The following is a 54,985-nucleotide window of genomic DNA, read 5'->3' as shown; positions in this document are numbered from 1 at the left end:
CGGAGCAGGGCGCTCAGCCGGAAGGGGTGGAGAGCAGCACCGGGAGCAGTGTAGCGGTCGAGAGAAAGGTCAGAAGCAACGTACGCGCGCCAAGTTCAAATGTAGAGGCGCGCGGAAGTGAGGAGAGCCCTGGGGAGGAGCCCGGCCCCAAAGCGAGAAGGAGGGGGGCAGAGGCGTCAGAGGATTCAGCCTCGGGCGAGTCCCGGCGAGGGGGAACCCAGGGGGGCAGAAAGACCCTGCGGAAAAGGAAGGAGAGGAAGAGGTGGTCCAGGACTAGCCTCTTAAATTGGTGCCTCGGCGGGACAGATTCAGAGGGGACTTCAGCGGTCTAACGTTACAGACGTAGAGTCACAAAGATGGAATGCAAACGCAACCATGATCTTCAATAAAGACTTTCTGTAAATAAACCGGATCGGAGTTGGGTCTCTTGTGAGCTGGGACCAAACGGGTGGCTTTGACAGTAAGTCCCCTCTCCAGAACGCAAAAATTTTTTTTTGCAAAGCTCACCAACGGGAGCAGCCATGAGCGCGGAGGAACAGCTGCTTACGCTGAGGAATCAAGTTACCGAACTCACAGCTGCAGTCATTGCATCGCAGAAGAAGAATGACGAACTGGACAAGGCTTGCCAGGACCTGCGAACAAGGTGGGAGCAGGCAGGCAGGGCAGGGGTCCCGGGTTCCAGATCGGAGGGCGTTGCACTTGGACGGCGGGGGGGCGCCCTAGTTACGCACTTTAATGGCAACCTGCAAGACTACCCTAACTTCAGGGCAGACGTCGTGTATGCACTGCATTTACTCCGTCATGATTTTAAAGATGAGGAGGAGAGAGTGGGGTTCATAATTTTGCATCTGCATGGGGAGGCCAGAGCTTGGCTGCGCAATTTGTGGCGCGAAGATGGCCCTGCCCGCCGCAATTCTGATGAATTTATTAAAGCGATGGATGCTTGTTTCCAGTCCTCTGTGGATGTGGATATTGCGCGTAGACAGATGCACGGACTGCGGCAAGGCAAAGCCACTGTACGTCAATATCATTCCAAGTTCTTTGCATTACTAACTGCGTTGGGCTGGGAGAAGGATAGTAAACCAGTCAGAGATCTTTTCTGGGAAGGTCTTAGCCCCCCCGTCAAGGATGAGATCGCCAGGGGGGATAGACCCCAGACCCTAGAAGACGTAGTGCAATGGGCTTTGGCTATAGGAATCCGACATGAGGGACGCCCGTGGCACGAGGGGGAGGGACCCCAGGCCCGTGCACCAGCGAGAACCCCCCCCCTTTTGTCCCCAGGGACTTCAGCCAGACGCACCCCTCGCCCTTGGGGAGGCAAGGAGAAGAGCCGATGGAAATCGGTGGTGCTAGGGCTCAGACACCATCCAGAGCCCCTGTTTCCGGTGCAGTGAAGGCGAAGCCGCCTAGAGGGACCAGGAAATGTTACATCTGTGACAGTGCACACCATATGGCGAAAGAGTGCCCCCAGAGGCTCCAAAAACACACTGCAGCTCTAGCAACAGTGGCAGCGGAAGTGGTGCAAAGAGAGCAGCCTCAGGGAAACGACAGTGCCTGGCTGGAAGCGGAGCTACTGGGGCTCAGCCAGGCGGATCTGTAGAACAGTCCCCAGCACCCTTGCAACGCACAGACCCTTTACCACCCAAGCCAGCAGTGCAACTCACTGCAACCCTTCAGCTGCCAAATGGACAATCCCTGGAAGTTCCCATCACGATTGATTCAGGAAGCAATGCGGATTTTGTGGGAATACAATTTGTCAAGCAGCATAGCATAGCGCTCCTGCCTGCAACGACGCCTCTGAACGTGGTCACAGTGGACGGCAGGAAATTGCTGGGAGGGCAAGTTGTGCAGCAGACGCCTCCCATGGTGATGCAGATTGGAAATCATCGAGAACTCATTAGCTTCAATGTCACCCACCTGTCAGACACGCCCATTGTGTTAGGCATGAGTTGGCTGGAGAGGCATAGTCCCGCTGTAGCGTGGTACCAGCGGCAGATCACCTTCTGCTCATCGTATTGTGCTCAGCATTGCATCCAAACCAATCAGGAGGAAGGAGCTGAGCAGCAACTGCACCTGGGCATGGTGCAGGCAGTGCCTCACAAGTACGAGGGATTCTTGGAGGTTTTCTGCGAGAAAGAAGCTGACAAGTTGCCGCCTCACAGGCCTTACGACTGTGCGATCGACCTGGTGCCAGGGGCGCAGCTGCCAACTGCAAAGCTGTATTCCATGTCTGAGGACGAGATGCAAGAGCTCAGGGAGTTCATAGAGCATAATCTGAAGCGCGGGTTCATCCGGGAATCCAAAGCAGTGGGAGGCAGTCCTGTTTTCTTTGTGAAGAAGAAAGACACGCCCCAAAAAAGACTCATTGTGGACTATAGATTCATAAACAGACTGACTAAGCCCAAAGCCTTTCCCATGCCCAAGATTGACGACCTCCTAGCGACCGTTAGGAAGGGTAAGATCTTCACCAAGTTGGATTTGCGTGGAGCGTACAACCTCATCCGCATCCGGAAGGGCGATGAGTGGAAGACTGCCATGTTCACGCCTCTAGGCACGTATGAATACAGAGTTATGCCGTTTGGTCTCCAAAATGGCAGCCACGTTTTCCAAGCATTTATGCATCACGTGCTGGCGGGACTCCTCTACAAGAAGTGTGTATGTTTTCTCGACGACATCCTGATTTTCTCGGAATCGCCGGAAGCTCACGAGAAGGATGTAAAGGAAGTCCTACAGAGGTTGAAGGAGCACACGCTGTACGCCAAGTTGGAGAAGTGCCAGTTTGATGTGACGGAGGTGGATTTCCTTGGCTACAAGCTGTCCGACGAGGGGCTGGCCATGGACAGAGTCAAGGTCCAAGCGGTGTTGGACTGGAAGAGCCCACGCAATCGGAAGGAGGTCCAGAGATTCATCGGTTTTGCCAATTTTTATCGCAAATTCATCAAAGGTTTTGCAAATGAGACGGCAGCAATCACGGACACCCTCAGTTCCAAGAAGAAGAAGTTCGCTTGGACGGAACAGGCAGAGCGCTCTTTTCGGAAGCTTAAAAGCCTCTTCGCCTCCGAGGAGCAGCTGCTGCACGTGAATCCCGGCAGGCCCATGCGGGTGGAAACCGACGCGTCAGACAGAGCGGTTGGAGCCGTCCTTCTGCAGGAGGATCCGCAAGGCAATTGGAGGCCGGGTGCCTTCTACTCCCGGAAGCTCAGCAAGACGGAGCGGAACTACACCATATGGGACAGGGAGCTGTTGGCCATTCATGCAGCTTTCAAAGCGTGGCGACACTTCCTCATAGGAGCCAAGCACACAGTGCAGGTCCGCACGGATCACAAGAACTTAGAGTATTGGCGAACGGCAAGGCTGCAGACCCAAAGACACATGCGCTGGGCAGAATTCTTTGCGGATTTCGACTTCAAAATAGAATACATCCCGGGAGACTCCAATGTTATAGCAGACGCGCTCTCCAGGAAACCGCAATACCTGGAGGAGACGACACCAATTGCAGCGAAGCACATTTTCGCACCACAGGCGTGGGCGTGCGCTGCCATCGCAGTTGACCTGGACGCGGTGCGACGCGCGTTGCAAGCGGATCAATTTGCACAGTCCAAGATGGAGGAGCTCCGCAGCGGGTCGCAAAGAGACGATGAGTTCCAGTTGCGGGACGGACTCTTAACTCGCAAGGGTGCCCTCTACGTGCCTAACGACGAACTTCGCGCAAAGGTTCTGCAGCAATTGCACGACGCCCCCAGTGCGGGCCACTTCGGCAAGGAGAAGACAATAGAATTAGTGGCCAGGGACTTTTGGTGGCCCCAGATGCGGGGAGAGGTGGCGGATTACGTCGCCAGGTGTGACACCTGTCAGAGGTCCAAACCAGTACACCAGAAGCCGGCGGGATTGTTGGAACCGCTGGAAACGCCGCAGCAACCGTGGGAGAGGGTAGCACTGGACTTTGTTACTGACCTGCCCAGCTCCAGGGGCAAGACGGCGGTGCTGGTGGTTGTGGACTTGTTCACCAAGATGGCGCACTTCATTCCTTGTGCCAAGGTGGCGACGGCAGAACAGACCGCCAAACTCTTCATCGACCACGTGTTCAGAGTGCATGGACTACCGCAGTCCGTCCTGTCCGACAGGGGGCGCCAATTTGTTTCCAACTTCTGGCAGAAGCTTCTGGGTATCCTGCACGTCAAGATCGACCTAGCGTCGGCGAGACACCCACAGACCAACGGCCAAGCAGAGAGGGTCAACGCGATCATGCAGCAGTACCTGAGGTGTTACGCCAATCAGCGACCAGCAGCGTGGGTGGACTACCTGCCGATGGCTGAGTTTGCCTACAACAACACGAAGCACGCATCGACCGGGGTGACGCCGTTCTTCGCAAACAATGGCCGTCATCCCAGAACCTTTCCGATACTTATAACGCCAGGAGAGGGGGTGCCTCAAGAGGCCGACCAGTTCGCAGCAGAGTTGCAAGAGGTGCACGAGGAGCTGCGGAGACATTTGGAGCTGGCCAAGCAGGCCTATAAGGTGCAGGCGGACAAGCACAGAAGGGCGGGAGAAGACATCCAGGTGGGAGACTGGGTATGGTTAGCGGCCCAAGCGATGCCAGCCAAGTCGTTAGCCAAGAAGAAGCTAGGACACAGGCAGCTAGGACCATACCAAGTTGAGGCTAGGATCAATCCGGTAGCATTTCGCTTGGCCCTTCCAGAAGGCTCCAGAGTGCACCCGGTCTTTCATAGGTCGGTGCTCACTCCCTACAAGGCCCCGCACAGGTTTCAAGAGTCAGAAACAGTACCAGACCCACGCAAAGGGGCACCCAAGAGGGGGGGGGTCGCCTAGGGCCGAACCCCTTAACGAGGTCACAGAGATACTGGACTCGAGATGGGGGGAGGAGGGGGTTGAATACTTTCTCGCCAGGGAGGGCACCCCAGCCACTGCCAATAGTTGGGTGCCGGGCTACGCGTTAGACGAACCCCTTTTGAAAGAAGAGTTCCATGCACTTTTCCCACATAGACCCATGCCAGCTGAGTACTTTGATGACTGGCTTTTCACACCCACATTGTCAGATAGCACGTTCAGGGGTTTCTCTTCCCCCGAGGAAAGAACACCAGAATCAAGCCTGCCCAGGGGATCGTGCTCGGGGGTGGACACGGAAACCCCTTATTGGTGGGAGGAGCAACCAGAGGAGGAATGGCGTAAGAGGTGGATGATGGGTCCTTGGCGGGCAGCACCAGAGGAAGTAGCAATGGAAGAAGAAACTGAGAAGCCTTTGGGTGAAGAACCCGAGTTCGAACACACATACACAGAACTGCCAGCAGAGAACATTGACGTAGACGATCTGTATCCTGAGCCTACCCCCGAAGAGCCGCAGTTTCCACAACCGGCCCCCGGCGAGCGGGAGGGGAGAAGGGGGGGCTTCGAGGGGGGGATGGATGTCAGGGTTTCAGGGAGAGAAGAGCAGATGGGGGAGGAGACAGAGAGCGAGGGGGAAGAATCCCAGAGAGATGAGGAGGAGGATGACGATGCCCAAAGGTCGTCCATGAGTCTGACCAGTGAGTCAGAGGACTCCCAAAAGGGGGCCCCCCTGGTCAGACCAAAGGGGGGACAAGGGGGAAGCAGTGAGGAGCAGGGGAGCGAAGGGAGAAGCCCCAGTGGGAGTTGGAGACAGCAGCCGGCTTCTCAGCCGGAACGGAGTGAAGGAGGTGGAGTTACCAGTGTGTCAGAGGGAGCAGAGCAAGAAAGAGACAGGGGAAGGAGATCGGAGCAGGGCGCTCAGCCGGAAGGGGTGGAGAGCAGCACCGGGAGCAGTGTAGCGGTCGAGAGAAAGGTCAGAAGCAACGTACGCGCGCCAAGTTCAAATGTAGAGGCGCGCGGAAGTGAGGAGAGCCCTGGGGAGGAGCCCGGCCCCAAAGCGAGAAGGAGGGGGGCAGAGGCGTCAGAGGATTCAGCCTCGGGCGAGTCCCGGCGAGGGGGAACCCAGGGGGGCAGAAAGACCCTGCGGAAAAGGAAGGAGAGGAAGAGGTGGTCCAGGACTAGCCTCTTAAATTGGTGCCTCGGCGGGACAGATTCAGAGGGGACTTCAGCGGTCTAACGTTACAGACGTAGAGTCACAAAGATGGAATGCAAACGCAACCATGATCTTCAATAAAGACTTTCTGTAAATAAACCGGATCGGAGTTGGGTCTCTTGTGAGCTGGGACCAAACGGGTGGCTCTGACAGTAATCTTCTTAGGTTTGGGCTTAGCTGCTAAGTTTCAGCTGAACCAGGAAAGTCTGAGGGCTCTTTCAGAGGATATTCAATGTCAGGCCTTGGTGGACGTCCAGGGACAGGAAGTTCTAGTGAGCGAGGAGGCACTTCCTCTGTTGGGTGTACATGGATGGAACATCAAGAAAGGGACCTTAGTTCATCTCTATTTGAATGGAGGAAAAGATAGCAGGTGGTCCCTGCTATCTTTGGAAGAGACCCAAACATTAAGAGAGGAGGCTATGAAGAGCCATCAACCCACAGTCATTCACCCATGCAAAAAGTCAATCAGGGACCAGAGCCATTGGTGGGCAGAGCTAGAGCTGCAAGTGGGTGGAGCTAACACCAAATTGTTGTTGTTGTTGTTTAGTCCTGTCCGACTCTTCGTGACCCCATGGACCAGAGCACTCCAGGCACTCCTGTCTTCCACTGCCTCCCACAGTTTGGTCAAACTCATGCTGGTAGCTTCGAGAACACTTTCCAACCATCTCGTCCTCTGTCATCCCCTTCTCCTTGTGCCCTCCATCTTTCCCAACATCAGGGTCTTTTCCAGGGAGTCTTCTCTTCTCATGAGGTGGCCAAAGTCTTGGAGCCTCAGCTTCAGGATCTGTCCTTCCAGTGAGCACTCAAGGCTGATTTCCTTCAGAATTGAGAGGTTTGAACTTCTTGCAGTCCATGGGACTCTCCTCTAGCACCAGAGTCTCCTCCAGCACCAGAATTCAAAAGCATCAATTCTTCGGCGATCAGCCTTCTTTATGGTCCAGCTCTCACTTCCATACATCACTACTGGGAAAACCATAGCTTTAACTATATGGACCTTTGTTGGTAACACCAAATTGCTCCACTCCTTTACTCTCTCTGCCACCCTCTTTGCCTAATAATAATAATAATAATAATAATAATAATAATAATATATTTATACTCTGCCCATCTGGCTGGGCTTCCCCAGCCATTCTGGGCAGCTTCCAACAAAATGTTAAAATACAGTAATGCATCAAACATTAAAAGCTTCCCTAAACAGGGCTGCCTTCAGATGTCTTCTAAAAGTCTGGTAGTTGTTCTTTTCTTTGACATCTGGTGGGAGGGCGTTCCACAGGGCGGGTGCCACCACCGAGAAGGCCCTCTGCCTGGTTCCCTGTAACTTGGCTTCTCGCAGTGAGGGAACTGCCAGAAGGCCCTCGGCGCTGGACCTCAATGTCCGTGCAGAACGATGGCGGTGGAGACGCTCCTTCAGATATACTGGACTGAGGCCATTTAGGGCATTTAGGGCTCAGCACCAACACTTTGAATTGTGCTCGGAAACGTACTGGGAGCCAGTGTAGGTCTTTCAAGACTGGTGTTATGTGGCCGCTCCACCGATAATAAATGCTTATCTTCCTCTTTCTGCCATGCACCCCTCTCTCTGCTGTTTCCAGTGGAATGTACAGGCAACTCCCAATTTATGTGGGGGTTAGTTTCCAAGGCACTACACATTTAAGTGAAATTGTGTGTATTTGAAACACCATTGAAAATGCCTGCAAACCCCCCCCCCCATTTCACCCCTGCTCCTCCCTGTTCTGCCCCTTCTCCCTCCTTCTCACAGCCGTTCCCCTCCAAACCACTGCTGTTTATTGGATTGCTTTTCTCTCCCTGGCTGCCCACACAGTCCACCATCATCGCCCCAGCATTCCCAGCATTGTTTCGGTTTGGCTGGGCTTCACAGCTGTGCCCAGGGCAAGAATGGATTCTGTAGTGCCAACACAGCCGTTCCATTGACAGCTCAGTGTTGATGTGGAAACTCCATCCCTGGAAGAGCCACAGAAATCTGGGAGGGATGTTGTGCTTTCCCAGGCAGCCTTGGCAAAAAGGTGGCCTTCAGCCCCATGTATTACAGGCCGTGTCTAAGTGCAATTTGTGGGGAAACAAGCCAGAAGGTGCTGAAGACTTACATTGCTCATTACTGTTCACGTCACAATCAGAATATGATATACAGTAGTTCTGTGCACTCCGGATTTAAAAATAAAATTTAAATGTTGCCAGCAGGCAACCCGAATTCTGGGCAAACAAAAGCTCCCACAAAATGCAAATCTGAATTCCATAAGCTGGAGAAAGCATGCGTTTGCAGAACTTACTCCATTTTGGACTAACTTCCCTTATATAGTCTATGTTTGTGATCAATGGTATGGATCAAATTGCTATGCAGAGCACTGAAGATCTCCACACACACTCCAAAAATCCTGCTGGAAATCTTATTCATAAAATCCCCCCACTTTTGAATCTACAGCAGCATTTCTGCCCACACATATTCAAGCCAGCATTTATTTGTACCTTAAAAAAAGGGGGGGAGGAAGCCAAGAATCTCAAAAAGCTGGATTCTGCACAGGGTGACTGCAGTTAGCAACAGCTGTGATGTCTTTGAGAAGAATCCATTTATGCTAAGTAGAAAATAGTTTAGTGCCTGCACATGAGCAGAATTATCTGGGCATAGGATCCCATGCAACAAACTGTGTAGCAATTGCTCATTTATTCCTTATTCTTTTTTAATGGAAATTACAAAAGCCCTCAGCTTTGCCCAAAACACTCTGTTCTCTCTAGGAGAAACACAGTTTGCACCACATTACAACAAAAGGCTATTGCAGTGTTATGGAGACATAAACTAAAATCACTCAAGACATTTCTACCTCTATACCAGCTTTTGTGGGACACAGGTGGCGCTGTGGGTTAAAGCCTCAGCGCCTAGGACTTGCCGATCGAAAGGTCGGCGGTTCGAATCCCTGCTGCGGGGTGCGCTCCCGCTGCTCAGTCCCAGCGCCTGCCAACCTAGCAGTTCGAAAGCAGCTCCCGGTGCAAGTAGATAAATAGGGACCGCTTACCAGCGGGAAGGTAAACGGTGTTTCCGTGTGCAGCTCTGGCTCGCCAGAGCAGCGATGTCACGCTGGCCACGTGACCCGGAAGTGTCTCCGGACAGCGCTGGCCCCTGGCCTCTTAAGTGAGATGGGCGCACAACCCCAGAGTCTGTCAAGACTGGCCCGTACGGGCAGGGGTACCTTTACCTTTACTACCAGCTTTTGCAATCTTGGCAAAGTTTTGGACTAGAGCTTTCAGCAGCCCCAGCCATCATGCCTTTTCCCCTGATCTTAATGAAACAGGCAGGTTGATATCAAACTAATCTCCCATCCCTGGGGAAAATGAAATTAGCACTATAGAATGAAAATAGCTGCATAGACTAAGCAGATAACTACTTACAGAAAGAAATGTTCAGGAACCCTTTGTAGTTGCAGCTCCTTCATTTCGGGAAGGGGCCATAGCTCAGTGGTGGAACATCTGCTTGGCATGGAGAAGGTTCCAGGTTCAATCTGATTTCTTTCCGCAGGGCCCGTAAGACAGAGTTGTTCTGCCTGGCCCTTGGCTTGGAATCAACTAAATCCCCTCCCCCCTTTCCTTTTTCCTTTCTCCTTCTCCCTATTTGGGGACTTCCTTGGCTTTTTTCTGGCCCACGAAGGACCAGTTTGGATAGTTAGCCTTGGTGAAGACTTGATGTTTTCACCCCCAAAAAGTTTTTGATCCGAGATTCTACTGAAATGGAGGCTGCATTTTAATGTTGTATTTTAATCTTGTTTTTAAGTTGTATTTTAATCAATTGTTTTTATACCTGGTGTTAGCCGCCCTAAACCTAGTCTTGGCTGGGGAGGGCGGGGTATAAATAAAATTAATTAATTAATTAATTAATTAATTAATAATTCCATGACATCTCAAGGTGTGACTAGGTGTGTTCCTTGCCTTAAAAACCGGAGAGCCACTGCCAGTCAATTTAGGCATTACTGAGATGGTCCTACCCTCTGGTGCTACAGAAAACAAACTTGATCCATCTTCCATCTGGCAGCTGTCCAGATGATGGCTTTCCTATCACCTCTCTGCCTTCTCTTCTCCAGGCTAAACATACCCAACTCCCTCAACTGTTCCTCCTAAGGCTTGGTTTCCAGATATTCTAGAGTCAATGTAAGAATGTTTCCCTTTGAAAATTATTTGTTTATCCAATGCATTGCAAATAATACACAAGCTGTTTTCTTTCTGTGTCAGCCACTTCTCCCTGCCACCCTGGATCCCTGGTTATGATGGGAGAGATATGGTGCTTTTTACCAGACAAATGGCAAGAAGGGGAGCAGTCCATCTATCCTTTCCTCCTCCTGTCATCCTTTGCTTTTCCATTGCAGACTATGTGGCTGGTTTTTGTTTTTTAAAACGGAGGTAGAGCTACAAAAAAAAAAGTATTAAAAAAAAACCATCAAGAGGAAGGAATCATTGAACTACTCCTCAGATGTGGTTTGACAGCAAGAAACCTTCTTGGAAGAGAAATATTATGCCTTTTGCCAACACTTGGATGGAAAAAAAATTGGATAGCAGCATTAGGATTTCTTTGCCGAATCATTTGGGTTGCATACGTCCATCCCAGTAGTGATGTATGGAAGTAAAAGCTGGACCATAAAGAAGGCTGATCGCCGAAGAATTGATGCTTTTGAATTATGGTGCTGGAGGAGACTCTGGAGAGTCCCATGGACTGCAAGAAGATCCAACCTCTCCATTCTGAAGGAATGTGCTCACTGGAAGGACAGATCCTGAAGCTGAGGCTCCAAGACTTTGGCCACCTCATGAGAAGAGAAGACTCCCTGGAAAAGACCCTGATGTTGGGAAAGATGGAGGGCACAAGGAGAAGGGGACGACAGAGGACGAGATGGCTGGATAGTGTTCTCGAAGCTACCAGCATGAGTTTGACCAAACTGCGGGAGGCAGTGGAAGACAGGAGTGCCTGGCATGCTCTGGTCCAGGGGGTCACTAAGAGTCGGACACGACTAAACCACTAAACAAACAACACGCCCATCTTTTTCTCCTAGTTTTGTACAGCCAGGACTGTCATTAGGGGTCAGACTTCCTGGGTAACAGCTGTTGTCTGGGCAACTGGAGAGGACCTACTGCCCACTCACTGGAACAGGCACCCCCAACCTGTGGCCCTCCAGATGTTTTGGCCTACAACTCCCATGATCCCTAGCCAACAGCACCAGTGGTCAGGGATGGGAATTGCAGTCCAAAGCATCTGGAGGGCTGAAGGTTGGAGATGCCTGCACTGGAGTGTACTGGCCATGCTTCCTCTCCTTGCTGCTGCTGACAAATGTGAGGCAATGCAGCAGCACCCTCCACCTGCCTTGCACTCTCCCCTCAGAGCAATTGTGCAGATCGGGCACAGAGTGGGTAGTGGCACCTTGGAGGACGTTGGCCAACACGGAGAAAGGCCCTTCCTAAACCTCCCACCAGCACTGCAGTTTCTTCCTTCTGCAGAAAAAGCCAATTATTTGGGGGAAGGGTTATAGCTCCACGGTACAGCACATGCACCCAGGCATTTGATGACTGGCAAATTAAGGCTTATTAGCTGCAATTATTTGCAACTGCTTTTTACAATGTTTTCAGATTTTATAATCTTTGAAAAGTTGTGCTGGTTTGTTTCCCCCCATCCTGGGCTCATTTAAGAGGAAGGGCAGGATATTAATTTTGTTTAAAAAAATTACAATACCAATGAATAACAGTAATGAGGAAGGTCCCAATATCACCAGATAGGGCCAGGTGAAGCACTCATCTGAAACACTGGACTGAAGCATTGCTGCCCCTGAATAGTTGTAGCACTTGAAATCTGCTGGGCAGTAAAGAGTTTTCCAGGCAGCTTTGAGCTCATATTCTTCTCTGTTCCTCAGTAGATGATGATGTATTGAATTTATATACCACCCTATACCTGGGGGTCTCAGGGCAGTTCATAGAAAAAAATCAAAATATAAAACTTATTTTATTCTATTGCTTCCACCACCATCTCTGCCTTAATGTAGGTTTCGCCAACCTGGTGCCTTCTAACTATTGGGACATTAGATCCCATCAGCTCCTGCCAACATGACCATGGGCAATGGAGGGCACCACGAAGCGAACGTGCCTGGAGATCCTCTCCTCTAACCCCAGCTATCTAGGCCTGGCTGCAATTCACCAGCAGCGAGGGAAAGCTAGTCTTTGGCTTCTATGCTATGCACTTTTTGATATATATATTTAAGCCGACACCCCTCAGTTCAGTGGTTTTTATTTTTGAGGCTGTGTTAGGATTCTGGTGCAACTCTTGCATGGGTCCTGGGGCTGGACCATGTGATAAGAGGTTATGGGACCTCCCTGGAATCCTTCACCTGATCAAACTGGACCCACAGGCCGCAGTGCAATGGGAGATCAAGGAATATAGATGAGTGGCTACCCAGGAAAATGATTTACAGAAGGCGCAGTTTTGAAAGGCTAATAATTTGTAAGGGAAAGAAGTGAGGGGAGAGTTCATTGCTGAAGAAAACACTTTTGAAAACAAGGGAGAACCATTAAAATAGATGTTCTGGGTAGAAAACATATTTTGAGGATGAATCAACAAGAAGAGGTTGGGGAGGGCGGGAAGGAAGAGAAAAATGCACCCCTTTGGTTAATGAAGAAACCAGAAGGTAATGGACAATGCAATGTTCCTCCAGCCAAAACCAGGGCTGCAGCGAGGACTCATTCTGACTCATGCACACTGTTTAAGGCCAGAGATAAAACAGGCAGCTTTCCTGGCCATATAAATACAAAAGTGGATCAGAGAAGAGCATTTGACCAGGCCCGGTTATCTTGCAGAGGATGTTCTGCTTAGCAGATGGATTGAGAGACATGGTTATATACTGCCAGACCTCTAGAGCGGCATTCCAGTATAAAAAAGTGGTTTGGTGCTTCCCACTATTGCTTGTTTTCTTGTCTATTTTTGCAAGCCACTTATGAGACTTTCAGCATTAGGTCGCGTATAAAGCAGGCATAGGCAAACTCGGCCCTCCAGATGTTTTGAGACAATTCCCATCATCCCTGACCACTGGTCCTGTTAGCTAGGGATGATGGGAGTTGTAGTCCCAAAACATCTGGAGGGCCGAGTCTGCCTATGCCTGATATAAAGTGTTGGATTTTCTTGGCAATCGGCCATTTACACGTATGTTTAGAATCATATAATTGTAGTGTTGGGAGGGATCCCCAGGGTCATGTAGTTCATCCCTCTGCAATGCAGGAATCTTTTTTGCCCAACGTGGGGCTCAAACCCATGAACCTGAGTCTTATATTCTACTAAAGCACTGCCATAGCGCTTTAATTTAGCTCCGCAACACTTAAATCTTGCACCAGGCCCTGGGCACAACTCAAGATTATGCCCAGGGTCACTGTCCTCATTTTATGGCTGTCCAATGAACATAAAACTTGGCACTGCTGCCTGCTTGGAGCTACAGAGCAGCAGTGGTTGTGAAGCCAGAATTACACAGGTGGTGCACAGCTTGAAGTATATAAAGTTGTACAGACCTCATCTTTAAGTGGGGGGAAGTACAGAGAAGCTGGGTTTTCCTCTTGAAAGTTCCTGGTTCTGCTCAGCGCTGCCCAGGCACCACATGCAGATAATGGCACCTTCTTAAATACAGCCAATAATATATCCTTATGTATATTATCATTTTCAAAGGAGCAGTAGTACTGCTGAGGGTGGGTGTCACAATCTTTGTTAGTCATAAGAATGGAAGCGGGGATTGCCACATCCAGATTGATTTCTGGAAAAGGAGATGTCAGAGTCTGCCAGGAACTTTGGGCACTCAGAAGGCCTTCCTTCCAAATCTGTGAATTGCACTCGTCATTGGTAAGCTAAATGCACTCTGTAGCTGCCAAAGGCCACTTTCATTTCATGTTACTTTATATATTAATAGGAGCAATTGCCTGACATTTAAAGCTGGTAATAGGGGATGACATTTTTAAGCACCCTCTTCTATCTCACCAGTGAACCCAGGGTTGTGGACATGAGCAGACAGCATGTGAGTTTTTCCAGTACTATGCCAGGTTTTCTTTTTTACTGTCTGTTCCTTCAGAGAAATAAGCATTCCAAATCACTCTGACATTAAGCTTTGCCTTCACAAATTTGAGATAATCACAGATCTTGAAAGGATTTCAGCGGAGTCTGTTTTTAAGCCCGTTTCATGACTGTTAAGATGGTAGAAGCTCGCTTGCATTCCAAAGTGACAGAAAATGAAGCAACCTTTGACATTCCAACACACAATAATCAACCTCTGAAGATACCCACCCTGTTGCAAAAACCCTCAAGCATGCTGCCATTCTACCAAACTACCAAATTTGCAACGTAACACTCCGACTGCCAGTTTGTGTAGCATTTCCATGCGGTTATTATACTTCTGAAATCTGGAGATTGTAAGAAGATTGTTCTGCCCTTTTTGGTTAGAACTTTCAGCTTTGATTTAAATATGCTTGTGGGCTGGTTTTAAATTGCTTTATTGCTGTTTGCAATCCCTATGTGCTAGTGTGATTTTCTGTGCTTTAATATGTTTTATCGGCAGTTTTTTTATTTATGTCAGTTGTGTCGAATACAAAATAGAAAGGTGTCATCAAGACTGGAAGGCATCTGAAGAGTGTATGTTGGAGTGAGTGGACCAGGAGAGCGACCCAGGAGAGGGGACCAGCAATTTATGGGGTTTGGCGCCAGGGCAGGGGGCGGAGGGAGAGTCAGGGCAGTCTAAGACGGAGGAAGGTGGGCAGGATGTGGCGTTAAGGTGAGAGATGGGTGAGTAGACTCCCCACCTCCCCCTGCCCTGCTGTTTGCTTACTTCCATGCAGCAGAAGTCTCAGGTTGTGGGTGCGCAACCTGTCAGGGGAGGTTACTTAAGCTGGCGGAGGGGTAGGGCATCACTGCTGCAGTAACTGGCCCACAGGGAGCACATCTGTGGGGGGCTGTTGCTCAGGGTGTGCGCACCCGGAGCCCCACGGGAGTTGTTGCGAGCGCTTCTTGTATCAATAAAAGCTATCAGACGTCTGTCTCCTTTAGGTGGGGTGAGCCAGGACAAAAGGAGACTCAGATCCACATATAAGGCTAATAAGCAGCCATCTTTATGGGTTTAGAAAATGCTACGTGAAATACTGAGAAGGGGGATGTGTATGTGAATGGGGAGACTGTCTGGAAGCTGATTTTTGCTGCTCTTTCCACAAAAGTGGCCCCTTTGAAAGCAGATGGGTCTCACTGGCGCTGCAAACAGTTGTTAAGAAAAACAGCTGACAAAAGTACGGATGCCTCTTTTTTGGATCCTGGCTAGCATCACTTTCCCAAGTCCCTTAAAAATGGTTCAATCCGCCCTTCCCTAACCTGGTGTTCTCCAGCCGTGCTGGTTAGGGCTGATGGGATGTGTGATCCAAAATACCTGGAAGGCACAAGCTTAGGGAATGCTGGTCCAAATGTCCAGGGCCGTATGCTAATACACTCCTTGATGACTGAGGAAGTTAAAGTTCAGGACTCAGCTTCCACCACTTGCTTGCATTGAAATTCCTAAATAACATTTTAGAATTTGAGAAGAAAATGAAGTGCTGCACGTTCTCCAAAGTGCACGCTATGCAGGGAGGAGCCTGCTCTCCGAAGAGACTTTACTTACCCACAGAGAAGAACTGTTTAGCAAGTGTTGTTTGTGTGATCCACAAATGTTTATTTTTAATGAAAAAATACTGAAAAGTGTGCCACAGTGTCCATAGCTCCTTTTGAATAGTACAAAGATATGTCATTTGAGGAATAAAGTCTTAACACTGTAGAAAATAAATGTGGTTCTTTAAATTATGCCCCCCCCAACAAAAACAAAAAACGGGGAAAAAACAGTAGAAAAGTAACGCTTTTTACACACTGGAGTGAAACAAAACGGTTAGTCAGAGGTAATAATAAATTATAATTACAGTATTTCAAAATATTTGCCTCATGCCTGTTTTAGTTTCTGGATGAGTTGTGTTAGCACACCCCTTTGTGTCTGCCATCCCAAAGGAATTTCAATGGAACCTGGAGCAACAGACGTCAGATTAGAACTATGATACCCACTTTGCTTCTTATTTACCAGTACAAAGGACACAGAGCATGGCTGTTTTAGGTTTGCAGGCATTTTTTCTGAAATGAAAATGAATTCTGGAACCAGAGTAATCTTTGCACTTAAAAAAACGAATTCTGTTAAACAGCAGTTATGCTAACCTGGGGAGATGGATGCTGACGGTGCCGCTACAGGCTGTAAGAGGGGGAACTGAGAGCAGCCTTCTGGGAAAGCCTCAATTAGCACAGAAGTGGAAATGTGCCGCAAAGGAGAAATAATCTTGGAAGGAAGGAATCCGGACGTGCATTTAAACCTGAAACCTCCATGCCTTAGAAACAGAAGTTGAACTTAGACTGCTTTGTGCCACTTGTCAAGTTTCATCCGCTCCCTACTTCCCTCCCTACCCCCCCTACCCCCCCACCCGCCCCCGAGGCTACAATCAAACAGGCTCTAAGTGTGACTTGATGCCACCCTCCTCCTCTTCCTCCTCTTGGTCCTGCTTGTACATGAAGGTGAGAAGAAAGAGAGCAATGTCCATGGATGACCAGTAAGCCGTGTGTGATGTGACAGCAGACCAGTACCTGCTCTCCACCAGGCCTTCCCTGAGCTCAAAGTCGATCCTGTGCTCCAGGTCCACTAGGAAGGAAGCAAGAACAAAACCACAAAGGATTATTGCCAGAACAACACAGCACTCCCAGTTCTTTGCTTGTGCTTATTGGGGTGGGGGCTCTGGCAACAACTAAGCTATTCCATCAGCTCCTGATTTGATATGGATCCCAAAATGGGGGTGGGGTGGGGGCTGTGACAGTAGCACCATTGGAACTAAGCAGCCCATCGGCCAGATCCTACTAAGCGTGACGCAGGGAACAGCCAAGGGTAGATGTGATGTTTCCAAGTTGTACCCTTCTGTGGAAACAAAAACAACTACCAACGTTGGAGGAATGGAGAACGAAGCTGATGGACTATGCAGAACTTGATAAACTGACTGGGAAGATTAGATATCAACGAGATCAAAAATTCATCGAGGACTGGGGAAAATTAACAGAATACTGGGAATGTATAAGTGATAACGTAATAACGTTAGTGGCATTTAGAGAAGCTCTGTAATAAAATTAAGAGATATTGTGGAAAAGCAAAATATAAGAGGGGGGTAGGTATAAAGGCAATATCAAATTTGGAAATGTGCATTTAAAGAAACTAGATTTTGAATGATTGGCAGAGAAGCCGAAGGAAGTCAAAAACCGAAAAGTTTAATACAAATTGTAATGTGGCACGATTGTATGGAAAATTAATAAAACATAATTATAAAAAATTTAAAAAAAACAAACAAAGTTGTACCCTTATGTGTAAACAATGGTACCCTTCAGGCCATGGGTCTTTAGAGAAAGAGGGGAAATCAGAAAAAAAGCAAGGACTACACAAACTGCTCGTCCCAAGAACAGGAAAAACAGGTGAGCCTGGGGAGGCTGGAATTTCTACCATGCTTGATTTAGGGAGTCTAGGCGTGAGGCAGTTCTAGGAACCCCAGATTTGCAGGAATGGAATACACCATCTTTAAGACTGCTACAGATGCACCACGTGGCCCATTTGTTTTCAATGTACACCCTGAGTGACTCTAGTGGAAAAAGTTTCCCTTTTGAAGAAAAAGGGGAAGCCAAGGCTAGGATTTCTGCTGCTTTTGCTCACTTGTCGGATCTAAAAAGCCGGAGCTGCTGTGTGGGAAGGTCTGAGTTCCGATGGACGCCTGGCTCAAGGATGGCTTCTTCTCCTCCAGTTCTGGCCCTTCTTTTCCTGCCTCAAGTGCCTGGGAAGCGGGAGCACTGGCACGTCCAAACCTCGAGAAGAGCATCCCTCCGAGGCCTTTCCCGATGCTAGCAGCTCCTGTATTCAGCACAACACAAGGGGAGTTTCAACTTGGCAGTCACACAGCACTCCGGGACCCCACCTCTGCCCCAAACCAGAAGCCACATGTTCCCCACAAGATCATGTTGGCCTTTTCATCTGACTCTGCTGCCACCTTGTGGATAGAGTGCAAGCTACAATACTGCAGATGCTAATCTTGAAAAGACACCTGGTACCACTATTCAAAGGATTCACTAATTACAACTTTAGGTGAAGACCTTAAAAATGTGCTAAAATCCTGGGCAATCTTTTTTTAAAAATAATGTCTAAAAAGTTAACTGGTTTTAAATCTACTGCTTTTTGTATTTGTACTATTGCTACGATAGCTGCTTTTGTTTCTGATCTGTTTTATATTTGTTTTACGGTTCTCTTTTGTAAGCAATCTTGGAAATCTAGATTAATAAAATGATGCTTTTATTTATTTTTTTTAAAAAATGTAGTGTGTGATGGCAGTAAAAATGTTAACATTTAGATACACTCTATAATATGATCAAGGAGGAGCTGCTGCTTTCTTGTTGCAGGGAGTCCAGACATTGTGGGGATACCACATTCTGCACTGTGCTCAACCCACTTCCTCCTGACATAGAGAAAATACCACCTCCCTCCAATTAGTGCCTCCACTGCAATCATGAGCACCATGTGGAATCTCATGGCACAAAAGCTAGACACCACTTGGACAGGGTCTGTGAGCCTAGGACTTGCCGATCAGAAGGTCAGCGGTTCAAATCCCCATGACGGGGTGAGCGCCCGTTGCTCGGTCCCAGCTCCTGCCAACCTAGCAGTTCGAAAGCACGTCAAAGTGCAAGTAGATAAATAGGTACCACTCCGTCGGGAAGGTAAACGGAGTTTCCGTGTGCTGCTCTGGTTCGCCAGAAGCGGCTTAGTCATGCTGGCCACATGGCCCGGAAGCTGTACACCAGCTCCCTCGGCCAGTAAAGCGAGATGAGCGCCGCAACCCAAGTTGTCCGCGACTGGGTGCTTTTGAACTGCTAGGTTGGCAGGAGCAGGGACCAAGCAACAGGAGCTCACCCCATCGCGGGGATTCGAACCGCCAACCTGAGATAATTTTATTCCTTGGAGGGTATGATATGCACACAGGGGCACAAGGTTTTCCAAGGCTTCAAGAATAGTTACCCATTATACTTGCTTTGCCTATATTGGTTATGGATTCCCCATAGTGCCGTCGAGCCAGGACGGGTGATGTTGTTGGGCTGGGCAATGTTGGGAGAGAGTCGCTCTCAGAGACTGAGGTAGATTCTTTTGCCGGGTTGAGGAAACTTGGCTTCATGTGCTCATAAGGTAGAGGGTTCGTGGTGTTATACCAGTGGATCTGGACTGGAGAAATGTTGCTATAGTGCTTCAGAATTAAGGGTTCTAGTCTATAGGCCTGTAAAGAAGAAGAGACGGGAGGGCTTGAGTGGAAGGCAACAATTCACTTCTCTTATTCCTTCCATTTGCAATCTGAATACTTAGAAAGGACAATCACTGCTGTCTCAGGGCCCTTTACTTATGACATGGACCTATTCTAAACAATGAATGCTTTATGGGAGAGACTTGTTACTATTATTTTTCTTTGTATTAAAACTGGGCATTCTAAACTCCCCCATCTAACGAGTGACTAAGTAACAAGCAGCATAGAATCATTCCAGGCCAAGGAACATTGGAGATCACATGCTCCTTGCTCCCAGAAGTCTTGCTAAAGTCACTTTAGTCACTTGCTAAAATCTTCATCTTTAAATAAGCATTAAAGATGAAGAAATTGACTGAAGGGAAGGTTTCTGGACAGATGCATTTTTTTTCTCTCCAAATTTCAAGAACAGCTACCCCGCATCTGTGAAACCTCAAATAGCTGCTGCTTCAGGGTTTGTTAATGGTATGTGCAGCTGGTTCACACTGCTAAGCGGTTCTATCTGTACAAGGTTTTCAACTTGCCTGATGGAATGATCTTCCCTCTTCTTTCCCCCCCCCCACGTTCTGGGGTTCTCCCAATCCCCATAGAGCAGATGGGGGCGGGGGCACAAAGCAAGGGGAGGGAAGCCCTGCTGCAGAAACAGAAGTCCTTGCTGTCAGGGTTCATTACGTGAATTACTCCCAATGTCTCTGAATTGTGTTTAAAAGAAAATTTCACGGATATTGAACATTTCACCACAACTTCCCTCTGATTTCAACACAACTGAGAAAAAATAAATAAAGTAAGACGCTAGAAGGACACTAAACATAGCGTCTCAGGCTGCTCTAGAAGTGCCCTTGCTGCATTCTGTTAAAATTGTACATGCCCTTTTGCAGTGTGCATCGTGTGTGTGTGTGTGTTTGTGTAGCCGGTTCTGTAAGTTTCCAGCAGAAGCTGCCCATTGTTGACCTTGGCTTCTTTCGGAAGAAAGGCAGGATATAAACCAAATGAGAAATAATATACCAATTGCTGGGTGCACTGGAATATTGCCAAGCAATGCAGGTGCTTCAAATCACAAGAAAAGTTCTGCAGTTTAATTAAAAATAAAATAAAATAAAGAAACAGACCAAAAAAAAAAAGGGGGGGCATGATGCTCACACAGCCCTTTTAAAAATAAAGAAGGCATAGATTGCTGATCCAGCATCCGATTTGCTGTCAATTGCAGGAGGTGGCTAAGGATTGGCCATTGAACTCTCCTTGTATTGCATCTTGTCTTCACCCTAATGGAAGATGGCTTGTTCTGCCAGGCTGTGCTACATGCCAAACCTACTTGCGTCAATGGGGACATTTTTGGTGAGCCAATGCCTTTGACAGGTCTTCAGTAGATGCTATTTAGAAATTCTCTTGAGCAGGGCCGGCCCAAGACATTTTGCTGCTTGAGGCGGAAAACCCAAATGGTGTGTGCTCGTCACTTCCATTGACAAAAATCTGGGGCACACACAACCCACTGTCAAGTTCTCCTGTGCAATCCCCATCAAAATGAAGGGTAGCTCTACAGCAACAAAACCCCCTTCTTTTTCAAACCCATCCCTGCCGGGATTGTGCTCTGTGGCTCCCACCTGACTTTTCCACTCCAAAATCCACAACCTGAGGGGGCCGCCTCACCTTGCCTCATGGTAGGGCCGCCTCTGCTCTTGAGGTGAAAGCTTGTTACTGCACTAACACTCACCACTGGATCTGTTGGATGAAAAATGTTTAGCAACCGGTTACAAATAGTTCTGGGCAGAATGTGATCTTGACTTCCACTGTTTCCTGGTCGGATGCCACGCAAGGCCAAAAACACTGCTAATGGAGATCCCATACAGAAGAAATTCTCAACCTAAGGAGACATTTATTTGATATTAACAGGCAGAGAAAAAGGCAGCTTTCTAGCATATACTGGGTTGGGTTGTTTTTCTGTTTTGCAAGGGTTGGGGGTGTAGAGCTATCTCATCGCTTCATAGTACGTTACAAATTGAGGGAAATCACAGTGTGTAATATTTACTAGTCTTTTTACATCTTTTGATAGCTCTAGGAAGGCCACATGGGCTACTTGCAAAAATACCTCAAAACCCCCTGTCTAAGCAAATTCCAATGAAAGAGGTATCCCATGGGAGGTGCAGGGGAGGCTGGGAGACAAAGATGACCCTTTAGAGCACAGATGGAGAAGTCTTTTCTACAACAAGATGCTTCCCCCAAACCTAACTGCTGCACTGAGGGAAAGGCTGCAGGCAGGTGGTTTTGGTGCATTTCCATAGCAGAAATGCAGTTGGTGACAAATGGATGGGAAATCGGAAGAAGCTTTTAACTACTACTCACCATATTTTTTGCTCCATAGGACGCAGCGGACCATAGGATGCACCTGGTTTTAGAGGGGGAGAACAAGAAAAAAGAAATTCTCCCCCTCTCTGCTCAGCGCCCCTTCAGCGAAGCGGCAGGAGAAACAGAGCCCCTTCCATTTATTCTCCCGCTTGGCTGAAGGGGTGCTGCAATTCTCTCCCTCTCTGCTGAAGCCAGGAGAGTCTTGCTCTCCAGGCTTCGGCGAAAGGAACCTGAAGCCTGTGGAGCGCAGCGGGAACTTGTGGTGCGCTCCAAAGGCTTCAGGCGGCTATCCCTGAAGCCTCCAGAGCGAGAGGCGTTGGTGCGCACCGACCCCTCTCGCTCTCCAGGCTTCAGCAAAAGCAACGCGAAGCCTCCAGAGCGCGGAGGGAGTGCTCCCTCTGCGCTTCGGAGGCTTCGCGTTGCTATCACTGAAGCCAAGGAGCCTGCATTCGCTCCATAGGACACACACACATTTCCCCTTAATTTTTGGAGGGGAAAAAGTGTGTCCTATAGAGCGAAAAATACAGCAACTATCTTTTAAAATAATGCTCTCCATGATTAAGTTTCTTTTTTTAAAAAAATCACACAAGAGCATCAAGCAAGCAGAAAAGGTAGTTCCATAAAAATATCCAACATGTGTACATGCTGCGTATCAACTTACTACATACCTTATACAAAATCAGGCTGTGCTTAACGCATGAGCCTTTCCCAACCCTCGTATCAGAGACGCACCTTGCTGGGAATGTCAGGGGTTGAATCTGAAAGCTCTTATGTGCCACTGAGTCACAGACCCTCCGGACATCTTAACAGCAGAGGCCCCAAAACTCCTCAACAGCCAAACCCTTCATATTTGACAACCTTGGTCCCAAGCAAACTTATGCATTACACATTATTCCTTGGCCTTACAGAAAAATCGAATTAGATTCACTAAAATACAAACTCCGCTCAATATAAAAGATGTGGCTTGTGTTCAAGACAATCTAATGAAGCTGAGCTTGTATATGCATTAGCTGATCAATGTTTTGCAGATACAGACTTCCCGTTATCTTTGTGCTGTTGCTGTTGGTTTTGATGCTGATTTCACTGGATTTGTAGTTATTTTAGATAAATAAAAATGCATGAGCATTATAGGCTGGGCTGCATTTCAAGGGAGAGAAACATTAAGAAATTGAATGTGAACGAATTCTTGCTGGAGTGTTGGTATCCTCCTTCTGGACGCCTTCCCAGAATGGGCTTGGAAGTCACAGTGGGGTGTAGAATGCAGTCCTTTCTGGTGAGGTGCAATCAGCTGGTGGTGCTGGAGGGCTTTTGCTCTACCTTCCTGACTACTGCAAAGTCCTGTTCTCTCCCTCATGCTTTCTAACATCTACATTAAGCCACTAGGGGAAAAGTGTCATTAATATGCTGATAACACACAGTTCTGCATCTTTGTTTCCACCTCTTAATCCCACGGAGGTTGGGGAACGCCTGAACAGAAGCCTCGAGGAGCGATGAGAGCCAGCAAACTGAAACATAATCCAGAGAAGATGGAAGTACTGTGGTAAAGCAGCAGACTGCTCTGGGTGGAGATGTTCCAAGTGGTTCTGGGTAGTGTTGCACTCTCTCTAAAAGGCCAGGTTTGTAGTTTCAGGGTCCTGTTGGACTTGGCAGTATCTGTGGAAGTGACAGTGCCTAGGAGTGGGTCTTATCAGTCTTAAGTTTGGAAGCTTAAAGATCCAATTCACAGTGCTGGTATTGACCTTTGAAGCTCTAAAAAATATGGGACCAATTACTTCAAGGACTACCTATACTACTTATGAAGCTGCCTGAGCATTTAGATCAGCTATGGAGGCCCTGGCAGTATGCCCACAAGTAGGCATGATTAGGATAGTGGACCACACAAGAGAAAGGGCTTTTTTGTTGGTGAGGTCATGGAGTCTGTGGAACTCCCTCCCCCAAGAGATATGACCTGCTCACTTTATTCTAGTTTGCCTTTAGTGTTGGTTAACCTTTTTTGCTTCACGTGCTTTCAGTGCCTGAGTTAGGGTTTTTTACTGCTGTACTATTTTAACTGCAGTTCTGAAGTTTCTAAAAAAATGTTTATCCCTACATATTTATATTTTGTGTGACAGCTTAGAAATTAAATAAATAGCAATAAATAAATGTGGAACCTGAAAAACATTTCTTGCTAAATGTGAGCCATTAGCAGAACAGCACATTTCTTACTTATTTGTACCTTGAATTTTAAGGCAGGTGTCTTAGATATGGTGGATTTTTTCAGTCCATGCAACCTCTCTTCTATCTCCCTCAATCTAGGAAAAAATACAGACATTTTGAGTTCTTTTGATTAGAAACGGTTAATTGGCCCTAGACCTGCGGGAATAGGGCGGTATATAAAGTCAAATAATAATAATAAGTACCATGTCAATTAGTGTGATTCACCAAAACAAATATTCTGGAGACAAATTTTGTAAGACTAAAAATGTGAGTTTTAATGTCATACTACCACAAATGTTCCATCCATGCAAGCACATCAGCTTGACAGTCCCTTCCCAAACGCCCCAGGACCATTTCAGGGTATGTGTGGGGAGATGGGGGGCGGCGGAAGCAAGCCTCATGTCTCAGGACTTCTGTGGACAGAGCTCCTAAGGTGAATCCTGCCCTAAGACATAATTGCACTCTGTCAGCATCGGCGAAAGAAAGAATTTAAGCCAGGGGTAGGCAACTTAAGGCCCAGGGGCCAGATCCGGCCCAATCACCTTCTCAATCCGTCCCGCGGACGGTCCGGGAATCAGCATGTTTTTATGTGAGTAGAATGTGTCCTTTTATTTAAAATGCATCTCTGGGTTATTTGTGGGGCCTGCCTGGTGTTTTTACATGAGTAGAATGTGTGCTTTTATTTAAAACGCATCTCTGGGTTGTTTGTGGGGCATAGGAATTCGTTCACACACACACACCCCATATAGTCCGACCCACCACATGGTCTGAGGGACAGTGGGCCGGCCCACAGCTGAAAAAGGTTGCTGACCCCTGGTTTAAGCCCCACCACCTGACTATCCCAATGGCAGCCTTGCTGCTTAAAAGTCTCCAGCACCATGTTTGGCCCTTTCTTTGGCTCAAGACCCCTTTCAAGTACCACATGCATGACTGGCTGGTCACAGTGCCATTTGTGTGTGCAGGTATTTCTCAATGAGGCCCAAGGGCTGAAAAATAAGGGTGGGAATGTCTTACAGAGCCAGTCAACGTCTAGTTGCATTGTGGTGGCACAGCTGAGGGAGGAGCTGGGTGGTGGCGCAAAGCAATTCACTTGTTAAAAGTGACCCTGGGCTCACTCAGTCAGTTTCAATACACCAAGACCTGCTCAATACTAGAAAGGAAACTCTTTTACCGCCGCTTGGTCAAATAAAACTCTTCTAGCAGATGCTGCTCCTCGTAGCTCATCCAGGTGTCCTCGAGGTCATCATACTCCTTTTCAAGCAACTGTTCGTAGAGTATAACCGGATTCCATCCTGTCATGATGTCGTATGTGATTACGCATCCTAAGGAATGTGACACAATTGATACTTTGCCGCCCTTTTCTATGAACTCTGGATTCCGCGTACAGAAAAGCGTGTACAAACGATTCAGCTCCTGTTGAAGGCCTTTTACCAGCTGTTATAAAGAGTTAGGGAATGGGGAGAGAAGGCACATTTCTTATATTCCGCATGTTGCTATGTGTTTAGCATCTGGATTTCTGCTTACTCTTACTTGCATTTCTTTAGGCAATGGCTTTATCAGTTTGCATGAAATGACTCACTGACAGCAGCCAGCTGAGACCTCAAGACCAGAAATAGCCTTTTCGGATACTGCTGTTTGGGTGAAGGGTGGATAACAGTTCAGCACTTAAAAATCAAACCAAGAAAACTGATCAAACGCTTGCAAGGTCTGCTTTAAGTGCAAACTCCTTAACAGCATTAAGCACACAGCTAGGGTGCTCTTATTTATTATTTCTGTTCCTGAATAACACACAAATTCAATAAAATAGGTTTAAGAACACTCCCAAAATTATTATTGTTATTTAAATAATTATACCACCCTATACCCACAGGTCTCAGGGCGGTTCACAGGATAAAATTACAATATAAAAACACTAAAGACATAATCAAAATAAAAACAAAAACAACCTGATAACCCCAACACATTTTAAAAGGGCACTGGATGACAATCATTCCAGGGCCTGGTTAAATGCCATGTGCTTCATCACATCTGCTAAGAGAGGTCCCACATGCTGAGGCCATCAGGCCACTTCCCTGGCTCAGCGGAGAGACCAATAACACCTAGCTTCTCCTTGCCTTGCACTTTCATTCCAGTTGGTTGATATAAAAGACTTTGTAACTAAGATCTAGTGCCCGAGTTTACATATCTTTTTCTCATTCCAAATCCTTTCCTTCTGTACGGATTCACCTTTGGTTGGCAAAAGAAATATGCAATGTGAAAAACCAAAGTACACTGGTGAAACACATGCATATTTTTGAACTAATGGAGCGGAACTGCCTTACATCAGCAAGTCTGCTTCTCCGGTAAAATAAAAGCTCCTAACATGCTGCACCAACATTTGTTTATTTCAATTTCTCAAGCAGGAGAGAAGCCCCTGAGACCAGATTATAAACCTGTAATTCAAGCTGATGAGCTGTCAGGGATTGTTTCTAAAGCCTAAAGGAGAAGGCACCTGACCTAGTTGGAGAACCAATGTTTCATCAATCATCTTTACTAAAATATCACAAGCTTGCCCAGTACCTTGTAGCTAACAAACCTAATGATAAATGTGAGCCAGAGTTCACTACAAGATTATATATGAAAATCTAGATGTACTGTATTCAGTACAGTAAAAAAAAGGAAAAGGAAAATGTTTTCAAGCCTTGGCTAAGATTTGGTATCCATGTAGGTTGGCCCTTGAATAGTACAATTTGTAAAGTAAATCTGGTGTGCCACAAAAGTTAACCCTGGGAATGCAAAATTTTATTACAAAAAAATAAAATAAAATAGCTAGCCCAGTACTTGCTATTAGCTGCTTCCTACTGCAAACAGACATGAAGTCCCCTAATTCCAATTGTGACTGCGGTGGGGACAAAGAGCTAAGGCCCTCCACCCAGTCTCAATCTCACTCAAGGATTACTCATGTCATGAACTTCGTACCACGTTTAGTCCTACACAGGTGACATTTCTCAATCGTCTACTATGAAGCACCACTGCTGAAGCTTTTAAATTCTGAATATTTTTTGAGAAAAGGCAGAAAGTTCTTATCCGATGAGAAATTTTTGAAAATCCATTAATATTGAATACTGGGCTACATGGAGCTCTAGTCTGATTCTTTATGGCAGAGTGGTCAACCATTTTTCTCTGATGAGCCAGATTTTGACCTTCATCCACCTAGCTGTCAATCACCCAGCATCATTAAACAGTGCCAAATGCAAACCCCACCACCAATGAACAACCAGGCTCACCCAACTCTTCTTTAAGTGGGTGCAGATTTGCTTGTCCCACACCTTTACCTGAGTGACAGGTATGCATGGCCTGTAAAAAAAATGGCTGCAAGGGCCTATTCATCCCATGGTCAGAAGGTTCTCCACCCCTACAAGGTAAAGGTATAGGGCGCCTGACAGTTAAGTCCAGTCGCAGACAACTCTGGGATTGTGGTGCTCATCTCACTTTACAGGCCAAGGGAGCTGGCCTTTGTCCACAGAGTTTTTCCGGGTCATGTGGCTAGCATGACTAAGCTGCTTCTGGCGCAGCGGAACACCGACACCAGAGCAGTGCACGGAAACCTTCCAGCCGTAGCGGTACCTATTTATCTACTTGCAATTTTTGGCGTGCTTTCGGACTGCTAGGTTGGCAGGAGCTGGGACTGAGCAATGGGAGCTCACCCCATCACGGGGACTGGAACCGCCAACCTTCTGATCGGCATGCCCAAGAGGCTCAGTGGTTTAGACCACAGCGCCACTCGCTTCTCACCCCTACTTTATGGCAATTCTTACATTATATGCATTTGGTTACCTTTGTGCACAGCACACACAAAGTTCCATACAAGAAGGAAAGCATAAAAGTTCTTGAGGTGGCAGGGTCTCCATGCTGTGCACATGTGTGAAATACAAAGTCTGTTAAGCAGTATTTCAGGAAGTCTGATGGTTTGGCAGCAGCAGCATCTGGCTGAATTAGCCTCTGTTTCAGCCCACTGGGAACTTTGCTATGTGGCTCTTCCAACCAAATTCCTTTCCTCCTGCTATGAAGACACTGGGCGGTTTTAAATCCTGCTTGTAAACTCTCCAGCTGGAACAAGGACCTCTCTACCACTCAGTTTGTACCTCAAGTCTGGCATGGTACTGGCGGAAGCAGAGTGCAGAAACGGGCAGGGAGCAGCTTATCCCCTCACCAAGGATATATTTACAGCAGCTGCAGAGGGCAAGCTGATGGCGGCAGCAGCAGCCTCTCACAACAAGAGCCCCCTTTCTGCAATATATCTCCTTGCAGAAAACAATTGCCTCTTAGCCGAATAAACTATGACCTTCCAAACTGCAAATTGTGTCTTGGTCCACCTCCTCCCCCGCTTGCTAGATTAAGCAGCATTTTAAAATACCTAAGCGTCAGCAGGACAGCTGTTGTGCCTGTTCTGAAAGTGCTTTGAGCTTTGAAAAAATGCAACTGGGGTTTCCTTAGAATAGCCTGGAGACATGATGCTGTTGCACTGCAAAAGGTATACAGGTTTCAGTCTGGTCTGGGCCTGGAGGGGAACTGGGTAAGAGCCCCACAGAAGCCACTCGGCTTCCTGAAGAAGGGAGGGAGAGCTAAAGAAGTACAACAAACACACAACACACTATGCATGAACAGTGCATGTTTCATCCTCAGGCTGCAACAATTTTTTGTAAAGGCCCTGTAGCCTATGGGATATTGCACCAGCGTTCAGATCCCCGCTCAGCTAGCATACAGCTCAGTAGTAGACTGAAGACACAAACTACTCTATTTGGTTTCTATGCAAAGAATGCCTACAATGGCAAAGTCTATCTTCAAGATGTTGGGAAACAGAGGTACACTTAAATTAGGAAACCCAGCTTTGCCATACCCATTATTTGTCCATACCTGAAAGCAAACACTTAAAAATCACACACATACCTCATCTCGGTAGAGGGGACTTGTGTAGTACATTATGTCCATTGCACTGCTGTTAAGCATGTCCCTCAAGCCACGGACTTTATCAGGAGTAATAGAGTCAACAGTGTCTAAAATAAAGAAAAGAGACCCAAGTGTTTGACTGAGGCGTAATAAAGCTTGGAGTGGGTTTAAAGTCAACAATGCAGTACCATATGAGCACAAATTCCTAGGAACATTCAAATCTCTACTTAAAGTGTTGAGATAACAAAATCAAGGAAATTAAGCACATGGTCTATTTACAGAATGGTGGGTTTTCAAATTGTGCTTCCGGGGAAGCCCAAGGGATTATCAGGGGAGTTCCTCTGTGGGAAGTTCAGTAAGGATGGACCAATTTCCCCTGGAGACAGCTGCCCAATTTCCCTTTCCAATAATTACCTACAGGGAGTGGCAAGGTGTTTGGGGTGACTGATAACAGCTAATAGCTCTAGGCAATACCTTCCATGAACAACTAGAAAATGCCGGGGCCGAATTATCCTTGGCAGAACACATCGAAAGGGTACCCTGAGTGTAGAGTTTACAAACCATTGCTAGAAAAAAACTAAAAAGTGTTACTTTCCAAATGTCACCAATAGTACTTCTGGCAGTCCAAAGGAAAAAGTACCTCCGTCAAGTGCAAGCTTAGATCTCCATTCAACTGGCAGGAACTCAACATGTGTTGCAAGGTTGCTAAAATATTTGTCTTCTATTTTCCTTGCAGTGTCCCGCATCCTAAAAATTAGATGGAAAGCACATATAACATTGAGAGAGGGGAAAATGATCCCCACTCTGAGCAATTTGTCATCACCAGCAAACTTGAACGCTTCACTGCTCATCCCTAACTCTAGTTCCTTCAAGTGAGTGAAAGAGCACAGATTTTAATACAGGTCCTTGGGTGACCCACTTCCCATCACTGGGAGAACTGTCCATTTATTGGTATAGGCAACTCCCCATTTATGCACGTTCAACTAAATATACATTGCTGCAACCCTGGTAGTGGCATGAAAAGGGGCAAAAACGGCCCTAAAATAGAATGAAAAAGGCAAAAATGGTGCAAAAACAGCCTTCTAGGAATCCCATGAGCCTTTCCAAGTGCAATCCCAGGAGCCCTTGCACCAAACTCTGGTCTTTGGAGAGTTGTGAGTTTGAGCATGGAGGTTTGGAGAGAGCGATTGTGCAGGCTTTGCCAATGGTGTTCCCAATATATGCCATTTCACTTAAACTCTTACTGCTTCAGAACGTAACCCCCGAGTAAATGGGGGAGTTGCCTGTACTCAGTTCCTTGTTCCTTAAGCAGCTGCTGGCCCACAAAGGAGATTCCTCTTTTATGCTAAGCTGCTAAGCTTACTCAGGAATCTTTGGTGAGGGACTTTTAATCAAAGCTTTCTGAAAGCCTAAGTACACAATGTAAAGAGGACCACCTCTATCCACGTGCTTTTGGACACTCTCCCAAAGTCGCCTGAAATAGGCTTAGGTAACCTGCTTCATCCAAAAATACCTGGAGTTGAAATGCTACTGCATTCTCAATCAAAACAAAACCTATCAACTACTGTGGCTTTGAGGAGACATTAAACAAACAATACAAGCAACACGCAGACCAGTATACTAGATAGCACTGTAATTCTTATTGCATAATATACATGAAAATATATAAACTCCACACATTACAATCCATATGCTGCAAGTGTAGCATATGGATTGTAATGTGTGAATTTGTTTCATATTTGAATTCTTCTGTAGTTGTGCTGAAGAAGATTCCAGCAAGACAGTCAGATTATCCGGGGTCACCGTTCATTGTTATTCACCTACTACTTCGGCACCACAAACGTCTAAAAAAAGTTTTACCACTTAGCCCACAGGATACCATCTATTACTTTGTTTCAACCATAGACTTATTATACTTCTGCGGACTTTCAAAGACTGACAGACGTGTGTTCAATTGATTTCAACTATAGAGAATTTACAAGTGCATACATTTTGTTTTTGTTACTAAATCATGTATATTATGCAATAAGAATTACAGTGATATCTAGTATATTGGTCTGCGTGTTGCTTGTATTGTTTGTTTGTTGTGTTAAGTTTGCAACACAGGGGTTTGTTCTATTTGAGGAGACATTGGCAGGTCTGGTTTGTGAGGGTTTTCTGGGGATGAAATACTGGTCTCTCTGTGTCTGCACGCAATATAGAAAACATATGCTGTAGCTGAGATTCCTCCATTGCAGGGGGTTGGACTAGATGACCCTTGGGTCCCTTCCAACTCTAAGATTCTATGTCAAAATTTATCGTATTCAGGGCTCCTTGGTCTCTCCTTTGATCAGAATTCTTTCTCTGCTAAGTGCAGCAAAGTAGCATTTGGAAATGTTTGCCAAAAAGACTCACAGCCTAATGATTAGGAAGTAAGATGACCTCAGGAACATGCACAATTAAAAACAGCACCCTTTGTGAAAAAGGGAAAACCACAACGCCCGCAAATCCAATCTTGTCCACTTTCAACAGAGTGAAATGAAACACTCACATGGCTGTGTTTTTAATAATCCTTCCTTGGTCCATTTTCTGACCAATGCCATGTACAACAAATACAATATGAGTTGTTGGTGATGGCTTGTCTTCTAACGTAGCCTCTTCAACATAACCTCTATGCAGCCTGGTCCCACTGCTTGAAGCTGCAAAAGAGCAAGTAACAACATTTAATTCAGGATCATAAAGTTCCTTTCACCTGGTTGCCTGTGTCAAGTAAAAGTACTCTCCAAGTGATCAAGCAAAGACCTTGCATTTACTGGTGTTTTCTTTTCCCCGGCCCACTTACAGACTGACACAAAGCAAATGACATGTATTACACATGTAGGAAAACAGCCTGGTAAATTGTCCAGAATTATTTGAAATATGAGTCCTTTGCATGGACTTGAAAAACAGCTATTTGTATATAGTGCAAGGCCAACTAGAATGACCTCCTATTACTAGTGAGCCAACTCTTCTTCAGACTCATTTTCCAATTTCATCATCTGTCTGCAGCCACCAAGTCTCAGCTGCAAATGGCAGTCATGCATCTTCTAGACAGCGGCTTCGTAAACTGCTTATTGGGAGTTCATGATGCACCTCAAAGAGAGTCAGTGTGTGCTTTTTTAGCTACCCACTGTTTAGAGCACATTAATACATATATAATTTAATTTCTGGGCCCAGTTCTCCAATCTGTTAAGGTCATCTTGAATACCGATTCTGTTTTCTGCAGCAGTAGCAACTTCTCCCAGTTTAATGTCACCTGAAGATTTGAGGAGCATTCTGCCAATACCTTAATCCAGGGGTTGGCAAGGTTTATCTTGCCTGGGCCGGATCACGCGCGTGCACCTGATCTCAGGCGCTGCAGAAGCGAGTCCCCACGCTGAGCCGGTTTAGCGCACTGCAGGAGCAGACAGCTCAGTTCGGGGGCGGCTCGGGGGCCAGTCAAACGACCTCCGCAGGCCGCTTCCAGCCCATGGGCCTTAGATTGCTGACCCCTGCCTTAATCCATCTCATTTATAAAGATGTTGAACAACAGGCCCAGGACAGAATCCTGTAGCACCCCACGTGTAACTTTTCCTCCCAGGATGCCAAGAAACTGTTAGTGAACATTCTCTGGATTATTTATTTAACAGCATATTTATTATATGCTGCTTAATTATTATTTTTTAAAAACCACCCTTTAAGTGATTTTCATAAAATAATTACATGTTTCAATAGGCTTGCCCAAAGACAAAACGTTTCCCCTGTTTTTTCAAATATCAAAGGTTCCCTAAAATTTAATTACATTACTAGACAAGAAAAAAGCAAATTCAGTGTCACACTTTTAGATATTCAAATATAATTCACTATTGAGTCTTGATTGATTGCTAATTTTCCAAAATAGAAAAGAATGGAATGGATTAATGTTAACAGAACAAAATATAAACAAAATTTACATCTTTATTGCCATGAAAATGCAATTTATATCTTGTATAAACCAGGCCAAACCAGAAAGAATGGATAAAATTTTACAGAACAAAAATTATTAAATGACATTTATATTTTTTGCAAGGAAAAAATTGCATTTTGGTGTTCTCTGGCAATAGAGATGCCCTCTGTATTTGAAGAATATTGCCGGCTGTGCTGAACACACTTTCAAATGCCACACTTGTTCCTGGGATAACCAAAAACTTCAACATTGGGAAGGATGCCTCATGTACCTTCCACCACACCCGAGGGGATTTGTCAATGTCCACTCTTGGCATAGCCATCTAAGAGAAAATGGGCAGCAAAAGGAGGTGGGGAGAAATGCAGAAGAGGCTCAAAGGGCAAAGCAGGGTGGGGTTTTTTTTGTTTTTTTGCTCTGAAGCAACATGCAAGCCAACAAGCATCTCATGAGTGTATTTCCCTCCTGTTATGACTGGCAAGGGGAGATCAGAAGACTTGCAGAGTTAACACGGGGCTGGCAGTGTCCCGTGAGCTGCTTCTGCTCAGAAAGAAAAGCACACACAACAAACACTGAGTGTTCCCCCCTTTTATTCAGCAGCAACTTGCAAGTCACAACCACACACACACACACACACACACACAGAGAGAGAGAGAGAGAGAGAGAGAGAGAGAGAGAGAGAGAAGCAGGAAAGGAAGGAAGCAACTTGGAAGGGAAAGGGGAAGGGGAAGGGAAAGAGGAGAGAGCTGCGCAAGGCAGACTGAGCTGAAGAAACATGAGGCTAACGAAGCCCCTCTTGCCATGATGCCATAGCTCCAAATGAAGCAGGGAGACACAATCACCTCCCCCAGCAGTATAGTTTTAACAAGGGGTCAGCTGCCACTTACAGAAAACCAAGTGTGAAGTGCCGGCTGGGTTAATAAAAAAACAACAACAATGCTTTTTGCCCGATAGCTGCTGCTTCACAAAAACAAATGCACCCCACACCCCACCAACAGAAGGGGAGGGGGGAGAGAGAGAGACACTCGCACACCCATAAGCAGTACACACACGGAGATGGAGGAGGGAATGACACAAGAAGAGGGCCAAATGGCAAAGGAAGGTGCCTGTCTGTTTTTTACTAACCCCAGTTTATGTTTTTATGGGGGGGAAAGGGATCCAGAACCTGCAAGCTTTCCCTACGCCAGCTGCTGCCTGGTACCTTTAAGCAAGAGCCTTGAGGGAAGAAGTCCTTGCTTGCTGGCTAGATAGCCAGGGCGACGGAAAGCTAACAGTCTCAAAGCTCTGTTTGGCAGTATCAGCCGGGCAATATTTGAGTCAGCCTGCTGTACTAATTTGTAGCTATTTCTTTTTGCTGCAGGAGGCAGGGAAGAACTGACTGAGGTGGAGTTAGCTAGGGCTGCACACACAGGAAGCAGCACCGGCTTCCTGTTTTTCCAATATTGTGATTTTTTTAATACCACACACGTGACACACAATAAATTGGAACATCATTTTGCAAAAAAACAGTTATCACGATTTGATCTAAAACGCAGTACCAGACAATACATTGATTTATAGCACAGACCTACACAAGACTGAAGATTTCAGTCTTTAAAATCAGCAAGAACTGAAGGTGTCTTCACAGAATATGAGGTGAAACAATTTATTCAGTCAGTGCATACTATAAACAAATAACCTTACCTTTGGAAAAACCCAGCTTCTGTGTGACAGTTCTTGCGATTTTTGACGTTGTTGCATCACTGTAAAGATACACTTCGTCCACACTGTGCCAGTCCACATGGGTGCGACTAAGCTTCAAACTATGAACAGCTGGAGCAAAGAAAGAACTGCCTTTAGCTCAAGTAAGGAGAGTCAGGACCTCTTGCAAAGCCAGGCAGAGCAAAAAGAAGGAAATGGACACACAAAAGCAAGCACAAGACTGTGTGTATTCCATGCATCTGTGTGCTATCCCCAAGCACATCAATCTGGAATGCTGAGAACATTTTGAACAAATTTAAGGATCCAGAATTGCAGTCAATGAAGTACCAGCAACACACAAGTCTGATAACACTGATCTGTCTTTGTTAAGCATTCAGAAACCAGACTCGTGGGCAAAACATGCTGTGGTAATAGATCCCTAGTACGTTTCCTTTTTGCTTTGTTGCCCAGGCTTCCTTCCACCATTCAGCACCACCATTAAGTATTGCACATTAAAATGTAGACTCATTTTAATGTTCAGAATTTATTCTGAATCCACACTGCACATTTGCTTGCTGTACAATTTGTTCATAGCCAGGGGAATGGGGAGAGCTTGCAGAGAACACACAACCTGGGTGTAACTGAATACTAGCTTTATGCAGTTTACATGAGGCTACTTAACCCCTTCCATTGCACAGATTCACTAATTCAGAATAGGCAAGTGGCTATTCAGATACTGGGAGAGTAGGGAAAGGAAAGGAAGCTAACTGTTTGGGGGCTCCTTTGTGCAGAATTGGAGAAATCACAGAGAGGTGTCTGCATTTCTAAAAATCTGCTGGCATTACCTAGGAGTTTGAAATATTGATGCCTAGTGCATTTTCCCTTGGTGGAACAGAAAGAAACAGGATGACTCATATGCACTGCAGATACAAAAGACTTACATGGAACCAAACTAAAGGAAAAGCAGAGTGAAAGGGTAAGCATGCCCTGGCAAGTCTTGGACACGTGCTAGTAAATGTTAAACAACCAGATAATGCTCGATAAAAAGATGAACTACAATGATGAACTAGATATTATGCACAAATGTGTCTAACAACCTTAGATGACTTTTTTCTTCTGAACAACAACAAATATTTGGGAGGAGGTGACCTGAAATGGCAGGGTGTGCTTAACCCGTTCCCTACCCATTGCTTCTCCATTTCAAATCCCACCTGCCCCTAAGTTACTTGCCGTTTCCAAATGTTTATGTACTGTAAGAAAGATTTGGCCTTTACTTGTCTGTTGCAATGCTGAGAACACTATGAACACTTGTGATTGCACTTTGATCAGAAAAGCACAAAACTGTGTCTTTTCCTGAGGGCAAAAGAACTATAATGAGGGTCATTAAGCTTTTGCATAATCCATCAGTGAGGCAGAAGAACCCTCTTAGAAAAGTGAATGTGCAAACAGTTCTTTCTAGTCATGACTTTTTTTTAAGTGAAAAGGTTCACAGGATAAGATGCTAAGCAGTAGTTGCCAAATGCAAGATTGCACATTATTAAAACAAGTACAAGCAGTAATGATGATTCCCCAAAAGTTATTTTATTGGATCTGTTGCAGGTACCAAACAAGGCAGAAAAATACAGCTGCTAGGAGGCGTTTTCCCCCTTAGAGTTGGAGAATAATCACTCTTGGCTATTCTATTCCTTCCATCAATTTTCTATTGCAGGGAGAATGGGAGCATTGTTTTGACTCATGGCAATATAGGCAAAAATGCAAGTGAGCAAAGAAGAATAATGAATTGACTTCTATAGCTTGCTGTCAAAGAAAAATGCTCAAGCCAGCAATCAGACCCCTCCCCCTAGAGCCCCTCCCAGTCACAACCACCTTTTGAAAAGAAAAGTCTTATGTTTAAAGTGTTTTCATTTTTTCCCTTGTTGCCAGCCATCTAGGAGGCATCTGCTGTCAGGCAGCAAGGCAGGATGTAAACATATTAAATAAATTTCTCTAACACTGTGCATATAGATGAGTGCTTGAAATTAGGTTGAGACTCAGAGAATTGTCAAAGCCCACTCAATGAGCTTGAGGTGAACAGCGATTTGAAGTCGGGGCTGAAATCAATAGGTGGTCAGACAACTGGACAGGATCTGTGGATAATTTAACAAGCTTCTGAAAGTTGAAGTGCATGCTTTGGGGCAGGGATCCATTATTTTTTTTGAAGCAAACAATGCTTTAAAAGTGATTTAAAATTCCTAATGAATTGTTAGTACACACTGTTAGAGACAGCAGTGTCAGCCTCTAATTTTCTCTGTAACAAACAAAGCACTGATCCACTCACTAAGATCCACAGTTTCTTCCTCCTTTTGGAAGAGGGTAGCAGCATCATGCAGAGGGGGAAGCAAGTGGTTATCTAAAACACTACACTGAAAGACATGAACTACAACAGAAAGCTTCCTAGGCAAGGAGAGGACAAGAATACAAATCTGCAATTACTGTACCTTCAGACCACTTGCGTTTAAGCCCTGCAGCCTCTGTATTCTCCTTATATCCTCTCCATTTGAACAGAGAATGGAGGGAGAAGGGAGGGAGGTGGTAGATAACTAAAAGCAAAAACACCGAAACACCGAGCTTCAAAGTGAAATTTTAAAAAGGGGCATCATTGGATTTTGCACATCACTAGCTAAATAAACGCAACAAACATAGACAATATGCATAGGAAAAACACTGCAACAAATTTTAGCAAAACAAAAGAATACTGCCTTTCTGGGGAATTTAGTTATTCGTTGTTTTATCTTGTCAACTTTTTAATGAAATGCTAATTGGTGCAAATAAAACTCAATTCAAAGCATAGAAGAATGACAGGCATGCAACAGCAAGATAGATAGACAGACAGACCCATCCAGTACCTTTTGAGTTCGCAGATACATGTGCACACAATATTTTGGGGGACCGTAATACTGTACAACTCAAAAGAATGGACTCAAAATGTGAGCTAGCCTAAGAGTGATCACTAAGGGCCCCCTCTAGAACAGGAGGAAAGGCCACTGGTGGCTAGATTAGCAGAAGCTGCCTACTGTTCAGATTTTACGAAAGAGAGAGAGATGCATCCCAGCATGCACTGTCTATAAACAAGCCTTCCATTCCTGAACAGCACTGGAGTTTCCTTGTGGGGGTAACTGCAAGTCCACTGTGATGTTTTCAATACTCATTTTATAGCTTCCAGGCTATTCAATGAGGATATTGAAAGAAGTATTACCCCTTGAAATTACTGTGCTGTGATTTGATGGACTTACCTTACCCTCACAGGTAGATGCCAGTGCTGTTCAGTGTGGGAAGGGACATCACAAGGAGAATGAATGCTGTGGTATCTCACAAGTGGGAAGTTAGGGATCAAGAGGAAGCTGTTGTGCCCCACCTAAGAAACAGGAGAACAATAAGCACCATGAAGGTCAGTCGGGGTTCAAACAGGGAGTCAAACTGAACCAGAGTTGAAACACAGAACACCACCGTACATTTTTAAAATGAAGCCATTCTTTGGAAGTCTCTGTTTAGACTTAACACAAGACCAGATTTTAAAGTCTTTTTATTTGGTGGGGAGAGACCAGACATAGTGGTACTCAGAAGGACTTTGATACATTTTGTTTCCGTCTCTGCTTCTCGGTTCTGCTGCCTTTGAGAATGAGGACGAGTAAGGCAGAGGCAGGTTGCACCTAACTGACAGAACCAGTCCAGCGAAGAAAGCCTCAAGAGGAAGGCACAACTTCTTCTGTACACAGCAGGATGACCCCCTCATGACATACTGTGACTCAATAGCTCCCTAATGCCAAAACTGTGTGCCACAAGAATTGCCAGTGTGCTTTAAGCAATGTACAGAAAGGCTGATATGAAGCCAGCTGCCTTTTCTAACCAGGTTTGATGGGGGGTTGGGGAAGGAGAAGTTATTTCTGCAGAGATGTACCACAACTCCCAAAGCTCAGAAAAGGCTATTCAATGAGTCTCTGCATGAATTTATGTTCTGGCCTTCTTTTCTTCCAACAAGAAGGCATGCCTACATTAGCAACAGATACAGTAACACAGTAGTGGGATCCTCGGAGTGTGTGTGTGTGTGTGTAATTTTTCCTCCTGCAAACTCTAACTTTATCAGGCTTATGAGCAAAAGTGTCTTTAGTGTTAACTCAGGAAAAGCCTGCACTTCAGTACCGAATGTGCATAATCCTCAAAATGCATTTAAGGAGTTAATAAGCACATGGGAGGAGGTTATGTTTAGTTGCAAAGAAAAATCAGCAGGAGAAAGTGAGGAATGCATTTCCTCCACCCTACCCCAAGAGCAATCTCCGCCAGCCAAACTTGATTCTGATTCATAGAGCATTTCTGGGGCTACAGAAGAGTTTCCCGCATATCAATTTGATCCTAGACTACCAGAACTTTAGGAAGCCTTGATGTAGCAGTTATAACTTGCCAGCTCAAGGGATGTGTTCTGCTGAACCCGAGCATGTTGCCCAAACCTGTACAGTAGTACCTCAGGTTAAGTATTTAACTCGTTCCGGAGGTCCGTTCTTAACCTGAAGATCACTTTAGCTAATGGGGCCTTCTGCTGCTGCCGCCGCGCCACCAAAGCATGATTTCTGTTCTCAACCTGAAGCAAAGTTCTTAACCCGAAGTAATATTTCTGGCTTAGCAGAGTCTGTAACCTGAAGCATATGTAACCCGAGGTACCACCGTACTATTATTAAAGTAAAGGTAAAGGTACCCCTGCCCGTACGGGCCAGTCTTGACAGACTCTGGGGTTGTGCGCCCATCTCACTTAAGAGGCCAGGGGCCAGTGCTGTCCGGAGACACTTCTGGGTCACATGGCCAGCGTGACATCGCTGCTCTGGCGAGCCAGAGCTGCACACGGAAACGCCGTTTACCTTCCCGCTGGTAAGCGGTCCCTATTTATCTACTTGCACCCGAAGGTGCTTTCGAACTGCTAGGTTGGCAGGCGCTGGGACCGAGCAGCGGGAGCGCACCCCGCAGCAGGGATTCGAACCGCCGACCTTTCGATCGGCAAGTCCTAGGCGCTGAGGCTTTAACCCACAGCGCCACCTGTGTCCCATGCGCCACCTGTGTCCCATTATTAGGTTACTCCTAATGGAACCCCTGAAGGCCATTAAGCCCTGCTGCAAATACAACGAAGTAATTTTTAGTACACATCACACAACAGGTAAGCTGCTGCTCCCCAATCTCTTTCTTGGGGATGATTATGCTGCTCAGGAATGCAGGCATCTCTGGGGGGCCCACTCCTAAAGTAGGGTTGCCATATTCCGAAGACCAAAAACCCGGAAACCCCCCATATTTAGGGCATCCCCCACCATCCCGCATCTCTGTCACTCACCCCTGCCTGCCGCTGACCCCTTCCTCACCCCCTCCTTCCAATCCCTCTTACCTTTTGCTGTCTTCGGCCTCTTGCTCTCTTTTCATGGCACAGGCCAGGCAGTCCTCCTGGAAGGCCAGGCTGGCCTTCCCCAGGCCACGGCCAGCCTCCGGAGAAGCGGCGCAGGCCAGGAGTATTGGTGGCTCCAAGGCCTACAGGGGCTCTGGCCTGGGCCTGGAGGCCACTGAGAGGAGGAGGAGGAGGACAGACATACACGCGGCACCAGAAGTAACAATGCCGTAGCTGCCCCTTCCTTCTGTGACAGCACCGCTGCTCAGCCAGTAACCTCAGCTCGCCAAAAAAACAAAAAACAAAACCCTGGGCATTTTTTTAAAAAATCTGCCTGGGAAGTGATCTTACCCTTGAAATCCCAGACGGGTGTGGGAAATTCCAGATGTATGGCAACCCTACCTAAAGGAGACTAGGTTCATGGGAACACATTACATCAGAGCTCAAGGTTTCTTCACTGGCCTTCTAGGCATAATTCAAAGATTTGAGGCTCAACAACTTGGACTGTAGACACAATATAGACCACCTACTTTCCTGACCTGCCCCAAGATCTATTGAGAGGACTCTTCTGTTATCAATGCTGCCCATATAACAGGCTTTGAGCTGGATGGCGAATCAACGCCTTTTCATGACACAGTCGTAAAACCATTGCACAGTGGACAGAGCTGTATTCCAAATGCCACTACAAATAGTTGGGCAAGAAGACCAGTGCCTTCTGATATTGCCATTTCAAAACAATCTGTAGATTAACATTAATGTATTTTATCTGCCTTTATTCACAATTTTAAAATAGAGGCAGCCACCCAGTGTCTTCTTAATTACTCTTAAACTCTGTTCTACAGTATGAGACAGTCCCCAGACTGGGGAGGAAATCAGAAAGAGATGTTTATTTCATAATTGTTTATTTACCTATGATAAAAAAATTGCACATAGACAACTTGCACTTGAGGAATGCTGATTTTGTGTACTTAATAATTTATTATTAATGTGCATAATGTGCAAATTATTTCAAAGCATGTTGGGCTGCTCCTGGTCAAAGCAGAGTCGAGAAATGGAAGCTCATGAATGAAAAGTCATTCCACGCTTCCCCTGCTGCAAACACTGACGTAAACAGAGCTGGTTTCTGCTCTTTCACTCTGAGGCCACGTCTGAGGACCTAGCTATCATGTTTCCCACTAGGCACCTGCGCTCCAATCACAATTCACCTGCCCGTGAGCATCTAGGAGGAACAGAGCGCAATTCCTGTAATATCTACCACAGAAGTGAGCTGACCACATTAACTGAGTAATATCCTCTTTGATTTACAACAGAATTCTAAGCATACTTTAGATTAGGGGTTCCCAAACTGTGGTCTGCAAACCACTAGTGGTCTGCAAGCTTCATTCAGGCGGTCCAGTTTCTGTAAAAAATACAGTTAAAAATCCTGCAGCAGTTTTCAAGCGGTCCATTGAAAAAAACACCACTGCTTTAGACCCAAAGACCATTATAATAGTTGCCAGAGACATAAAAGCCACTTGTGTACACAGGTAACAGCACTTAGCCAGAGAAAGGATCTCCCCTATTTACATATAGAAAAGCTACTTAAGGCTGCAGGGGGGGAGGGGGAGTCCTTCAAACGCTTCAGCAAAAGCCGAGTGTCATGTGTGTCCCTGTTTCTTTGTAATGAACAAAATAACTCCAGAAATAGCTCAAAGTGCGTAACACTTAAGGTTAGGACAGCAGTCAACTGACCTTGGACAAATATTGCAAAATGTTCCATGGAACTATGAATGACCTTCTCCCAGTGATGGGTTTCCTTGAACTGTAGAACAGGATCATCTGACAGGAAAGGCACGAGTGCTATCTCCTTATTTTAGTTTCTGTTTATCTAGTTCGTACGTTTTCATCCCACTCTAATCAAGGAGTGCAGGGCTGCATACACAGCCCAGCCCCACAGGCAGCTATGAAGTAGGCTAGGCTGAGAGACTGTCATGGGTGCAGGGCCAGCCCGTACGCTTTATGGTGAGGAGGGACTATGAAGCTGGGTCTCTCCTGCATTAGTCCAACTGCAACACCACGTGGACTCCTTACTTCCTTTGCAACCCTGCTTCACACACTTCATTTAGTGCCCTATAACTTTATTTAACAACCAGCTTTTGCCATTTAGAGTTACTGTTTGTGCTTTATTTAAATGAATGTCAAACAAAAATTGCAACTGTCTATGGCCTATCCTTAGACGTTTGTAATAAATGGCAAGGCAATTTGGTCAGCCTCTTGACTATCATTTAGTATGTTCAGATAACAATATAAACTATAAATGATTCCAATATAGACAACTTTAACAAAATAATGGCATTTTCCTAGGTTTTGGGTAATAAGTGCAAGTCTCTACATTCAATATTTGCATGGGGCACCGGTTGAGAGGAAGCGTATTTCATGTGTGGACTCAGCAGGGTGGGAAATGGGCATGTTAACAGGTCTTCTATTTTCAGTCCTTCTCTCCAATCCAACAAATATGCTTTATTTCTCCTTGACATCTACAGGTGAGGCAATGGAAGTGCTGGGCCAGTGTCTTGCCTATATAATGGACTGGATGAGAGCCAACAAACTGAAACTCAATCCAGATAAGACTGAGGTATGGTGAGTGGGCAGTTCCCTACACCAGATGGGTGGCCTGCTCTTGATGGTGTTACACTTCCTCTGAAGGAGCAGGTTTGCAACTTGGGGGTACTCCTGGATCCTTTCCTGTTGCTTGAGGCTCAGGTGGCCTCAGTGGCCCGGAGCACCTTCCATCAGCTTTGGCTGGCGGCCCAGCTACGCCCCTATTTGTATAGGGATAGCCTAACTGCTGTTGTCTATGCTCTGGTAACCTCAAAGTTAGATTGATGCAATGCGTTCCATGTAGGGCTGCCTCTGAAGTCAGTTCGGAAACTTCAGCTGGTGCAGAATTCAGCGGCCAGGTTGCTTACCCGAGCAAGACGGTTTGAGCATATTACACTGATCCTGGTCCGACCCCACTGGCTACCAATTAGTTTCCAGGTACAATTCAAAGTGTTGGTTTTGACCTATAGGACCCCAATACCTCAAGGACCGCCTCTTTCCATAGGAACCTACCCAGACCCTAAGATCATCTTCCCAGGCCTTTGTTTGTGTGCCTCCTCCTCTAGAGGTCCAGAGGGTGGCAACATGAGAGCAGGCCTTCTCTGCAGTGGCTCCCCGTCTGTGGAATGCTCTCCCCAGGGAAGTTCGCCTGGCATCATTATACACCTTTAGGTGCCAGGCAAAAACGTTCCTTTTTAAACAGGCCTTTGGTTGATTTGACTGACTTCCTATACCCTTTTAAAATGTGGGGTGTTTTTTTGGGGGGGTTATTGTGTTGTTGTTTTTATTTTTTATTTTGGAGTTTTATATTTTGATTTTATTCTGTGAACCACCCCGAGACCTCCGGGTATATGGCGGTATATAAATTCAACTTACAACAACAACAGGACGGACCTGCTGGGAGCCTGAAGGGTCCTGCCCTTCTTTTCTCCACCTGGCTTGGGACAGGGCCTGACAGGCTGCATAAAGGAGTGCTGCTGCTGCTGGGCAGAGAGGGCTCCATTTTTGTGTTTTCTTTTTGTTTTTAAATAGCTTTTATTTTTTATCTATGTCATTTGTAATTGTGATTGGTATTAATGCTGTATTCTTAGTTTTAGATTTTATGATTTATGTGGAAATTGTTTTCCATTTGGTTGTGTACTTTTTGATGTGTTTTATTTGTTGTTTATAACTTTTGTTATGTTGGTAATTATGTAAACCTTGTCATGTTGCAAGCCGCCTTGAGCACTGTTTTAACTATGGAAAGGCGGCATACAAATAAAATGATGAATGATGAGTAACAACAAGAAGTGGTGCTATGCAGAGGGATCATTTCCAAAACTGCATAAATTACCTTTTTGGGAATTGAAGTTAGATCCTCCCTGCTTCCATTTCCTCAGCAAACTATTGATTGGCAGGATTTTATCTATTCTAAAAGGGCTCCATTTGGCATGACCCAGCTGCTCTGTGCACAGCCCCATAGAGGATCACTCCTAATTTGTTGCAACTATCAGATTTCTAAAGGAAAGGCTGAATTCTTGGGAAAGTGTTAGAATTTTGCAACTTCCAAGGCCAAGAGTACCTTGGAATGTGGAACACTGTGACACTGCAAAACTAATATTCTTCTTGCCTCTAATATTCTTCTTCTGAAGTTGCTAAAATCTCTGCCTTAAGTTCACTTTTAAGTATCCTAAGAATACTTACTTCTCAAAGAGTTTATTATAACCTACATACTCCAGAAGAACGTAAGCCAAACAAATTATTTAAAAACCAAACACAACAGAATTGAAAAATATTTAAAACTTGCATTCCTCCTAGTCTCACAAATTATTATTAGAATGTATATATTTCCTTTCATCTCATTTATGGTTGAGCTGCCAGTATAATCTACCAGTAAATGCTTAATGAGACTTTATTCCAACTATTAAAGAGTTATGGAGGGCACAAACATTGGCTTCTAGTAGCATTCAGAAGAAAAAGGAACTGGGAGATGGTGCAAGCACAGTGCAGACTCAGCAGTCGGAACATTGGGCTGGCTTCTGCCATGGCATCCACACTGAGCTCCCACTACAGTGGTGCCTCGCAAGACGAAATTAATCCGTTCCATGAGGCTCTTCGTATAGCGGTTTTTTCGTCTTGCGAAGCAAGCCCATTGACAGCTTAGCGGATTAGCGCTACAGCTGTCAAGCGGCTTCCAGCGATCAGCTGTTAAGCGGCTTATCAGCGGAACAGCTGATAAGCGGCTTAGCGGCTTAAGAAAAGGGCGAAAAAAGCGAAAAAACCCCGCGGGGGGATGCAAGATTTTTTTCGTCTTGCGAAGCAACCCCATAGGGGAATTTGTCTTGCGAAGCGCATCGAAAAACGGAAAACCCTTTCGTCTAGCGGGTTTTTCGTTTTGCGAGGCGTTCGTCTTGCGGGGCACCACTGTATCAGTAAGTGGCAGCGACACATGTGCTCAGAGGTCTGGGGAGCAATGTGGCCCCACCCATGTAGTCCTGACAGCCACTACTGTTGCTTCAGATATAGCCACTTGACAATAGTCTAACTCAGTTCTAACTGTGGAGGTGGGAGTAATCATCCTCAGCCACCAGACATAACTGACACCCATATACTGAACATAATCTTGCACACAGACGCCAAGTAAACAACCAATGGAGAGAAATTAGCTTGGGGGCAGGGCAGTCAATATCCTTTTCAAAGAGGTGTCTAGCACCATCACTGTACAGCTTCCACAGTACTCTGAAGATCTATTTTATTTTGTACTATCTGCCCAAACTCCCACTTTTAACTCTTTGTTTTCTAGTGCAAATCTTGAAAAGTCAGGGTCAAACTATTTTACCAAGACTTAAATCTGCAAAATATTTTGTTTACTGGAAATTAAATGGCAAGTACAAACATTTACTTTGCTGTTGGGCATCAGCCCTAGAGGAGGAACCAAATGGTCAGCACCCGCTTTTCTTCTAGCAGGAGCCCATCCCTAAGGCCACAACTTGGCAAAGTAACAGACTTAGACCTTAAATAATGATAAATAGTTGTGCTGATAATCCAAAAGGCTTTTAAAATAAGCAGGGTGATGCAATGCATACAGCCAAACCTGTACTACTGTCCAGGGCACTCAAACTTGGGGAGAGCTCTGCTGTTTGTCTTGCCCAAAGCAATTGGGTCTTATTGCACAAGATAAACAACTTGATTGCAGCAATGTCAAACTGACCAGTCAAATATTATCAAAAAAGTCAAGTATTTTTTAAAGCAATGACTTTATGAGAACAAAAAGGAAACATTAACTGTCATCAAGTTTGATACTCAGTGGTTTTTTCCCAGGGAGTATCCAAGGGTATGCAGTACCTGCACCTTGTTGTTGTTGTTGTTAAAAACTGTGGCACTTACAAGTTCGTGGTGAGTACAGTGGTACCTCTAGTTACGAACTTAATTCATTCCAGAGGTTCGTTCTTAATATGAAACTGTTCTTAACTAAAGGCATGCTTTTGCTAATGGGGCCTCTTGCTGTTGCTGCGCCGCCAGCACACAATTTCAGTTCTCATCCTGGGGCAAAGTTCTCAACCCAAGGTAACTCTTCCAAGTTAGCGGACTTTGTAACCTGAAGCGTTTGCAACTCGAGGTACCACTGTACAGCGGTGCACCTATTTTTCTAGGAAAATGCATTGTTGATACTTATACCAATTTGGAAAAAAAAATAGTTAACTGTTTTGTGAAACAATGATACTAACTCTAAGAAAATTATAGCAAATTATCCACAAAAAGAATTGTTTGGCGATACCTGCTGCTACAGCAGGTGGTCATTAAAAGAGGTTTGCTGTGTTACTTGATTTGGCCCTGGGCTGCAATGGGGCTAAAGGCAAGGGGTTCTCACACTCGTCCTTGCTAACCAATAGAAAGTAAGCTGTCACCTGGACAGTAGCTTTGTTGGCTTCATGGAATACTTGTGGTCAAACTGATTTTTAACCAGTAAACTGACTGGTATGGCCTGCTGATTCTACTAATCACTCTACTCCTGTGAAGTGATTATTCCGAACCTAATGGAAGGGATGTCAAGACTTATCAGTCTGGCCATTTTAAACAGTATTTTGTTTGACCACAAAACAACTGAAAGAATACAAGTGAAAATGATTCTACCAAGCCTGGACTGACCCAAAATTAAGAAATATGTATCTTTTGGTCTCTCCTGGTTGATAGGCTGGATTTTAAAATAGTAATATTCAAATGGTTAAAAAGTTTCCAGCGGCAAAAAAAAACAAGTGTCTGGGAGGACTTCAACTTGAAGCAAGAAAATGGTTTGAAAACGAGGAAGTTCTCTATTGGTGGGTGGGTGTATTTATGGTAACACAAAATAATGCATAATAAAACATGATGTTTTTGAGATGTGCTTTGGGGAAGAAACATCACTCAGGTGCAACCCCAGACTTCGTCAGGTAGGGCAGGAAAATCTGAAATTCAGGACAGCTGCTGCTGGTCAGTGTAGGTAATACTGAACTAGATGGATCAATTGTACAACTTGGAGTAAGGCAATTTCCTATGCTCCTAACAATAATAAGAGACTGAAGCAAGTAATGGCTAATCATGCAAAACATACCATCAAACATGTACACAAAAGGTTAAGACTATCATAAAAAGAAACAAGAGGCAGGACCACTGATCCAGCCATCCCTTACCCTCTTTTCCATCTAAAGGTTTTGATACTTCCATGTCAAAGTTTTCTTGCAACTGCTGCCCCTTGAAACAGCTGAGATGTTCTTGTTCTATCAAATTGCTTTCTTCTTCTTCTAGTGGCTGCCAAGTGCCATCAACAAACCACTGCCCACGCATCACAGGGATCTTCTCAGATTCTGTAAAGGTGACAAACACAGTATATTTTAAGATAGAGCAGAGCAGTTAATGCAAGAGAAAAAGATGTTTGGGCAAAATCTATCGCATCTGTCAGAATGTGACTGCGGTTGCCTTGCAGGGGGCTAAATGATCCCATTCTTACAGTGGCTGGCAGCCCTGCAGTTCCAAGGTATTTGCTCCACTTGAATCGATAACATTATGGGCCCTGTTGCCTTGAGAAAGTAAATACACAGCTAAGTGGCAAAGTAGGTTTCAAATAGTCTAGGTTTCAGTATTTTAAAGTACTTTAAAGTGTCAACTACACTTTCCGAATGTCTTTGAAAACCCTAAGTCAACCTTCTTCAACCATTTTGTGTTATACACAAACATATCTCACACATGTGTCTTCTGCGTACAAATCTGTTAAAGACATCAGACACAGCAGCTTTACCCGCCCACAAAACACATGTAAAAGGAAATGCCTGTCTTTAAAAAATGGAACTTTGCATTAGCTTTACAACAGAAAAGTAACTTTTGGCAACTTGCTATTATGATGAGGCCACGTTCCCTTTCTGCCATTGGTACAATCTGTATAGTTCAGTATTTAAAAAAATTAGCACTGAATTTTTCAGTATTTTGTGTTTCAGTTTTAGATTGGATGTTGCTTAAAGCAGAGAGAGGCAAACTCCGGCTCTCCAGATGTTTGGGACAACCATCATCCCAGACCACTGGTCTTGTTAGCTAGGGATGATGGGAATTGTAGTCCCAAACATCTGGAGGGCTGGAGTTTGCCTATGCCTGGCTTAAAGACTTGGGATGGAATCCACCCCCCTCCTTTGCATTTCGCTAGGGGTTTGATCAGGTGGAGCTGTACCTTTGCCATCCTGGCCTCTGTCCATGGACCAATATCAGTGTTGCTCTGCCAGTGCAGAACTCCTTGTTCTGCCCCCTGAACACTCAGCCAGGTGCAAGTAGTACTGGTGGGATTTACACCAGTAGTAGCCAACAGAATGCTCCAAACCAGGACATTGGGGGGGCAGGGAGGGGCCCAACTTGCCTGGGATCAACTTGATCCTGAGCTGGCCCCACTGCTATCACTTCGTAGCACTGGGTCATAGCTGGGCCTAATCACTGCAGACAGTGAATTGTTATATGAAGTCCTATGTCCTCTGTCACAAAATGCCACTGTAGCGCATCCTCCTTTCATTTCAATGGAGCTTGCATGGGGGATTTTCTTAATGCTAATCCTCAGACTCACACTCTGTAAAGACCAGCTCTTGGAGCTTTGTTGATGCTTGCAGCAATGGTGGAGGGCACCCTAAGGTAGAGTCAATGCGAAGCAGAACAGGTAAGACAAGCGGCAGATGAGTAACACTGAGCAGTCACCTGCTAAAAGCAGCCTCAAGTTGCTTATCTGAGAGGGAAGACCCATGAAGGAAGGAAGATTCCGCAACAGGGCAGGGCAAGGCAGGGTTTACCAAAGTACAATTATGCTGTGATACTGTGGAGATATCTATCGATCTTGCCTTATCGATAGAGCCGCGACGTCAGACAGCTTTACGATCCGCATCAATCACCTACAGCGGTCCGGCAGGCTTCCTCTCAAGCTGCGCAATAACTCCTGCTGTCTCTCCTTTCAGTCACGGCTTTTTAGCAGAGTAGAAGCACAGCGTGTAAAGCAGTCTTGCTTCTTGTAAGCACACATAGACAGGTTCGTCTATTTACAGCTCTTTATTAAAACATTACAGCAAACAAAGTCCAGGGCTTCTTTCAGCCATGTCTCCCTCACAGAAACACAGAGGGAAGTGAAAGTACAGGGAAAAACTCCTCCTTCTTAGCTTCTAAAAGCTTCTGTCTCCGCCCAGCTTCTGTAAGCTGACGTTAGCAGGTGACACACACCAGGGGAATTTAACCAGATAAATTCTGAACCATCACAGATACTAGGGACTAACTATAGAGACTCCTACAGAGGAAAAAAAAACTTACTTATTACTACACCAGCTGTCATTTTAGTTCAGTAAACACAAAGAGCTACCCAAGGTAAGGAGGTCACTACTACTTTAAATTACTGGGATGCTTTCTGTCAACACCCTTAATCTTCTCAAGATCAAATGCTTACTTCCGCTCTGAGCACAATGCTGCTTTTGAGGCCGGCACCCAGGAACCTCTTTCCCCAGAGCTTGGAAATCCCTCTGTGAACAGCATATGCTACTTTTTTAAACATCTGCCACCCACATTTAATGAGAAGGAGAAATTACTTCCAAAATGAAAAGCAACACAGCAGGCCACCATTTTCACTCTCTACTTTGTTTATGTTTACTGTTTCTCTGCCTTTCCCAAGCTTTTGTTTTCTTGCTGTTCCTACACTTTACAGCAGGAAAAATTAAAGCAATTGATCTTCCTGTATCCATGCCAAGAAAGTCAACTACCCACTGGCAAATTACTCAATAAGGTCCATTTTCTCCACTCTCATTCCAGCAGATAAATGACTGCAAAAGCAAGAGCACTGTCAGGGCTGAATGTGCTCTGCCTCAAACACTCAGCACCAGGGAAACCACATTCTGCATCCAGAATCTGTGCAAATGTTCACACAACTGTTCATTTATTTCCTCATTTATTCTGTTTATGAAAGGGGATTTTAAACAAGGACAGCTGAGCATATGGAGATAGTGCATAAGGGCCCTTTCTTCATATGTGACATTAACAATAAGGATGCAAATACAGAGTTGAGTAGTAAATAAAATCCCAGTCTTTGACCAGTGGAAGCTCAGAGGGACCCTTATCTGGCTTCTGAGATGTGGGTGGTCTCTGATGACAGGTTCAAACTTTTCTCTGCTGAAATCAGGGTTAGAAATCACCTGACCCAAGTGCAAAATTATGCACTATATATTCTTTTCTTATGTACTCTTGCTGACCACAAAGAAGGAAGACATCAAAAAAACCTGTCAAGAAAGGAAGACCAATCTACAGTGTAATAACCAAGCTGGTGGTGGAACTATATGGTGACCACAGTTGCACACAACAGTTCTGGTCTTCTACCGGAAGGCAATTTAGGATAAAGACAGTAGATGAAGATTTAGATAATTGTTTGTGAATAAACGGTTCAATCCAACAAGATGTACAAACGAGTGTTATAAACCACCAAGCTCTGGTTTTCTGTGGAAGAATCCAAGAGGCAACTGGAAATAATGGAGTTACTTTCAGTTAAGGTGTCTGGGTCTCTTTTTGTCTCTTGGATGCAGAGACCAAGCTTTTAAAATTATCAGTTACATTCTATAGACACTTAGCAGTGCAAGACTAACAAGGTTTAGGCCAATAAACAAAGAGTGTATTTAGAACTCACAGGCAAAACTTAACAACCCTAAAACAACTTTTTTAAAACCCAGTAATCAAAGATTTAAATTATTAAAAATGAGAATGAAAACACATGCTAGCCTAGTTTAATAATGCCTGGGCTAGCCAAGACACAACTTGTGTGATCTTTGGGGCAGCATTACCGTTGCAAACAGAAATCTCAGCAGCAAACTAAGTGTGTCACATCTGCCCCATTCTCAAAGTGGGACAGAGGCTTGATTTTTATTTCAAAAGATGTGTGTGGGCGAGAACACCTAAATCCTCCCATTGCCTTACCACCTTACAGCGTTTAACTCAAGGCACTTTTCTCTCAGCAAAGTCATGGTGGGTTGGGAGAAAAGAGGCTAACGCAATGCACTGTGGGGAGCTAAGACAGAAGAGAATTCAGCTGCCCTCACCGACATATCCATTATGATGTAAACATCAAACACCCACACCCACTTTATACACAAATGGGCAGATACATGAACAAACAAACATGGCTGCCTATGGATAATTTCAGGCAAAACAAAGCATTTGCCTAAGGAGAAAACCCAGTATAGATGACTTTGGTAAGAACACAAGAATATATTCATTCTGCAAAGTGGGGAAAATAAAGAGATCCCTCTTCACTCTGCCTGGATTGTGCAAAGACAAGCAAAGAAAGGTGCTGTCTCATTCATTCCCTGCCCAGTGAAGTCTGCATGAGCCATCATCCACCCCTCCTCTTGACATAATGATTGATGGTACTGACATTCATAGACCTTAAGGATACCGCAGGCTAACAGGATTGTGCATGCCTGCTCCACCATCAGGCAGAGACAAAACTAAGTGATTCAGCCTCAGTTGCCTTTAACCCTAACTCAAGAGTGCACATTCGTGTCCACAGGATAAAACAAATTTCTTAATTAATTCCTACTAAAGATGTGCAAGGGCCTATATTACTGGGTTTGGCTCACAAAGCACTAGCAGCTTAATGAAGGACAAGAGACATGCAAACTCACAATTAACCTGCTAAGTTCTGGTAACACCTGGTCCATAAAGTGGTAAGAAAACTGATGCTGCCCTGCAGGAGGTTCTGGACAGCAAGATGGTGCTAGACTAGGGTGTGATAAAGACGTTCCTTTCCCTTCCCTTTACTTTTCCACTTATATTGTTATTAAGCAATGATGTAATGCTTCATTTTCAATGTATTGTTTCTTAAGAACTTGTAATTTTCATTTGCTTGTTGTTCTGAAAACCACATTCTTAATTAAATCTGCCTAAAATAATACATACTTCCAGAGAAAGGAGAGAAAGAAAAGAAGCTGCAGTTGAAAGTAGAGCAGAACAGACAAGGGGAGTAATCCAGACTGTGTTTCCACAGAAGTCTCAGAATGCAATACAGTACTGATCACACATCTGTTTTCCCAGAAAAGCAAAGGGCAACCCTTTGCCCTTATAGCTGCAAAGTGCATGGGCAATGCCTCCCTAGTGTAATCTTGCAAGTTAAGAGAGAGTTTGTTCTAAAACTTCATGCCACTACTTGTGGCACCAGGAAGAGAGACAATTATGCAAAAGAATACACATTGAAAACAAGACTATGCAGAGTAAAAAGAATGCAAATACAAATCAGTTTCTTACTGCAGAGTGTTTCTTACGTTGGCACAGCATTCTAACAACATTTTTAGGGACAGAGTACATGCAGGCCTTGGGATCAGTGAATGACAGCCAGTCAAACTGCCACACCTGTCTTTTGTTCACACTCAGGCAGCCTTTCTCAACCTGTGGGTCCCCAGATGTTGAACTATAACTCCCATCAACCTTAGCTAGCAAGGCCAGAGCTCAGGGATGATGGGAGTTGTAGTCCAACGACATCTGGGGACCCACAGGTTGAGAACGGCTGGTTCACAAGAAGGAGTGCAAAAGGGCTGGAGCTTGAAGGAAATGCAAGCCATCTCTTTAGGATTGCAATGGGCAGAGAGGTGCCACATGATAGTGGAAATTTGTGTACAGGAATAGAAATCATAGTTCTACAGAGCAGCAGGAGTGTAGTTTGGAAAAGGGAGTATGAGGTTAAGTACAGATGTTATGATTTAGCTTCCTGCCCAGAAAAGCAATCTGGGCACATAAGAACAGGTACCAACTGAGTAAGAAGAAAGTAGCTGACTTAAAAAAGAGCAGGCACAGGACCTCCCTGCGACATGTATAACTTGTGTGTGTGTGTGTGTGTGTCTGTGTAAGCATAAGCCATGTGAGAAGCAGATAAAGGAATGCTTAAGGAGGAAAATTATGGAGAAGGGAAGCACAATGCAACCTTACGGCAAGGATGCTGAACAAAAAGAAAATGCAATATTAAGGCAGGTTGTTAATAAATGCTTAAAACTGGTGCAGGACCTTTGGCCCTCCAAATGCTGCAGAACTAGAACCTTCTTCCAACCAGGTCATTTGCCATGCTTCCAAGAGCTGCACTTCAGCAACATCTGGAGGACTAAAGGTTCCCCACACCTGGTTTGGAACATTGCTTGCTTAGGAGGGAAAAGGAGAAAAGTGGAAGGGTTAAGCAAGACTTCAGGACTGTGGGTCTCTGATAAAATGGTCATGAAAGCAGAGCAAAAGGAAGGTGACAGCTGGCCAAGGATCCAGGAGTCCCTGAGCATCCACCCTTTGGCGTGCCTAATTTTTTATGTTGCAAGCCTCCAGGAAGGACATTGTGAGCCTCCTTTAAACAATAAATTGAGAATCAAGCATCACTGAACTGGTGGAACCTGCTGCCAACGTGCCTGGGAGGAACCGGTAGCACCAGGGTTCCGGCCCGATCCTCCCGGGCAGGCTGCCTCTGAAGCCAGACCCCACCGGGTTTAACGGGACTTCAGCTCCTCAGGCATCCCCTGGCTAATGAAACAAGGCAAGCCCCACCCCACCTAATCCATCGCATGACACGGCACACATTTGAATGGCAATGCCCACGATGTGGGGGTGGGGGCCGGGCCCCTAAGATATTTCATTGTGGGGGTCGAATGGGCCTCGCCCCCCGGGATTCGGCTGCTATAGGGAGAGGAGGCATCGGCGGCGACTTACGGTTCCAATAGACCGGGTAGGACTCGGAGTTGGCCACATCCACCTCGTAGAGGCCTCCGCGGACGCAGACGGGCTCGGAGGGAGGGATGCCGGGCGAGCCGGCCTCGAAGGCCTCGGGGCTGCTGCTGCTGCTGCCTGCGGCGGCGGCGACCCCCTCGGCTTGGTCGGCCTTCCTCTCGAGGAGCCCCCAGGCCCGGTAGGCCAGCTCGATGCGCAGCGAGTCGTAGCCGATGAAGGGCTTCCAGCTCTTGCGCTCCTCGCGGTAGAACCAGCGCACCTCCTCGGGCCCCAGCTCGCGGACCACCTCGTAGCCCCGGCAGGAGCCGCCGCCCACCGAAGACGTGGCGGAGGCGGCGCGGCTGGCCGGACCGCCCGAGCCCCGAGCTCGCTTGCGAGGCTCCGGGGCGCCTCCGCCGCCCGACAACGACAGCCCGCTGCTGCCGGCGCTCTCGCTGCTGGCCAGCGGCCCCGCTCCGCCGCGGCCCGGCCCGTCCTCCTCGCCCAGAGCCTCGTCGTCGTCCTCGTCGTCGCCCTCCTCGTCGTCGTCGTCGTCCTCGTCGTCGCGGCCCAGCGGCGGGTACAGCAGCCCGCCCGCGCCGCCGCCGCCGCCTCCGTCCATGAGGGGCCCGAGCAGCAGGAGGCGGTTGCCGCCGCCGCCTCGCCGCCGCCGCCGCCTGTGTCCCGGGGAGTGGTGGTGGTGGTGGGGCGGCGGGCGCCGGTGACGCGGAGGAGGCCCCTCGGGAGCCGCTCCGGCCGCCGCCGCTGCCGCCGCCTCCTCAGACGACGACGACAGCGGCTCGGCGGGCGGCGGCTGAGGGGATTCCCGCGGCCGAGGCGGCTGAGGCGGCGGCGGCGGCCCGTCTTCGTCCTCGGCCGCCGCCTCAGAGTCGAGCAGCGGCTCCTCGTCCGACGCCGCCGAGCGCTTGTGGGAGCCGCCCGGCCGGCTTCCCGCGCGGGGGCTCGAGGCGGGGTTCTCCTCCATGCCGGCGGCTCCTCGGCCGGGAGGAGGCGCGACGGCGCCTCGGGGATCCCCGCGCGCCACACCAGGCGGAAGGCCGCCCAGAAAGAAGCAGCAGCAGCAGCAGCAGCAGCGCCGGCCGCGCGCGCGCCCGCCCGCCCGCAGAGGGGAGGGGGGGGACCGGGAGGCGGGCCGAGGAGGGTTAGGAAGGAAAGAGGCGCGCGCCAATCAGGGCCGGAGGAGCCGGCGGGCAGCCCAATCGGCGCCCGGAGCCGGCGGCAACCGCCGCTGCGTCGAGGGGGAGGGGGTTGGGCCTGGGCG

At 46.3% G+C, this 54,985-nt stretch overlaps 1 protein-coding gene across 5 annotated transcripts; it reads right to left on the bottom strand.

The window, feature by feature from the left end:
• Positions 1-15,741: 15,741 nt before the first annotated feature.
• DDHD1 (DDHD domain containing 1) lies at positions 15,742-54,747 on the bottom strand. Of its 5 annotated transcripts, none has more exons than XM_081910010.1 (13): positions 53,707-54,720; positions 47,160-47,333; positions 37,007-37,108; positions 34,533-34,661; positions 31,440-31,587; positions 29,550-29,656; positions 28,910-29,016; positions 25,152-25,414; positions 24,000-24,075; positions 21,153-21,302; positions 19,168-19,420; positions 17,818-18,012; positions 15,742-16,767 (listed from the first exon to the last, which is right to left on the bottom strand). In XM_081910010.1, the coding sequence occupies exons 1-13, from the start codon at positions 54,686-54,688 to the stop codon at positions 16,571-16,573; spliced, it is 2,883 nt and encodes a 960-aa protein (XP_081766136.1). In that variant the 5' UTR covers positions 54,689-54,720; the 3' UTR covers positions 15,742-16,570. The 5 variants fall into 5 exon arrangements, 4 of the variants coding, with proteins under 4 accessions (XP_081766136.1, XP_081766138.1, XP_081766137.1 ...); XR_014168026.1 differs by having other exon boundaries at positions 16,625-16,767; positions 19,181-19,420; positions 53,707-54,736; XM_081910012.1 differs by lacking the exon at positions 21,153-21,302 and having other exon boundaries at positions 53,707-54,736.
• Between the last annotated feature and the right edge of the window lie 238 nt (positions 54,748-54,985).

The sequence above is a fragment of the Podarcis melisellensis genome (genome assembly GCF_964234715.1).
Source record: "Podarcis melisellensis genome assembly, chromosome: 1".
Lineage (NCBI taxonomy): Eukaryota > Metazoa > Chordata > Lepidosauria > Squamata > Lacertidae > Podarcis > Podarcis melisellensis.
The sequence above is the reverse complement of the archived record's forward strand: the minus strand, read 5'-3'. Positions and strand labels throughout refer to the sequence as shown.

What these genes read in the sequence shown, in the direction of transcription:
- DDHD1 (XM_081910010.1), bottom strand. Translation starts at nt 54,688, where the DNA reads ATGGAGGAGAACCCCGCCTCGAGCCCCCGCGCGGGAAGCCGGCCGGGC. An exon ending in ACCTTTAGATGGAAAAGAGG is followed by an intron (nt 37,109 to 47,159) that starts GTAAGGGATGGC and finishes TTTTGCTTTTAG; the next exon opens with TTATCTACCACCTCCCTCCC. An exon ending in TTCATCCAACAGATCCAGTG is followed by an intron (nt 19,421 to 21,152) that starts GTGAGTGTTAGT and finishes TCTTCTTTACAG; the next exon opens with GCCTATAGACTAGAACCCTT.